We start from the raw sequence: 57819 nt of genomic DNA, 5'->3' as shown, positions 1-57819 counted from the left end.
TATATCGAGATTCGTCATAACGTCAACAGCCAATCTGACCATTTCTACAACACACTTGCTGCCTAGAGCAAATAAGGCGAACGAATGCTGAAATTTAGTTTGGTGGTTTGGAATGTCTTGGTCAGGAAGCGGCCGGGTATTTGATCCAACATGATAATAAAACGTAGAAAAATATACTGCGTATCTTTACAAGTAGATCACCGCGAAGGCGGCCGTGAAGAGGGCTGCCGCAGGCTCGTCGCGATGAGTCCCCATCAGGATCGGAGCACTGATCGCCCCTCGATCGTGTCGCGGCCACGCCCGTCTCGTCGTCGTCTACTTATCGTCGTTTGCTTGCTTGTTCGCCCTCGTCAAATTGGACTCATTGTAGGCGCGTGGGGCAGGCTGTGCTTGTGTTGGTGCTCCCTCCAGATTGGTAAAGGAAGTCGTTTCGGACATCGACACGATATCCAAAAATAACTTTGATTACTATCCTTTTGCTATAAAAATTTATAAAATATAATCAATATATATTTTTACATACGAAACTATATTTCAAGGTGAATCTACTTACATCACTTTCATATTTTCAAATTTAACCTCAAAAGAATATATTTATAGTCAAAGTTTAAAATATTTGATGAGCTACACACCACTGACCATCCAAAGAAAAGCTACCGTATGTTTGATGAGCTAAAGTTGAGTGTTAAACTTTAGCACCAATTAGTATTTATATTTTTACTAAAGTTTTTGAGTCTTGGTTAAAGTTTAGCCCACCACATTAGCATTCCCGTTTGGGTAGTACTAAACTTACTTTGAGGTATTAGCATATGGATCCAAACAACCCATAAGTGACGTGACATTACGGCCGGATTAGTTCCCTTCTCCCGCAGGAATCTTGAGCGAGTTAAAAATGTCGAGTATGCCAAATCCAAGCACCCTCTGTTGGCATTGCCGCCCGAGTCCGATGAGATGCGAACGCTGGCACTTCAGAGATGCTTCCTGTTGGGAACCTTGTCGCTGATACCAACATTTTTCTCGAGGGTGTCTGCTACCCCTCATAGAAAAAAAAAAAGAAAGAAAGAAAAAGGTAAACCCGTGGATCAATGTCACTGGCCGACAATGTCATCACTTTCTGCGACTGACTTCACAAAAATCAATCAAATCTATAAAGTACTACCAGTGTCAGTGTGGCAATTGGCCAGGAGAGCTCTTTGACAAACAAATCAAATCCAGCACTAGCACTGTTCAGATGGAGACCTTCGCACAAAATTTGATAAGGAGAGCTTTAGTTTGGAAAGGAGCAGAGAAATCAACGGTGGACATTGTTTGACCAATTGGACCAATATGTAGTAACCTTCTTCACTGCCTCATTTTGTAGATGATGATGAGGGCTTATCCATTCTTTAATATGTAGATGACACATCCTCTTTATAGAACATGACCTGAAGAAAGCTCACAACATGAAGCTACTGCTTTGTACCTTTGAGCAACTATCAGGACTCAAAATATACTTTCGTAAGATTGAATTTTTATGTTTTGGTGAAGCAAAAAAAAATCATGAACCAACATATATAGGGAGTTGTTTTGTTACAATCCTGGAACTTCTCCAATTATGTAGTACTAGGAATATTGGCGCGCTAACGCCGCGCCCGTAGGCCAGCTGTGTTTGGCCTGCGGCGGTTCATCCGCTGCAAAGTCAAACAGTTCAAATAACAAAAAGCAAGTTTTTTTTATGGTAGACCAAACTAATATACAGGACACATAGGTATCAAGTTGCAACAGCCATAGAGCTCAAAGATGTTGGCAAGCTATGCAATCATTCATTGTAGAGACAAAACAAAGATAGGTCAATTACAAATGTAAATAATAAAAGCACAAATAGCGGCATAAGTACGGGGTCTCTAGATCGGGCACCAGGCCATTTATAGTTGGTCGGTCTCCTCTGAACTGATACCTGAAAATGAATCAGCACTCAATTTGTCGAAGAGACAACATATTACAGCATGAGACGATATTGATACTTTTGGTACAGAGATAAAAAAATTTATGTCATTGTCTCATAATTGTAGCCATTTAGAATATTAAAGAAAACCAAGAGTACCACCTCACTTCCTAAAACCAAAGAACATGCATGGGAGCCAGCAATGAGAAGGGAAAAGGAAAGGAAAGGAAAGGAACCTTTGATCCATAGGGCCAAACTTCTAGAATGAAAGGCAAAACTAATACCACATACCAATTTCATGGCTGCACCTAAAAATCGTAAAAAAAGGAACTTGTTCATGGTTCTTGCTCATTAGGATTGCAATTCATGGGGTAAAAGTCTGCAAAGAAAGATATGTAATAAAATCCATAATGACTTAATTTAATAATCAATAAGAATAAGGCGCATAGCTGCATATGGTTGCTGCACTGTCTTGCACCTCAATCATCATTTCTTATCAATGTACAAAATAGCCAATTTATTTAGTTTGTCTCTGATGCATAGGTAGGCATAACACTAATCTGACTATGACATAAGTACATAACTACATTTCTGCAGCTCAATTCACACCACTGACTCTTAGGTGCTCCAGATAGTCCATGTAAAAATAAGACCTAGAAATGGATAAGAGGTTATTAAACAAAAATTCAGTGTACAAAATTACTGGCAGTCAAATTGGTATAATGTTGGTAATGCTGTACTCAGCAGGCCACCATGAATATTAATCACTGATTGTAGAAACAACACCATGAAGGGAGGCTCAAACATTACTTAGCAAAAGGGGTGTCACAAAATTTAGTGTGTCCTCACGACAGTACAGTGGATAACCCAGCCGGTAGCTCCATGCTCTAACATACCTGCACAACTGAATTGGCAAGCTACAGATTATAATCAGCACATACCCCAATGGTACTCAGCATATTCTTAGATGCGATGTACAGAGGTGAGAGGTTCATGACATGTTCATCTAGAAGCTCAAAGCATAACCCATATTAATCAGAAGATATCTTAATCAGCTTGCTCTTTGAGTTCCGAGATGTACAGCAAGGTTCATACAGAAGCATATTTATGTATCAGATATAATCAGTAAAGCCATTAGCTAGTCCATCTAGCAATTTGGTATTGACGGATGATTGCTACGTCCAAGGGGAAGACCACACCTCAAAAATATAAAGGGAAAGATTCATGTGTTTATACGAAATCATCCCAAACTAATTTGTAAGAATCATCTCAAACTAATTTGTAAGAAAAGAGAGAATTAAGATATGTCTTAGTCTGCTAGTGGGAGAGGGAGAGGGGGAGACCGAACATTGGACAGGCAAGCAGAACACCGGAGCAAGGGGCCGCCGGGAAGGTGTTGTGGGAAGAGACGGAGTGTCGGACCACCGTCATCCATATCCACCTTGAGCATTAGGCCGCTGCCACCAGGAAAACCAGATCTGATGTCGACATTTACGGCAACCAGGATTAGGGTGAGAGCATGGCCTTGAACTCAACAGGGATGGCGGCTTGAGGGTACTTACTCGCTACGGAGAGGTGAGCGAGGAGGAGCATCCAACCTCCATGGCCAGCAACACATGAGCCTGCATACGAAGGACGGGATCTGGGTCTGGGGATGGGGTGCGCGGAGAGAGACCGAGGGTGCCGTGCGACACTCCAAGCAGGGGAACCACCACGCCGAAATCCAGCTTCACGGGCTGCCGGGGACAGCGCGGGCGCGGAGAAGAAGGCATGGAGGGGCGGCACGGAACATGAATGAAAGGGTGAGCATCAAATCTAAGAACGGCCGCGCAATCTAAATGACTTAATCACCGAGATCTGGAACATACCGCAAGGCCGGAGCGAAGAGAAGGAATCGCGGCGGGAATCGGAGCGGTCGGAGTAGGGCTGCGGCTGCGGCGGCGGCGGGCTGGACCCCCCCTTGAAAAACCCTAAACCGCCTCCACAAGAGGACGGCGAAAACGAAAAGGGGCGGAGGGAGAAGCGGCGGCGGCCCACGACGCCATGGTAAGCGGAACCCTCTCGGACCCAGCAAGGGGAGACGGTGTGGGAGTCTCGGCGCAGGGGTTTCGTGGAACCGTTTTTGGAAGACCGCTGCAGCGGACGACGACTGCCCCCACACGACAGCGACGCTCCGCGGCGGGCCGGCGCAGACGCCCCCGTGAAGCGGTTGCTGGAAGGTCGCGGCATTAACCGACCCTGTTGAGGGCCCGCGGTAGGGGACGGCAACGAATTCAGGAACCGCGTCGGGCGTCTCTCGCCACGCGTCAGTCCGCGGACGCACAATCTCTCCAAGGGGCTAAACTCCAGGGTGTATAGTATATACAATATTTGGGTATCCGATACATTACAGGAAACTACCAAATGTTGAGCGCTTTGAGAAGCATCTAAGCACTTGGAAGGGTAAAAATTTGTCAACAGCTGCAAGACTGATTGTGATTAACTCAGTACTCGGTAGCCTACCTATGTACATGATATCCTTCTTGCAATATAAAGGGCGTTCTCAAAAAACTAGACTACTTCATGTCTCGATTCTAGCACTGTTAAGTCTGTAACGATCATACAAGAAAATACTATTTGACCAAATGGAATATCCTGTGTCAACTAAAAGAATAAGGGAGACTAGAGATTCACAACCTGGATATTAAAAAGATAGCGTTGCTCAGTAAATGGCTTTATCACCTACTAACAATAGATGGAACATGGCAATAGATTTTACGGAATAGGTATTTAAGACCAAAACCACTAGCTCAAGCACAATGGAAAACGGCAACTCTCATTTCTAGGCCAGCCTTATAAACGTCAAACGAGATTTTTTATGGTAGGGAACTTCTCCGTGCAAACTATGTAAACTTCAATCTGGACCATCGGAGAAGTTTGTATAGTTTGCACAGAGAGGTTGGTTTACACCTGATGCGTTCCCTTTATGATATGGGACATTCATTATTAAGAATGGGTCACAAATATCTGGGAAGATAGGTGGCTGGACAGACTCCGGACGAACTGGCGAGACAGACCAAGGTCGTCACCCAGCCCGTGGAGTGCCCTGCTATCTGATTGGAGCCTATATCACTTGCACCATTCCCGTCACGGCCAATTTCCTTGATCACAATTATGTTTTTATTCACATAATGAAGACGCAGTGAAATCTGATCATCTGAACCAAAAGGACTCATAACGTCAACAGCCAGTCCGGCGTAATCAACAAGAGTAACTGCCTAGAGCAAACCAGGTGAGTGGTCAGCTTATGTGGCTTTGAACATGAATATATAAGTCAGAAGGGAGTTTGAACAGGGTAAAAAAGACGAGGTAGAAAATTACTAATCTACAAGGTACAGGAGAATAAAGAATAAAACAACGACAAATCATGTCTTTATCCTAGACATAATAAAAGCTCCTAGAAGAGGCCCTCCAGGCATATCTCCTGAGTGCAGAGCAGATATTTCCTGTCAACTCTCAACGAGGCGTGTATTCGACGACCTTGTGGACCTGATTTGGATGGAGGTCATGGATGATGTTCATCCTCATGAGAAGAGGTCGTGTTTCCATGAGCTGATTGAGTTGGATGGCTGTATTTCTTGAAGACCCGCTCTTGGTTTTCCCTCCACCACTCTTCAGCCTGATTCTCCGCGAATCTCCTCTTGCTGTAAGGACAGAGGTTTCAATAGACAGTAAAATTTAGGTGTTAATTCAAAATTTAAGAATGTCTTTATTCCACTGAAGGGGGGGAAAGTTACCTGAATCGGACCCGCTTGAATACTTTGGTGCCATCTTTCAGCTGGATAAGTGTCACATAGACGCCAGGTTCAAACTGCTCAATTAATTGCACTTCTCCGTGGGTACCATGCTTTGGGGCAACATCACCGTGGGCCTTTGCACTGTTTTCCATGAAGCGATGGGATGGAGATTCGCTAGTGATGGAAATGGCAGAGCCACTAGCAGGTCTGCCATCCTGTGACATTGTCAAGTAACCTGCACCGCCTGACTTATGACTGGCCAAATCATATCTTCCGCTTCCGCCACTAGACAGGTGAAGATGATCACGTTCCATTGTATTCATGAGCTCTGACGGATGGCTTGATTGTTCCTTCAGGAGTGAATGCGTCTGAACTTGCAAAGCTTTTATGCTGTTGACAGCATCACTGGGCAGTTTATCCACAAGACCCTTGAGCTGCACAATAGTGGTAGATTAAGATGTATGTACACAGTAACATAAAACAGGTGATAGATTTATTCATCAAATGTGGATGATTACCTTTACATCCAATTACTAAAAAAGGTGATTCCATGAATGGAAACACTATCTTTCAGGTCAGAGCATATTATGTAAATCCATAATATCAAGGATACAAAACACAAGCTTATGAAAATAAATGGAAATCTTAACAGTACCTCATTGTCTAGAAATTTAACAAACTCCACGGCAGCGTTACGTTTGGTGGATTCTTCAGCAGCCAGAAAGGCAACTGATTTAGCTTTTTTATCTGATTTCTGAAGCTGCTCATGTTGGGCTTCACACTTTTGTTTCAAATCGTCAACCTGTGTTGAAAACACAATACTTAAAGAAAGCATCTTCCTGTGACAAAGTAGAAAGTAAAATACAGCACTGTGGTTACCTGAGATTGCAACTTCTGAAGTTCTTGATTCAGCAACTCATTTGACTTCTGCAAGTGATCAAAATCAACTTTAGAGCTCTGTGGAATAGCAGCAGCAGGAGGTGATTTTGTTTTCTTTGTGTATGGAGATGGAGGTGCTAAAGAAAATGCTGGCATTGCAGGTGACATAGCTAGCGCTGGTGACATTCCCATGGGTTGAAGCGCACCAAATTGGGCAGCAAAGCCAAGCTGTAGTATAGCCGAAGCTTGAGATGCCTTCATGATCGACTCTGCAGCTTTCGCATCACTCTTAGCTGATTTTACCTCCATACACTTGACTGGTTCCGCTGACGGTGTTGCTACAAGCTTGGAAGGCCTTATTTCTGGCTTTTCTCTGCTATCAATAGAGCGACGAGTAGGAGCATTTCTTTTGCTGACATTGTTGATGTTGGTATCTGCATTCTTCAGTTTGAGGAAACATGAATCACATACACGATGTGGCTTGCCAGGAGTTGGTGCCAAAGCAGCCTTGAGCACTTTTCTTGAACTACAAGCATGACAGTGTACTAGCCCACAGTTGTAGCAATTATGTCGCTTTCTTGTGAAACCAAATGCTTGCCTACAACCTGTGCAAACTGACTGATCTGCACCTGACACCCACTTATGTATGCAAATACATGTTGTGAAGTTTGAACCACATGATATACTTTTGACATGTCGATCTTTAAGTGCTTCAACGATGGTTGGTGTCTTTTTGTCATTGATGTCACCATGACCAAGTCTTCCATTGGCCCCCATGCCCCATGTGTATACTTCGCTTCGTGACGTTAAAACTGCAACATGGGAAGCTCCACACGATATCTCCTCAACTAACTCATTACCTAGTTTATCTTTGACTAAACAAGGCTGTTTACCATCAGATTTTGGATTTCCGAGCTGACCATTGTCAGCACTACCCATGGTATACACATGACCAGATGTAGCAAGGGCAACAGTCATGTTTTGTCCACAGGCGAGCTGATGAAAATTGTGCTCAAGAAGAGCTTGAACACAGGTAGGAATCAGCCTAGCTTCTTTGTCACCGTGTCCAAGACGATTCTTATCCCCGTCACCCCAGGTATACAGCTTCTTAGACACCACATTCATGCCTGTCTGAACAGTAGCCTCCACGATTGCTGCAGAATGCCAGACTCCACATGCAACTTTGACCGTTCTAAATCCATTCAAGGCTTCTACTTCTTTTGGGTATGCAACACTTTCACGGTTTCCATGCCCAAGAACTCCAAATGTTCCATCACCAAATGTGTGAACTTTTCCACTCGATGTGATCAGAGCTGAATGCCACGAGCCACATGCAACAGATAATACTTGAAGCCCCTCTAAGGGCCCCGAGACACGTTTTGGAAGCCAATGGCTAACTCCAGTGTCATATCCAAGCAATCCAGCATGGTATGAACCATCTCCCCAATTAAACAGATCACCGGAAGCAGATATAGCACAGGTATGGAATTCTCCACATGAAATAAAATCAACTATGGTCACAGATATTGACTCAACAAGCTTGGGACGACTTATATCTGCATCAGTTCCATGACCAAGGCGCCCACCAACTTCCTCACCCCATGTAAACACCTCCCCTTGTCTGGTAGTAAGAGCAACATGCCTTGAACCACATACTATCTGATTAACATCTAAGACAACATCTGATTCTAAAGGTTTGGGAATCAAAACATCTACTTTTGAGCATGATGAGCTTGTGTTTCCATCTGATGTGGCCACATCAGTCCATACTTCACCCCATACATAAACATCACCAAGGGACTCTATGTCATCTGTTCCAGAACCCTGACTGGAAGAACTAGGGGCACTGGAAATACTAAGTCGAGTACTATCCGCACCACTTGTCCTTATCATATTTGCACGATCAGATCCAGCATCTGATCTTCTTAAGCTAAAAGAATCGGTTTTGCAGTAACCAGCAGTGTGAAAACTACGTGAAATACTTGAAGCAATATCTAGTGTTGAATCATATGAATAACTATCCTGATAATATGATACTTCCTGCAAAGAAAAAGAACATATTAGATCACAAGGTACCACGTTTCATAATCAAAGAGAATTGCAAATCGCCAGCTAAAAAGAATAGGGTTAGTATTGATAGCTACAGGGTTGAAACTTGAAAGTGAAAGGGGACGCTCATTCTTCAGAGGAAAATGTATTTTAACATAGAGGTGACTATCAATATTGAAACTTTGTGCTTCAAACATGCAACTATTTTATTTTCACTAAAAAATCATCTCCAAGTGTAACTACGGGTAACACAGTATATGAACTGAACATCAAATGCGTCTTCCAAATAACATAACAACATCCAAAATTGACATAGCGAAATTAAACCATAAGTCAAACTGCTTACAGAAGAAACAGTAATTTTTTTTTACAAACTCACATCGGAAAACGATACTCTATCCTTGTGCTCATCAACAGAACTTTTACGGCATGAACTTATTAACCCCTCAAGTGCTGAAAACCACACTTCAACTTCAGCTTGATCCTTGCAAATCTACAGAATAGTAGAAATTCACGCTACATTTGTTATCTTTATACCATAAATCATAGTTTTAATCTATCAATAATTCCAAATGCAAAGCATTTGCACCAATCAATGGTTAGAAGCTCACAAAATTATCTTTACCAGATCAAGGGAACGTTGCCCGTTCTTGTATATGAGGGAAAATGACAGATAGTCTTTCTCAGGGCGTAAAAACCTCCTAAAAACAGCCTGATCAAGAGTTAAACATATTAGGCCCATGGTATAACTGAGATTTAAATGTTCATGCCCTGAAGGAAAATGTAAGCTAAATTTTAATATAATGACTATTGCACTTTACAAGCTCCTCTAACCATAGCTGCCGTTGTTAAGGCTATATATATATATATATATATATATATATATATATATATATATATATATATATATATATATATATATATATATATATATATATATATATATGCTAGCAAGCAAAATCTTGACATTTGACTCAGATAATAGTAAACTTACAGTTCTCTGTCCGGGAATAACTTTAGAGACAGACGAGAGTCGGAGAAACTTCTCCCTGTTGCGAGAGTACCAAATTAATGTTGTTTCGTCCTGTAACAAGAAATGTGAAACAATGAGTATCATGAAACAGCATTCCCATGTCAGGCAATTGGCACATGCATATGACTGTAAATATAATCCCTCAATCATATTGGTAATCAGATTTTACAGATACAAATCTCATAAATGTGAACACCAGTGTCAGCTTGTGAAGGTTATTAATATATGTAATATTGAAAGAAACATATACATTGAAATAAAAATAAGAGAATAAACACTTTACTCATCCGTTAACAGCATAAATAATATTATAGCATCCACATTAACAAATAGCACATCGTTGCTTTTAGTTTAGCATTTCCTACTTCTGCTATTTTCCCTTGACCTTGTTTCACTTCAGAATGTCTCAAATAATTCAGTCTAAGAATAAGTTGTGCGCTCAAGACAAACAAAAACATTTCAAGATCAAAGGAATGTGCTTATGAACTTACACTAGAAATTCTGAAAGTACGGATCTTGGGTTTCCCTTTCCGGCTATACTTGATAAGCTTGCTACCTTTCTTTAGAGTAATAAGGGCCTTCAGAAAAATGAAACATAAATGTAGTATCACAGAAGTTTTGACACATATGCAATTAAAAATAAAGCGAAATGAATTATCATATTTATGCCTATAGCCGCACATTTTCATCTGGTGTCATCTAAACAGCTACAAGTCAACATCCTATTTCCAGCTCTTTTCATCCACAACTGCAACAAAAAAGACAAAAAAAATGTAAACTTTTGAGATGTCAGTATCAATGGGTCACATGAATATATTCTTCACTTTTCAGAAACAGAAGTTGGCATCAAATGATTTGGCAATTAAAAAAAATACCAAAAAGCCCAAGACAGAATCCAAAGATGGAAAAATAGTGTCATTCCCTGAACTATAGATTGGACCATAAGAACCCCACCAAACTTTTGTGCTGACAATCTAGCGTTTGCAAATTGCAATAGCATTAACCCCCAGACATTCACCATTACAACACTAGCCGCTCGTGGCGTGAAAACTAATAGCTAATCCATCTTAACATGGCCAAAAAATGGTGGAGCATCGGAGGGACATGTCTCATGCTCACAGATTGGATTAGGTGGTAACGTTCACTCATAACTATTACGAAAATCAAATTTTTAACTTGAATTGGTGTTAGCTTGGCGGACTGCAAATCCGAAATGCATGCGATTTAGGAAACAAATAGCACGAAAAAACTACAATCTAGACCCAATCAGGGCACCGGCCACAAAATTTCCTGTTGAGATGAACAAAAGAAACAAGAGGGGATGGAGGATCGACCTTTATACCATTACCAAATCCAAGTTGGGAACGATTTCCAATCCTTTCCACCTCGATGGAGAGCAAAACCGTTCAGAGGACCAGCGACAGCGTCGGATGCATTAGCGAGGAGATTATTAGGCGTCGGGCCGCCGCCGCATTCAACGGAGGCGGCAATGGCTGGACGTGAACGTGAATGCTGCAACGCCCGTCCCTTACGCGACGATGGACGCCGGATGCCGCCCCCGACGCGCGGCGGAGGTAGGCCGCGGGCGCGATGGTTCTCCGCGTGACGGCAGATTGCTGCGGCGGAAAACGAACGATTGGCTAAGGACGAGCCTGGACGGCGCGGGCAATCAAAACCGGGGTGAAATGTCGAATCGATCGGAGGCTCACCGATCAGATGTCCGGCCGGGCATCCGCTGGGGAGAAGAGATGTCGTCCGGTGACCGTGGGGAGGATGGGACGATCTCTCTGATGGAGACGAGAATAGCGGCTGGTTTCGTGGGCGGAGGAGCGAGAGGCAGACGGAGAGAGAGAGAGACCAGTGCGAGCGTCGCGACACGGGAGGGAGGGGAGTATTTTTTTTCTCCGGGAAAATTTGACAAAAATGGGTCGGTCAGTGCCGGATTGCCGGGTACATTAACGCAACGGTCCTACGTGGACTGCTTTTGACACCGTGGAGGCCAGCCCGATCGGTCTCGCCGCATTCCACGAAGCGGCCGACGCTTCGAGCTGGTCTCTCTCTCGCTCTCTTGATCCCCGTGGATGCGGGGCGCTCGGGAGCACGGCGACCTCGGACACGGGCGCGTGGAGCAGCTAGCTTCCCCTGCTCCAGATTGCAGACCTCCGTCTGGCGAGGCCCCTTGTCCGGCAGGGTGACAGGCAGCGGCCGCGGACCGAGCTGCGAGCTTGCCGTCTAAGGGCGTCCGCAGTGGAATGGCGAGTTGCGCTGCCGACTTGGAGGCAGGGTTTACTTTTTCGGCAAAATTTGGTAAAAATTTCGTTTCCGTTAATAGCCGGGAAGTGAAATTTCAGTTTTTTTCAGTATTTTTCGTTTTGAATTTGTAAAATTCAAAAAAAATTGTAAAAAATTGGGAAAAATATGATAAAAAACTAGGTGTTTTTCTGAGCTTATTGGTGTCATGCATGATCAAAAACATGGAGATTTAGTCAGTCAAATAAATTTTTTTCCGCAGGTAGTAGAGCAGCTCGGTGCGGCGTCGTGACAACTCGAAAAACTTTGAACACGAAAGTTGTTCGTCATTTAAAACTCTACAATATTGGTTTTGGGCAAAAGTTCATTTAACCCACGGTTTACAATTTATAACCAATTCACATGAATTGATAACCAATTCAAATCATGTTTGTCCTAGATTTAAAACAACTTTCAATTAGCTCAACCAATATCCCTGAAATTTTATAGACATATCCGCAATAAAAAGAATAATAAAAGTCTAGTTGAGGCCTAAGAGAGAAAATGGAAGTTGTCACATGAAATGACAAGACTTTTAATTGGTAGTTTTTGAAATAATTAAATAACTTTCAAACCATTGCTCAAATGAAAAAGTTCCTGAAACAAAAGTTGTAGATCTCGAAAAACTGAACAAAGTTGGTATTCAAAAGTTTTTCATTTGACCTCGAGAACAGTAGGAAAATCACAACTGACATCATTTTCCGGTCGAAAATCACCGAATTTCGGTCGAAATCACCGAAATTTCGGTCGGAATTCATCGGAATTTCGTTTTTGAATTTGAATTCTCTTTCCGTTCGGAATTAGTGAAATTTGACGAAATTTCGTTTCCGGCAATTGGCGGGATTCGGTAAAAAAACGAAAAGGTAAACCCTGCTTGGAGGAAAGAGAGAGGAGAGCGGCAAGTGTTGGGAAGAGCGCGCGTGAGAGCGAGTTCCCTCGGCGATTGTGTGAGCTAGCGGCGAACAAGGCACTAGCGAGTACTGTTTGGCTACTGTTCATCAATTAAAAAATGAAATCGCCAGTCAAATCGTCGCCCACTGCGGATGCCTAAGGCCCCGTTTATTTCCCAAAAATTTCAACGGTACCCGTCACATTAAATTTTTGGACACATGCACAGAACACTAAATGTAATTGAAAAAAATAACTAATGACACAGTCTAACTGATTAGCACGAGATGAATCTTTTAAACTTAATTAGTTTATAATTGAACATTATTTGCCAAATAACAACAAAAATGCTACAGTGTCAAAACCCAAATATTTTCGCGAACTAAACGGGACCTAAACGAGACCACCTCGCAGGCCGGCATCTTACACACTGGGTTTGTGGCTCTCCCTACCGGGGCGTATAGTTGGCCAAATGGGCCGGGTCTGGCACTAGCACGGGCTGAAAAAAGCACAGCTCTAGAATGGCCCGGCCCATGACCGAGCGGGCTAGTGCCAGGCCTGTGCTGTGCCTGGGTCGCATTCGCGGCACGCGGCCCGAGCACGAGCACGGCCCGCTTAATGGGCCGGCACGGGAAGGCACGAAAAAGGCCTGGTAAGATAAGTTCACAGCCCGCCTATACACACAAACACACAACCCAGTAGCCCACATTCCACTCCCTCCTTTCTCTCCACCAGCATCGCTAACCCTTCATGCACCGCCGCCGCTTCTGCCGCTCCCCCGCGCGCCTGGCTTGCCTCCGCGCGCCCACATCCGCCACCACTTTCGACCGTTGCCGCCGTCGCCATCATCCCCACCTCCCCGGCCGCAGTCGCCGTCATCCCCACCTCCTCGGCCATCGCCGTTGTCCCTGTCTCCCCGGCCGCCGCCGTCACCCCTCCGACTGCTACTACTGTGCTGTCGTGCCTAGGGGCACGGCACCGGCACGCCAACGCCCTCGTAGGGCCGTGCTTGGGCCGGGATGCCCGCACGGTGCCACTACGCGGCACAGCACGGCAGTGCCTCCGTGCCCCGCCGTGCTAGGGCCATGCCGTGCCCGGGCGGCCCGTTTGGCCATGTATACCGGGGCACTGGTCGCCCCATGTCCACTGTCTAAGCGAGTTGCAACGTTACGATACACAGTTTTAAAAGTCAACCTGGCACAACACGAAACAACAACTATATCCCGAAACAAAACTGCACTACCAACATGTTGATACTCAGGAGGAAGGGTATTCGGATGGATGTGTTTTCCTTCTGTTCCACCCCTGCACCAACCACAGATACGGACAGCTAGTGGCATCTCTCACTCCCCTAGAAAACACCCATCGCCCTCCTCTTTCTTCCTGAATCCCAGCGCGCGCCGGCACACCCAGCTGACTGATCAGTTCGGTTTTGATCAGGCGAGCAACGGCGCAGACGATTCGCTGCCCTTCCATTTCCTGCTGTAGTAAGCGTACAGCACCAGCTGCATTGCTCCCAGGACGACTCCGATGACATTGGGGAGCTGAAATCGAATTCAAAACTCAAAATTTGTTCAAATCCATAGAGAAGTGTATGCTGCCGTCAGTTCGCGGAAGCGCAAGCTGAAACGAGGATGGAGCGCTCACGTATATGAAGAAATCGAGCAGCAGAAGCCCGTACATTGCGAAGGAGGCGCTCATCAGGAAGGTGGAGAGGGACAGGTAGAAGGGCATGAACTCCACGCACTCGGTCCGGATCACCAAACCCTGAACAACCAGGACGCAATAAAATCCGTGAGAGTGATCACACTGCGGTTTCGTCGAGCAGCAGGGAGTTAAACGAGCAGCCTAGGAGACCGTACCATGACGGCCAGTGGGGAGGCGAACATGGAGATCAGAGACGCCATGCTCACGCAGCCAACGAACAGCTGCCGAGCCGGCTGTTCGAAGAAGGCGATGCTCGCGTGCGCGATGACCGCGAACACGAAGGCTTCGAGCGCCAGGAGCCCCACGATCTTGAGCTGTGGGGAGGGGGCGGGGAAACTAGGTCATCTCCTGCGGAAATGGAGAAGGAAACAAGCTTTCGAAGACAGAGTTGTTGGGCCCGTCATCTTACCCGCGTCCTGGTGCTGTCGGCGTAGAGGACGAAGAGCGAAATGTAGGCGAGCTGGAACAGCGCGCCGGTGCCGTTGACGGTGGCGACGAGGGCCCTGCCGCCGTCGGAGACCCAGGGGAGGCCGTACCAGAGGCAGATGCAGCAGTTGAGGAGGGACAGCAGGTAGGGCAGCCCATCGAAGCGCTCCGTCGACTTGGCCTTCACCACCCTTTTGAACGTCGGCCTGGCACGCCACGGGAGAACAGCGAAGCCGCGATCAGGCCAGGGAAAGCAGCAGAGCAGCAGAAGGGGAGAAAAGACAGAGGAAAATTCAGTATGCTAGCTTACACCGGCGACAGGAAGAGGGCGAGCGCGAAGATGTTGCCTGCAATGGCGACCGGAATCGAAGAGCCTCAGTTACCCAACCTCTCGAAAACAATTGAGAATTTTCGGAAGCAGAGAGGCGAGGAAGGAGGAGGGGGAGGAGAGTACCAGCAAGGCCGGCGGCGAAGCAGGAGATACCATACAGGGAGCTCATGAATGCGCCTCCGTCCGTCCTCCGCTTTTTGCCCCCCACCAGCTCAGCTCTCCTCGTGCCAAAAATCTGGGGCTCTCATATAGGTAGGAGCCCGGGGCCAAAAATCAGTGAGCTGCGAGCGCCACCAACAACAACACTACAGTCTACAACCACCCGTTGTTGAAGTGAACTGTCGGGTTTAAATCAGTGATCAGAACGTAAGCCTGCTGCTGGGGTCCTGCCAATGTCCCTCGTGAATCTCAACAAGAAAATCTCTTGATTTAATCATGCCAGGTTGCTTCATGTATGCCGCACAGCACAGCAGGATTTTTTTTTTTTTTTTGCCACACAAGATGCAACTGCTGGTCACTTGGGTGGCTGGCAAAAGGGCAGAGTACAGAGTAGAGTATTTCTCTGGCAGGGAAAAAAAATCACCCGCGGATTAATCACTTCACAAAATTGGAGAGGAAAATATGAGCAGCCAGCTGTCTTTCTGTGAGATGGGGATATTCTTCGTCTTCTTCCTCCCCGACGTTCAAAGTGCACGTGGTGGACGGCGATCGGCCAGGTCGCTTTACGGCGAGCTCGTGGCCGTGAGCCGCCCACGCAGAAGCTGGGTGGCCACACCACTTGCTCCGGGCCCAATTGAGCGCGCCCGCCCTTTCTCCCCGTTATTGCAGACGCCCTGCGCGGCCCCAAACGCTTCGCGGGAACGAAGGGCTCAGCGGGCGGGCCGCGCTATTGTGGCGTTGGTATCGTGCCGCGTCAGCTGCTTAAAGCGACCCGGAGGAGAAAAATCTGAGACAGGGGAATACCGTTCATCTTTTTCCTTTTCGTAGTTCTTCAAAAAAAAAACTTTTCCTTTTGGCCTGGCTGGTCGACCATTTATTTGCCCGTCAACCCATTAAGGCCTTCTCAATCACTCAGTCGGCAAATCTCTTGTTTTCCACTTATCAAAAAGAAAAGAAACAAAAACTCTGATCCGTTTCCTCTATCACGGAAGCGCTGCAACTCAGTTTCCGAACTGACAAAGTAGTTCAGTAAAATAACAGGCAGCCTGGATGACATTCAGGAGCGGGCTCTGCAAGGAACGTCTCAAATTGTTTGAACAAATATACTCCTTACAAGTGACAACCATGAGAGGAAGGGGCATAGCGGATGATGCCCCGAGCAAAATAAGTATAAGCGCAGAAACAGCAACATTTCTTTACTCCAACTCTTATGCTACAAGATGAGGACCTAGACGACACTAGACAAGGCGGGGAAGAGGACCTCGGGATGCCCAGGAAATCAAGAATATTAACCACACAACCAGGAGGGTGTAACTTTGCACAGACGCGGAAACACAGGGATGGGGGAAAGTAGAAACATCAGCTTGATGTTATCCGGAATCCTTCTGCTTCATCATTCATGTGACTATTCAACCAAATCTAGTTACAACTGACCCATAAGCTTTGAACCGAGCTATGTCGCATTTTCTGTCTTCTCGACTTCCAAGTTCAAACCCTGTATCCAGGAGCAAAAGAGAGTGTTAAAGCAAATACTTAATAATAGTAGTAGTATGACAGAAACGACAAACATATCTTCTGTTTAATTCTCACAACGACGAAAAATAAATTGCCTAATGTTTAGCCATTATTCAATATTTTGTAATCTGTAAGAAACAGCAGATCGGCTTAAAACATACAACAACAACAACATAGCCTTTTGTCCCAAGCGAGTTGGGGTAGGCTAGAGATGAAACCCAAAAGCTACGTTACCCCGATACGCCAGGGAGGGGGCGTATCCCGTATCGGATACGTATCCGATACGGATACGCATCGGATACGCGGTGGACACGTATCCATGGAGTATCGGCAAAAAAATAAATAAAACAAAATTCCGATACATGGAAGATACGTATCCAATCCAGCAAACGTCCAACCTGGGCTGCGGATACGCCCAGCCACGAACAGAGTGGAGGCCGTGCAACACGAAGGGGAGCAGAAGGAGAGTCCTGTGCGGGCAAGGTTGCTCGCGTCGGCCGCCGAACCACCGTCGATTCAGGCTCAACCGCCGCCGATTGAAGCACCGCGGACCTCCGCCTTCGCTGATTGGAGCTCCACCACCGCGGGATTCGACCTCCGCCGCCGCCGATTTGATGTCCGCAACCGCCGGATCGACCTCTGCTGCCGTCGATTCGAGCTCCGCGGCTGCCGAATCGACGCTCCGACGAGGTGGTCTGCCATGGAGCAGAGGGCGGACGGGGATGCGGGCGGTGGAGCAGATGGGGATGGGTTGCGGGGAGCGGAAGCAGCTGTGTGCCTGCGCGAGAGCTAAACTGGACACGGATGGGCTGGCAGTCGATTGGGCAGGGCACTGGTACACATAGCTTAGATGGGCCGTGGGCTTTCCTAAGACAATGGTAGTCAGACCAGCATTATTATTATTTTTATTTTTATTTTATTTTTTAAATAGTAAACATATCCGCGTATCGGGTTGTTTAGGAAATTGCCGTATCCGCGTATCCGTATCCTTCCGATACCGATATACGTATCTGTATCCGTGCAACATAGCCCAAAAGACACAAAGGTCACGGTTCAGGCACGCTGATAGCTAGTCTCCAAGCGCTCCTATCCAAGCTGCTTAAAACATACCAGCCAAAAAAAATCATATGTGCCCCGTACTGGCAGTATTCATTTTCAATGAATTGTTATTCATGTGCCCATTGCCATACATAATACTAAATAATTAAAATATATAATGCATTCCGAACATTCAGTTAATATAGTAAAATATATAGAATGCAACATGGACAGGTTCAGGCCTCAGAAAAAATCAGCCAAGCATTATGATTTATGAGTACCACAATTGCAGTTATCATGTAGCAGGTGCTATATTACAGAAAGGCAGTTTGGTAGGTATCCTTTTACATTAAGTCCAGAGTAGAACTGCTGTCATGCACAGTACCAACTAAAGGCTTAAAAGAGACAATCTCCAGCTGTTTGGGGATGCACACGTCTGTTTTTTTTTTTTGAAAGAAACATGTCTGTTTTTACTAAACTAACAGAAAATAAACATGTCAAAGAAACATACAAAACTTGGGAAATCATTTTCATGCACATAATACGACTAGCCTCTTGTAGGGTGTAAATTTGGTGCTGTAACATGGATATTGTACTCAAGTCAAATAAATGGCGTGTTGTCAACTTTCCATGATTGCTACTGTCAGCAAGGTCAGATACTTTCCTATTCTCAGGAGTTCATCGCCATTAAGAAAACACCTTTCATGAAAAGAACAGGCAAAGACTTGAACTTCTAGCTTCCCAACAGATTATTGCCCAAAGACTATGGGCATATAAAGAACGAATGTTTTGGCATCTCAGAGTCAAATACACAGCATGATCCAAATTATATGCCTTGATAACACAGGCTATCAAAATCTACCATCTCCGAGCAGGATTTCAAAAGTAACGAATGAAAAGGAACTCAGGGTCGATAACACAGGCTCAAAATGTAAGAGCAAACAAATCCACAGATAAATCCATCACCAGAGAGGCATTATTTGATAGATTTAAAAAAGGACGGAACTTCCTTAGATCAAATGAATGCATCCCCTAACCTGGTGCAATCAACTCCCTATCTTCACCTTGCACTCTTCAGCTATATAGAGGCAAACTAGTTGATCTGGACAATCTGTTTAATAATTTTTCTGGTCTTCAATCACTGCTTCTAACTGGGTAGAGTATATTATCAATTCAAAACACAGCGACTGATGTCAAGAATGGAATAAAGTAGGCTAGATCACGCAGACACATGATAATTAAGGGCCACACTTATTAGATCAAACCAGAACCTAAGCAAATAACTTTAATTGCGCCCTTCACAAATGACATCCAACAGTAATGATAAGAATGTCACAAGTCGTGCATTAAACAATGTGAGGGAAATACAAATCCATATCTCATGCCCCAAACAAAGGTTCACCCTAATAGAAGTATTTGCTAAGTAACCTCAAATCCAGCATCCTTTCGCTGTTTTATATGTTTATTAGAAGTTAGAAAATGCAGGATAAATTTTATTTCCATCTAACTTACAGTGATGTCAAACAGCACGCGATGATCTCACCAATTAAACTATGCAATGAACTAAGATATGCACCTCATGTTACGAATGCTTAACCAGTAGAAGTCAGGTCATACTTCACCAACACCACTTCCGTTGATAATGATTACAGAATGCATAGACATTGAAATTCGATGCCATTCAGATTTACCTTAGCATTATTATTAAAGAAAAACGCAATCATGAGACAGAGAACCATCTCACCTTCATCTATCTCCCTGAACCAGAAAATACATCAAAAATCCCGCAGCAATTCCACCATGTTGCCCGCTGCCCTGAAGCAGCCACTGCCACTGCAGGTCCACGGGCCACCTACAACAAACACAGCCACCAAATCAGAACTCACAGCTTCAAAAAGCTTAGGGGAGTAACCGAACTTAAACCACATAAATCATTTACCTCTGCAGTATGCACATCAACAGCCTCCCGAGGCCGCGACACCTCAGTGGAGTCCTTGGCCACCACATTGCCAGCCTTAGTTTCTGGTTCCTGCACCACAACATTGGCACCATCACTCTTCACCTCTGGTTCCTGTACCTCAGGTGCCAGGCTCGTATCCTCGAGCACCACCACTTCATCAACCTTTGGCTCAGGTTCCTGCACCGGATGCACCTTGGCCACCTCCCTCTTCACCTCTGGTACCTCCACCTCATGCGCCTCTGGCTCCTGCACCACGGATTCCTCGGCCACCACCACATCCTTCACCTCCGGTTCCTGCACCGCCGCATCCACCTCACCCTCGCGTTCCTGCCCAGCCGTTTCCGGCGGCAACGCGTCCACCATAACCTCCTCGCCGGCCTCGACGGCGCGCTCCACGGGCACCTCGGCCGCGGCGGCGGCCTTCCTCTCCTCCTCGTCCGCCTCCGACGCGGCGGCCCGGGGCGTCACCATCTCCTCGGAGCTCTCCATCGAGTCCTCGCTCGCATCCACTGCGCCAACCCCCACACACACAAACACGGCGTCAGAATCCATCATACATATAGCGGCGCAAGGAAGGGAGCAAGGAAAGGCGCGAACAGCCAGCCCGTAAAGGCGGCGTCCGGTGGGAACGCGGTGGCGGTGGGGGGTGGTGGCCGCGGCGCCAGCGAATGCCACCCTCGCCGCACGCGAAAAGGCGATTCCCCACCGCGCTGGTGCCGTAAAGTGGGGGGTGCGCGCGCGGATCTGCCCCGGCTTAAAGACGCGAGGGGTAGGGTTAGGCGCCGCTCGTACCGCGGGAAACCTTGGGTGGGATCCGCAGGTGGTGGCCGCCGTCGCGGCGGCTGGAGGCGTTGTTGTTGTTGCTGCTGTCGTCGCTGCCGTTCCCGTGGCCGTTGTTGGCGCTGGTGTTGTTGTTGCCGCCATCGTCGGGGTGGCCCTGCTGCTGCTGCTTCTTGAGCTTGGCGCGCTTCTTGGCGCCCTTCGGCATGGCGGAGAGGGATTTCGATTCGAGAGGGGGCGGCGGAGGGGGGAGGGAAGGGAGGGGGCAGAGCGATGGGAGGAGGAAGGAGGAACGGGGGAGGGGGAGCGATTTGTTTTGATATGGAGGGAGGGGGAGGGGGGATCGGCTCAATTTTGTTAGGTTTACCCAGACACGCAGCCTCCCAGGGCACATTTACTGCGTTGGAACAGAGTTCGAAAAAATTACCATCTTTTAGATAAAGAAAACTACTCCTATGTCAAGACAATGTTGCACATGTGCGCAGCTTTTTTAAATTTTTATTTTGCAATCTGACATTTCTACGGTGAGTATCTCTATGTTTTGTGTTCGTCCATGAGCCAAATCAATTTCTAGCCTTCAAACCCAAAAAATAGTGATGATATTCCTCGGATAAATCGCAAGAATATTTTCCTATGAGTTTTAAATTTGAAGGCGTGCGGACTTTGCGACCCTTTCACCACATCCGTGGTTGTTTCTTACTCACGTTGAGTCGTCCCGTAATTATGGAAGCAGCGTCGCCCAGCCTGTGATCAAGTTACTAGAAGTTGTGCATGCTCGAGCGTTTTTGTCACGAAGACGTGGACGGGAAAAAAAAAAGAAAAGAACAAACCAGAAACAAAACTCATGCAACTGCAGAGAGCTATAGGTTGGGATTTTGCCCCTGTAGCTTAGCTGGCTGCTCCAAAAGCCACACGCTCCTATTCGAAGAAGAAACAGCGCAGGAAAGGTTACTAGAACCAGCCAAACTAGTTTTCAACAACAACAAAAAAAAACAGCCAAACCTGGTAACGCGTTTGCGAGCAAAAGACAATCTGGTAACGCATCGTTAATAAATACTCCGGGGGGGATTCCGCGTGCAACTCCTTCCTCCGTGCTCCGTCTCCGTGCATGTAGCGTTTTGGTTTGTTCGTGGGACGCGGAGGATGCTGCTGCCTCCGCCGAGACCTCGGCTCCGTCCCAGGAGCGCTGTTTCTGTTTCCGTCGTGGCGCGGCGTGGCGTGCCAGCCGGCGCGGAGCGACACAGGCTTTGCGCACGGAAGATCTCGAGGCCTGGCCTGGGAGTCCATTTGGAACAGTTTTTCCTCTTAAGAAAAGCCTTTTTTTACAAAGAGAGACACACGTGACACGTATCGGGACGCTGCTCCCCGACCCCGAGGAAACCCAAGTGGCGATCTTGGCCATGTTTGGATACCTGTCAAATCAAGTTTGTACAAAAACACGAACGTCCGCATGGAATATTAAATGAAGTCTATTTGCAAAACTTTTTCAGGGATGAGTGTAATTTTTCGAGACGAATCTAATAACTCAAGTTTCATCATGATTGGCTACAGTGATGCTACAGTAAACGCGCTCAATTATTCACTAATCGTACGGTCAAAGACCTCATTAGTTAGAGTAACTGCTACAGTACCATAGTTGTGGAGTTAATTTTGTAATTAGACTTTATTTAATACCTTTAATTGGTGGTCAAAATACCAAAAAAATTTCCTCAAAACTTTTTCACACCTCATCCAAAAATGCCCCTTGCGAGGCCCCGGCCCCGGCGGGGAACGGATCCTCTGTGGTCGGCGGATGCTGACTTTTCTCTGCAGTCGCCGTGATCCACCGTCCAGCAGCAATCCAACGCCTCGCTCCCAGATGGCTCGCGCGCTGCTCCCTGCAAGAGGCTGGCTCAGCTCGCTCGCGGCTGATGACGGCTCGATTCCCCCTTCCCCAGTCCTCTTCTCATGCTTGCTGCTCGCCGCGGCAGCGACGGCGAAGGACTGCCGATTGGACAAGCATTTCTGGCTACACAGCAAGCTAGCTGTGGTTGCTTGCACTTGCACAAGACGCGTATGCAGGCATGGGCTCGATCGGGCTCACCTCTTAACCCTCTTGGGGTCCCGGATTAGCTCCGTGGAGGCGGCAGCCTGCCCCGTCGCTGGCGCCTCCGCATCCGCGGCCTCATTCCGCTCGTCATCGCAGCCATTGGTGGCGCCGCCCGTGGGGGCACCGCCGCCGCGCTTGTCGCCGCCGCCATCGCTGCTGCCGCCATTCTCGGACCCCGGCGCGGACGACGACCCGCCGCCAGCCTCGTCGGGGAACATGGACCTGAGCTGGTCGTCGTCGAGGCGCTCGAACTCGCCGGCCGCGCTGTCCGCGGGCGCCACCTCGACGAAGGCCACCGAGTCGCTGAGCGACCTGCGGTGCGCGCCCCCCGCCGCGACGCTGCGAACTCGGCGAAGTCGTCCACCCACGCCGCGGCCTCGTGGTGGCCCCCTCCGGCCAGTGGTGCACCGCGGACGGGATCCTGGGCGACAGCTGCGCCATGCGCGCGCGCAAGCGCAACGCGTACACGGCCGCCGGACGATCCGCCCGCAGAACCCCGCGGTAGCTCGCTGGCAATGCGCACACCACCCCGCGGTAGCTCGCTGGCAATGCGCACACCGGCCGGCAGCGAGTGACCCAGCTCTTGTGTTAGCTCAGCCTCCCGAGGGAGCTCGACCGCCGCCTTGCTCACCCGCGGGAGCTCGCCCGCCGCCGATGGAGCCGCTACCGACCTCTCCTTCAACCCCGACCGGCTGTGCACTGCTCCGCCCCTCCCTCGCTCCAGCTGCCGCCCGAGCCCTGCTCGCCCGTCGCCGCGCGCCCGCCGCTGCCTCCTCCGCCGGCGCGACCGCGGTGAGCGGTAAGCAGGAGAAGAGGACAGGGGAAGGGGAATCGAGCCGTCGTTACCCAGGGGCCGCGAGCGAGCTCTGTCGAAAAACGTGAGCCAGCCTCTTGCAGGGAGCAGCGCGCGAGCCATCTGGGAGCGAGGCGTTGGATTGCTGCTGGACGGTGGATCACGGAGACTGCAGAGGAAAGTCAGCATCCATCGACTGCAGAGGATCTCGTTCCCCGGCGGGCGGAGGTCCGGCTTGTCTCTCTCTACCCCCCGTCGGGCCTCCGCGCGGGTGCCTCTCGCGGGAACCCACGCGTCGTGGTCGGCGTGGCTGGCCCGTACAGGACTACGCTGTCAGCGCGCAGTGGCATGACGGCGTCCCCTTTGGAAGCACTTCTGTTGTCATCCTGCTCCTGGTTTCTCGAGTCCATGATTGCATCAGATTGTTAGGCCGTATTTTAATTCTTTTTTAAAGAGAATCTCGCTAAGTACTAAGTAAATAAAATCTATTTATAAATCTTTTTTTCGGACAAATTGTAAATCGCGAGATGAATTTAAGAGTCTAATTAATCGATAATTAACGAATGGTTATTGTAGTATTACTGTTGCAAATTATAAATTAAGTAGACTCATTAGATTCGTCTCGCGATTTACAACTCATCTGTGTAAAAAAATTTGTAATCAGATTTTATTTAATACTTCATGCATTGTCGAAACATTTGATGCAACAGATTTTAGGGTAAATATTTTGAATCTAAACACGGCCTAATGATGCTGCTTTTCTTTACCAATTCAATCAGTTCCTGACAGGGTTTTTTTAGTAGTTGTAGCGTCCAAAAGATCTACTATTAAGATATATTTTGCATAGTTTATTTTAACTTCAGCTTCACCAGTTGTATGCAAATCGAGACACTGTAGCAAGAACCTGTTTTATAAGAAGTATTTGTTAAAATAAAATGGAAACAAAGTGAAATCATTTTTTTAGCTTTTTCGATTTTAGTTTTACCAGTTAAGCCATTTTGAATGAAGCCGGGCCAAACAGCCTCTTATTCTCTGTAAAAAGAAACATGTACCATGTCGACTTGCCTTATTCTCCGTAAGAAACAGGCAGTATGTCAACTTGGCTACTTGGAAAAAAAGAAAAAAAAACAACACAAATGTTTATTCAAAGGTCCCAGACTACTCAGCATACATGTTTCCTACCGGACACTGGCTATTTTAAAATCAGGTATCCTTTTTTTTGCGGGTAATTAAAATCAGGTATCCGTTAATCATGATCTGAGCATAAAAGATTCCTCTGGTTTCAAAAATCCGGGTTCCGTTTTGCGCCGGTTCGACCATGTCCGCGGTACAGCCAGACAGTACACGCTCGGTGTCCAGGTGCCGTTTGAATTCGGTTCATGAGACAGCGCTGCCACGCCGCGTGTGGGCGGCGGGCACATGGCAGCACGGCGGGAAACGCCGCCCCTGGTCAACAGTCAGCTAGCCAATCTCAGAGCAGGTTCATGGAAGGCGAGAGGCCGGCGGGGAGCAAACGTGGCATAGGAGAGAGAATCAAGCGGGCGGGTAACGAAACGCCGACTGACACAGGCGAAAACGCGCTGCGCGCCCTGGCATTGGCTGAGCAGCGAGCAACAGCAAAGCCCACCACCACCTCACGCCCGTTCCCAGCCCGCGGCCGCCGAAATCTATAAAACTTGCTCTCAGATCAGCACAATTAATAGGACTCGCAAAATAGCCGTACAAAAATTTCCAAATGCTAAAGAATTCGAGATGCGCCTGGTACCTGGACGAACGAGGTGGCGTGCCCAGCAGCCTGCCGTGCCACGTCGCGGCGATCGCGGTCTCGCGCCATCAGACCGGACCTACAGAAATGTGCACGAACGCGACGTGAAGGAATTTCAAGGAACCTGAAAAAGGCTTTTTTTTAAAAAAAAAAACAAAAGTTTTCCATTAATCACTCTGTTCGGCTGGCTTTGACTGGAGGCTTGTGTTGATTTGTTGTGAGAGAAAACACTGCTGACTGACTGGTAGCTGGTGCTAGTTTGGTACGAGAGAGAAATACTACCATCATTATTATTACTGAATTATATATGGTCCTTTCTTCGAAACGCTTTGTGCCAAAGCGAAAAAAAAGAAGGTAGCCTATGGCGCAAGAGAATCAGGACAGGCTCTATCAAAATGAGGCGAGATGGAGTTTTATACAAAGATGAGGATTCCGGCTTGTTCTTTTCTTCGCCGGGCAACAAGCTCACTGGCTCGCTCTTTGCGTGGTGATGACGTTGGAGTGTTTGGTTGTGGACTCGGAGCGGAGCGCAGCGGCCTGTGTGTTTGCTGCCTGGCGGTGGACCACGCGGCTGAGAGAGATCGGACGGAGCTGCCTGCCTGCCTGGTGTGGTGCTAGCAGTAGCAGCAGATGGCAGCGTTGGCGGGGAACTGCAGCAGCGTTTCGCGTACCAACTCGGCAGCTTGTCCTGGGCTATGCTGTTCAGGGCAACATCCTCAGGTACTAGTACTCCCTCCATTTTAAAATATAAATATTTTTAGATTTGGTCAAAGTCAACTCTATTCGATTTTGACTATAAATAATAAATATTTTATAAAAGTTTATAAGATAAAAATAATATTACTAGATTCGTAATGAAAATAATTATCATAATGTACAAGTGTTTATATTTAATATAATTTATTTATAAGAATATTGATAGTCAAAGTTGAAATTTTTTGACTTTGACCAAATCTAGAAATACTTATATTTTGGAACGAAGTAGTACTCTAGTGGAGTAGCAACCGTTTGCACTGGATATTGAGTGGGACACCATTAATAAAGGGGCAAAAAAAAGGCGTTTCGCGATTGGAAGAAGTCTACATAACCCCCCTAACTATCAAGGTCGGATCACTTAAACCCCCCCAACTATAAAACCGGATATCTAACACCCCCAACTATCAAATATCGTGCACTTAGGCCCCTGGGGCGGTTTTGCTAAGCGGTTTCGCCACGCTGGACGCTGACGTGGCCTCCTGACGCGTGGGGCCCACTTGTAAGCGACCAACCTTTCTTCTTCCTCTGTTCTCCCGTCGCCACCGCGCCGCCGCCCGCGGGCGGGCGGGCGTGCCTTCTCCACCTCCCCGGCAGCGTCGCCTCGGCGCAGCAGGAGAGGCGCGGGCCTCGCAGGCGGAGGGAGCAGAGGGAGGACGAGGGAGGAGGAGGGGCGAGCTCCACTGCTGTTGACCTCAGAAAGAGGGAGGTAGAGGAGCTCGGCTGCCGCCATCGCGGCCGCGGCGGTGGCGAAGCCGATGCTTGCGCCAAGGAGCTCGACGGCCACGCTCGAGCTGTGGCTCGACCTCGCCTCGCCGCGGCCCTGTTGCTGCTCGCCGCGCGCGGCCCTCCTCTGCTCGCCGGGCGGCGGATGCTCGCGCGGAGGCCCCTTCTCCTCCTTCTCTCCCTCCCTCTTCCCCTACTCCCCTCCACGGCGGGAACTCCGGTGGCACGGCGGGGTGAGTCCATGGCGGCGGCGGCGCGGCTAGCAATCCGGCGAGCACCCTTGCCTCCCTCCCCGGCTTCCTTCCCCTGCAGCAGGCAGCCCTCCCTCCCTCCCTCCCCACGCCGGCGTGCCGTGCTCCGCGGCGGCGCCCCCCGGCCCTGCTCTCCCGGCGTAGGTCCACGACGGCGGCGGAGGCGGAGGCCTGCGCGGGGCCATGGCAGCGGCAGATGGCTCCCAGCGGTCGTCCTCCCTTTTCCCGCGGATCCACGCCGACGCGGCACTGCTCGCGGCGGCGGAAGGCTCCTCGCGCGGATCCACGCCGGCGCCCCCCTCCTCCTCCCTCCTCCCTCGCCGGTGCGGGGCCGCGGCCGCGCGGGGCAGGAGCTGCAGCGGCGCCCCGACATACCCCTGCGTGGAGGCCGGCGCGCGCGCGAGCTCCAGCTCCGGCGGCCGGCGTGCGAGGGAGCGGAGGGGCGAGGAGCAGAGGAGGGGCGATGCGCTCGCGGCGAGGCACGCCCGCCCGCGGCCCCGGCTTCGTGCTCGGGGCGAGGCCCCTGCTTCGCGCTTGCGGCGCGGCGGCGACGGGAGAAAAACAGGGGAAGAAGAAAGGCTGTGTCGCTTACAAGTGGGCCCCACGCGTCAGGAGGCCACGTCAACGTCCAGCGTGGCGAAACCACTTAGCAAAACTGCCCCAGGGGGCTAAGTGCACGGTATTTGATAGTTGGGGGTGTTAGATATCCGGTTTTATAGTTGGGGAGTTAAATGCTCCGACTTTATAGTTGGGGGTTATGTAGTCTTCTTTCTTTCGCGATTTAATGTTGCGCTGAAATTTAATTTGAATTGTCCTCCGGTACCGGTATCAACTAGAATGGGCCCTGGTCGGCCCATAGGTTTGAGGCCGGGTCTGCTGTTGGGTTGGGCCTATAGAGGTGGGTTCCAATGAATTGAATTTTGGTTGCACTTTGATGAAACAGCAGTCTCTCCTCATATTTAAACAAGAAGATGAAGATGATGAAACAGAGAGTCACAGGGAGAAGAACCATGCTCAATTGCTCATGTTGATCGGCACATCCGAAGCAATCAAATAAACATTTCATCACATCATGACATTGATCAAATCAGCAAACAGCTACACGTAATAATACTCGGTCACATACTTGCCCCCTCCATCTCGGAAACAAATCGACGGATCACGCGGAGCCAATCGAACCCACCATCGTTGACACACCACACCACTCGATTCATCAACCCCCGACACATGCCGTAAGTATAATTAACACACGCGCACACACACACACACACACACACACACACACACACACACACACACACACACACACACACACACACACACACACACACACACACACGTACGTTCTGCCTCTCCATCTCGGAAGTCGGAAGAAACCCACAGCAGGCCGATGAAACCAATGCATCGTCACCTCTCGATTCGACGCCCAACCAATCTTCAGTGTCCTTCTCTCGGCAGCCAGTACGACCCGATCGGTCGATCTCAGGCTCGCCTTCACCTCCCTCCGTGTATGGCGAGCAGGTACAGGAGCTGCGTCGCCGACAGGATGATGGTGAAGGACTCCATGCAGATCTGCAACACACACAATGCAAGATTCAGTTTCCTCTTGCAGGTTTAATTCAGGTGTACAGAGAGTAAGCTGCATCGTTATTTGGAGGTCCATCTTAATTTCTTACCAGCCTGGAGTTCCTGCCGTGCAGCTCAATCTCCTTGACGGCCAGTCTGAAACAAAAAAACAAGTTGCCCAAAGCAAAAGGTTAGGAATATTAATGGTATCTTTCGACACGAACGGCTGCTGGTTGCTTCGTCGTGCAAAGGCCTTTGCTATGGTACACCCAAATAACTGTGGACCGTTGATCTAATGCCATATTACCTCTTAGAAGGTAATAGTTTTAATATTTATTCTATATATTTTAAATTAGAAAATAGAGGATTAGATCTAACATGCATGCATGATTAGTTGAGATCTCATATTTCTATTTTTTTCACATGATGTGCCGGCCATTAAATTGAGACAAGAATTATTTTTTATCCTCCGTGCACATGACATATATACCCAGCAGATTGTATGTAACGTTTTTTTTGCCATCACGGGTTTTAACATAAATACATGATGTATATGCACAATTTAGATCTAACATGATTGATATGTCGATGGAACATGTGTACATGTGTGAGTGTAACTTCTTTGTTTTTCTTGGGGAATGACACGAACATGATTGGAGCCTTTGCATACTTGAGTTTGCATCATTTTTTGTAACATATAAAGGAACCACCGTGAGTTTATAATGTTATTTTGTAATGATATGAGATGCATACCTTCAAGATCTAACTTGAGATGTGTATGACAAACTTGAAAAAAATATTTTTCCAAACAAGAGAGATCGACATGTAACAAATGTGTCTAGCTACCAACATGTAATTAAGAAACGTGCACACAATTGAATCCTAACAAAATAAGGGAGGTTATCGAGATTTTCATGCATGCGTACATGCAAATTTGCAAGCCTCTGCTAGATCCACGGAAGCAGCATGCAGGTAGTTAGGATAGCCGGCAGATTTTTCCTTAATTAATTAGTTATTTAGTTTTCCTCCTAGTATTCAAGGGCTAAGATTTATTTGAACTCTTACCTCCTAAAAGGTAATTGGAGTACCGTAGCAAAGCCCTCGTGCAAAATACAGTATGTACGTACCCCATGGCGAGCAGGGTGAGCGTCCAGGCGATGAACCCGGAGGACGCCGCCGCCGGCAGGCTCTCGGAGCTCCAGGCGCGGACGTGGTGGAACCCAGCGAGCGCGGCGGCGGCGCCCACGACCCCGGCGATGACGGCGAAGATGACGAAGAACCCGGTCGCCGCGTTGCCGATGGGGAAGTAGATCGGGGAGAAGTGCGCCGGCAGCTGCAGCCCGGAGCCGATGAAGAAGCCGTAGTTGATGGCGTGGTTGATGGCCCACCCGCCGACCGCCGCCACGATGACGTACATGCACAAGTTGAGCACCAGGAGGAGCCCGGCCACCGGCTTCAGACCCTCGTTCGCCATGGATCGGAACAACCTAGCTAGCTTACCTTGTTGCTACTAGCTTATCGACTCGTCGACGGCCAACGAGCTCGATGGCTCCTACGACTCGCAATCTAGCTCGCGCTAGCTCTACGTATACTCTTTCTGCTGGCCTGAGGTAGCCTTCGTCGCAGGCGCACCCTTTATATACACACACACACGAGGACGCCATTGATGCAGGGCGAGACGCAAAATACGCAATAGTACTTTACTGCTGACGATGAGACAGGGTAGTAGAGTAGCTAGATGGCCGGGCGAAGCTAGCTTTGTTCTTTGCTTCCATTGGCTGCACTGCACGGCCGGCCCGGCCGCTTGGATTGCGCTGGGCTTTCGTGGGGGCTGTGGCAAACATGATGCTCAAGGCAGGAAGCTCTCGGCTGGCCCCGCGGCCGGGGGCTTTCTTTCAGCTCGATCGGCCGGGTTCTCCGGCTAGCTTATCCACCACCGGCGGGTCGTCAGAGATTCTCGTCTCGTCTCGTCTGGAAGCTTGGAAGAACTTTTGATTAGGATTAGGATAATGGCGTCTGGAGCGTGGCTAGCTCCGATCCGATCCTCCGGTGTGCTGGAGCTGGACAGGTACAGCCTTTTCCTCCGGGGCGGGCATGCGCCGGCGGCCCCTTTCAGTTCAGGGCGTCTCAGCCGGGCGCTTTATTCCTTTACAGCAACAAGGAGAAGATCGCGCGCCGGCTTTGGCCGTGGAATCCGTCAGTGTTTGGGAGACGTTGGGACACACGTCTCGGAGATGCCGAGTAGTATTAGTAGATCGATGGTTAGGATGCCGCGGTCTCCACCGAATCGACGGTTGGATCGTTCTCTACCTCTGTCCCAAGAACAATCCTGCATAAGTGTGCGGCCGCAGCAAGGACGGCAACCAATCCTGGTGGTGAAGGTAGGCATGGCATAGCAGCAGTGAAAACTGAAAGGCGTTGTTGCTGGATTCTTCTGCCACTTAAAAAGAATTTGATGTTGGCTGGCCAAAATTCCAACCAGGCGATTGCTTTTCTGACTGACAAATTTAAAGCCGCCTAGCTAATATGATGCTTCTTTTGAATCCGGAGGTTAGAAAAAAGTGCAAGAGTTCTTTTTTGTCGGATTTGAGCGCCAGGTGTTTACGCCCGGGCGCCCCGGCCCTCTCTGCTCCTTTCGGTTCAGCAGCTCCATCAGATCACTTTCTTCCTCCAGCGGCTTCGTTTGAAAAGAAGAATACAAAACTGCAACCGGTAACTAGTAGTCCTACGGCTGGCATGATGCTCGAGTTTCATGAATTTTACATGGATTTCGGTTCCTAAGACTCTGCTGGTATCAGCGGCAACATTCCAAGCTACAGTGACCTTTAGAAATTCGAACGACGAATGTACCAGCGGCATTTCTGCTTCGTGTTCCGTCGAAGCACGCACTGGAGCCTGTAAGCCACAAGCGAGCCCAAGTGAAGTGCGCCCAACTACCGCCATGGGCCGGCAGTTGCCGAAACCACGGAGTGATCGGCGCTCAGTCGTTTGGCCCAATAAAGAGGGGGAAATCACGCAAGAGGAGCGCATCAATCTTTGGATCTTTATAGTATAAATAGATAGATATAATATAGAAAAAAAGTTAGGGTTCTTTTCAGCTCGGCGTGCTATGTCGCGCACACACGCACAGCCAAATAAAACGTTCGCTGATGTAAGTGGCAAAGTACCGGCAGTATTAAATTCTGGGCATTTGTAAAACAGGGAGCGTATTTTGATTTTATACGACTGTTTTAGGCTGCAGTATTTCATATGACCAGACCAAAAGAGGCCAAATTTTTTAAAGAAAAAGGAAACTGGCCATAGGGCCATGACACAGCAATAGATACCGCTCTCCATCCATGCCCAGTTGCCCGCCGTAAAAGATTTTTAAAAAAGTCAGTAAGAAAGAAAGGGACCACATAAACCTGTGCTGGGCGTTCCAAGGCGCCGCATCCGGTAAGTAGATTCATGGGTCGCCAGAGTTTTTTTTTTCTTTATACTACCATTTGCTTTTGTTTTCCCTCTAGTCAAGCACAACGTGCCGTTGAAAAAGCAAATAGCTAGCGTTTCCTAATCGATCACAACATGAGAGTCCAAAGTCCGCTCCTTCCGTCCCATTTCCTACCTCGAGAACTAAAGAGAAAAAAAAAACACAACCTGGCGAGGAAGTACACGCTGTTTCCTGTTTCCACTACTGCTGGGAGACACACTGCTGCTGAACAAGAATTCCAAACCTGCGTTCGTTTTGACACACCCAGTACCCTTGTGCAAAAAACTGCGTTACAGTCTTCTCGCTTCTGAAACTCAGACAGGGGCTGGTCAGCCTCTGGTCTAATAATTATTGATTCAGCCAATTAGATTGGAGTATATTATAATTCTGGTGCACTTTCCCTGAATTTTTGTCTCATAGTGTGCTTAAACTACTAGTTTACAGATTACAAACACAAAGCTTATTAACAGACTTTATCCTAAATTTAGTCTTCGATACTAGTAGTTTACTTGCCATTGCTCTTCGTTTTACAAACATTTCGTGGACATCTTGTCCTCCAGTCAGGTCAAGGACACAAACTTTTGCCCCTTCCAACAGGCAAATGGTTTTATACAAGAGGTAGAAGTTCATTCTGCCTCTTCAACACAAGCAAGTGGATACATAAAGAAAGAAGAAGGTGACTTGAAGCGCCCCCCCCCCCCCCCCAACAAAGAAGAAGAAGAAGAAGGAACGGTAACTGACTGGTCCGTGATATTTTTATCTTTGTCCCAAGCTTGCCCATCATTATTATCCAACGCTAATCGCGCTTGGAAGTCACCATCAAGGCTTGACAGTGCGAGATGCACTTTGGTGAAAACGACATGCGCGTCGACTGAACCTTCACTAGGAAAAATGAGGGAGATCGCCAAAGGGCGCGTGCATGCACGAACCTTTTGGGTGGCTCTGCCGGTTGACCTCCCCTGGAAGGACCAGGACCCAGTCGGTTGGAGGCTCCAACAGCCAAGTGAGACCGGAGCGGAGAGGAGAGGCCGGCCGCCAAGTCGCCGGGAGAGGGCTGCCGGGGGCGGGAAGTCACCTGCTGTGTGCCGTCTCCTGCCGACTGCTAATGAAACGTCCGCGCTTGTTCCTGCGCTCGCCACTCAATTCATTGGCGACTCGCAGCCTGAGACTTTTTTTTCTCTCTCCTTTTGTTGCTGTCTTTGGATGAGAGAGACTCCTGAAGACTCATCCCTCGGGTAAGCTATCCGGTTGTTGTGTGTGTATCGGCTTGATGACATATCAGCACGTGTGATGACTCCCTTTTTTTTTACAATACGGTTGTTAGTTTTCAATCCCATGTGTAGTGACTACTGACTCCCTTCCAATCGCCCCCGTTGAACCAATTCACGGTGCCATAAATGGAAAGGGACCCTTTTATTTTATTTTATTTAAAAAAAGGGAACGGATGACTCCGGCGACGAACGGCACCCGCCGTTCAGGCTCACAGGAACGGGATTACCGGACGCACGGCGTTTTCCTCCCGGGGACTCGCTGCTCGGTCCACGCTCCACGCTCAGCCCAGGCACGTTCGCTAAAAAAAAAAGACGAGGTGGCTCCGCGTACCCAAGGGACGGATCAAATCGTGTCCGCTGCCCGATCAGCTCCCGCGCCGCCGCAGGCAGCGTTCCATCTCTTCCTCCAATACGCGCCCGGCAGACGAGGTGGCTCCGCGTACCCAAGGGACGGTCGCGAGACGTCGTGGTTAGGATCGAACGCGTGGTGATCGGCGAGGACGGCCGTGCCAGCCTCACCCGCCGGGCCCGGACTTGGATCGTGGGCGCGAGGTCCGTCGCCGTCCAGTCCCCGCCATCGCGGCCGATCGCCGGGACCGGGTACCTGCACCGTACCGGTACTAGCGCGTGGGGAGGAGGATCGGAGCAGCCAGGGGTCTGGCCGCCGACGTGTGGGCGGTGACCTGCGCCTTCATCGCGACGGCCAGCGGTGCCGCGCCGTCTTCGTGCCCGCTCGCGGCTCGCGAGATCGCCGTCCCGGAGCTAGGTGATGCCCGCGTGGCTGCCAACTGAGAGGCCAAGGACTTCATGGCGGGCATGTGATGCCTGGCAAAGACGAAACCTGAGCGATCGCCATCGCACCGCCGCCGCGCGGCTACGTGCAATGTAGGAGTTGTCGATGAACCCATCAGGTGGCAGAGACATTATATTGGAGGGGGTGAGACCGTACGGTGGTATTTGTACCCGGTTGCTTCTCACCGCCCGGGGTGAAAATTATTTAGGCTCAGGTGTCCCTGCAATGAAAAAGGTGAAATATAAATACTATCTCCATTTTAAAGTATATGATATTTAGGATGAGCTAAGGTTGTACAATTAAAAAAGGAGGGAATATAGTTTTGCAAGACTCGGGTATTTTCTTGACCCACTTTTATTGTGTCGGCGCACATTGTTTTCGTCACAACTTTTTTCAAATTCGGGTGGTAGTGCCAATCTAGTTAAACATTTTTTTTATGTATCTAGATTTTTTAAAACGATTTATAATTTGAAACGGAGAGAGTACACATTTTGGAAAGATATGGTTCAAGCAAAACAAGGAGATAGAGAAAAAGGAAAGGAGGACGGGACTACAGAAGAGCCACCTGAGAACAACATTCCATTCCAACTGCGGCCCAACAATTTTAATATACTTCAAATAACGTCTTTCTTGGAGAGTCAATATACTTCAAGTTTGATCAAATTTATACAATGAAGTACTAATATTTATGACACCAAATAAATATCATTAGATTCTTCATTAAATATACTTCCATATATATCATATCTATTTGATGCTATAAATCTTTATAATATTTTCTATAATTTTTGTCAAACACAAAATAGTTTGACTCTCCAAGAAAGTTGGGACGACTTACAATTTGAAATGGATGGAGTACAATTAGATGTGAGTGGTCTATATTCCAACCATCCAACCCCCAAAACGGATGTGACGCACAATTTCCCTCGTCATTTTGCGTGGCGGAGCTGTTGCAATAGAAATCCTATGCCTCGCACTGCCGTGTGTCTCCATCATTGTGTATTTTTTTACCATGCAAGCGATCCTTATTGATGTTGGTTTATTTTCTCAAGCTAACAGAACTACGCTTCTCTTAAATACTTGACAGATAAGGTTCCTTTAATTGGTAACTAGATACACAAACCATTTTGCTTCCATGACAGATACAAACATCTAAAATTAGAGTTATATTTTGATAATAAATAATTTTGTTACCTACTCCTTCCCATCACAAATAATTGATATTTTGGACATCTTCATAATCTTCAAACACGCCATTGACTAATACCTTTTGTCTAATATTTATAAAATATAGTAAAAGGTAGTTTTATAAAATTATTTTTCGTATTATTCAAGCTCAACCAACGTATAAGAAAGTAATTTGCAACAAAATTTCAAAATGGTTGACTTAAAACAACAGCAAAAAAACACCTGTTATGGCGCTCGGGCGGAGTATATCAAATCAATCGACGGCAAATGTGGATGCTTGTTTTAACCTAGCTTAGTTATAATAAGGTTATTATTCAAATCCTCGTAAAAGAACTAAGGTCAATCAAATTTGGTTCAAAAAATTGTTTAGGGAGTTTTGAACTAAGAATGGAGGAGGTAGAGGGAACGTCAAGGCAAGGAACGTGAGCATTTGGGCTCACGGTGCCATAACGGGAAGGGGGGCGCGAATTAGCAACCGGCCCCCCGACCCCTCCTGAGGCTGCGGCGGCTGACCAACCATAACCGTCAGGAAGCAAATAGGCAGCAGGAGAAACGCCGGAAAAGTGCTGCGAAAGCCCCACTAGAACCGGGGGCCTACAAGCCCGTTGCGCCTTCCGCCGGCCGGCCGAGCCCTCCAGGCACGGGGCGCACGCCGCCGGCTTCCTAAATTCCTCCTCCCCGGAGCTCTCGGAGCTCGGCGCACGCAGGTGTTCCACGCGCCTCCAGGGTGGCCGGTACAAATAGCCCACCCCCAACCTCGCTGGAAGGGCAATCCCCGGCGGCGCCCCCAAGCCATAGAGATTCCCACACGCCATTCTCATTCCATCCCCCGGGGGCTCGGGCTCCAACTAGAAGCACGGACGACACAACAGGAGCGGCATGGATCCCTCCGCGGCGAGGCAGCTCAGGCGGGTCCGCACGCTGGGCCGCGGCGCGTCGGGCGCCGTCGTGTGGCTGGCCTCCGACGACGCCTCGGGCCAGCTCCTGGCCGTCAAGTCGGCGGCCGCCGCTGGCGGGGCCGCGGCGCAGCTGCGGCGCGAGGAGCAGGTGCTGGAGGGGCTCTGCTCGCCGCACGTCGTGGCCTGCCTCGGCTCGCGCGCCGCCGCGGGCGGGGAGCACCACCTGTTCCTCGAGTTCGCGCCCGGCGGGTCGCTGGCCGACGAGGCCGCCAGGAGCGGGGGCCGGCTTGAGGAGCCCGCCATTCGGGCGTACGCGCGGGACATGGCGCGGGGGCTCGCGTACCTCCACGGCCGGTCGCTGGTGCACGGGGACGTCAAGACCAGGAACGTGGTGATCGGCGGGGACGGCCGCGCCAGGCTCACGGACTTCGGGTGCGCGCGGCCCGTGCAGCCGTCGCCGTCGCCGTCGCGGCCGATCGGCGGGACCCCGGCGTTCATGGCGCCGGAGGTGGCGCGCGGCGAGGAGCAGGGGCCGCCGGCCGACGTGTGGGCGGTCGCGTGCACCGTCGTCGAAATGGCCACCGGCCGCGCGCCGTGGAGCGACGAGGACGACGTCTTCGCCGCCGTTCACAGGATCGGCTACACGGACGCCGTGCCGGAGCTGCCCGCGTGGCTGTCGGCGCAAGCCAAGGACTTCTTGCGCATGTGCCTGGCAAGGCAGCCCCGCAGCCGGCCCACGGCGGTGCAGCTACTGGAGCACCCGTTCCTCGCCTCCGCGTGCTGCGATGCCAAGCCGGCCAAGCACGACTGGCCGTCCCCCAACAGCACACTCAATGCGGCATTCTGGGAGTCCGACGAGGACGAGGAGGAGGAGGCCTCTGAGCGAGCGGTCGAAAGGATCAGCTCATTGGCAAGCCCCTGGTCTGGCTTCTCGGACTGGGATTCCGACGAAGGCTGGACAGAAGTGCTCAGCGAGTGCTCCAAGGTCTCGGAGGCGCCGGCTGCCACGGTGACGACCGGTGCTGGTTTTGCCCTTAGGAATGAAGCGCTGGACGCCGCCGTGGTTGATCTCCACGACGTCGTCGTCGTGGAAGAAGGCGCCATTAGATTTCCAACGTGCAACGTAGAAGCTAGAGATGATTCCAGCAAGTGCCAGAGACATTCGCGTGTCAGTGCAGGAGGCAATGTAGGAAATTTTTGTGAATTTTCTAGGTGCCAGAGCCATTCCAGGGTGAGCGTAGGCAGCAATGTAGGGGTTGCTGATGGCCTTGTCAAGTGCCAGATACATCCTAGGATGAGCGTAGGCAGCAATGTAGGAATTGCTGACGATGTTGTTAAGTGGCAGAGACATCTCAGGGTTAGTGTAGGCAGCAATGTAGAGTACCTGCGCCCGGTTGCCAGTAACCGTGGCGAAACTGTGGAGCTCGATTGTCCTTGCAACGTAGAAGTAGAGCATAAATTCAATTTGGTGCCAATTCGGCCGTTTTGCTGACATTTTGCGCCGATGTCGCTTCAATATTCCAATCGAGTGTTGATAGATTAGAAATTACTGAAGGGAATTCAAGAATGGTGAAGGATTCTGAACCGCCTACAATTTTAAGACAATAGAGCTGTTTGGTTGGCATTTGACAGGGATGTAGATCAACCCCAAACTTAAATTCTAGGACTAGGATTGAATATAATCTATTCGACCAGACCGTAAGATGGTGTTGTGAATGCTACTGTTCGGTTGTTCTTCATATTGATTTTGAATTGTTTTTTTTATAATTTTGATTTTGAATTGTTGGAGTTGTGTCAATTTTCAAGTTTCAATCCATTTTCTGAACCATCAGTATCAAAATTCAACAACTGATATTACACTGCAATTTTAAGCCATGTAGTTACAGTTTTGAGCCTTTTATAACCCATCAAGAGATACCAACTATACCAGCCGGGGGGGGGGGGTACCAAATTTAGTACATGAAGTACTATTTGTCAGTACATGTAGCAAAATCCAAGTTGTAATTTTGGTACAATCATAATATCTCTTGATAGACCCTAAAAGGGTCTGAAGTTTGTACCACTGGTGGTCGAAGTTTAGAGACACTCTTAATGCTCAAGAATAACAAGCTAAATCAGCATAAGTTGATAATAGAATCTTTTTTCTACTCTACCTCACAAATCACAGTGTGACTGTGCAAGAAACTTAGCCGTGATGATCCGGGTATAGCTGCACAAAATGTGTCATCCTTTCGGTCCTGAATCCTGAGGCCAATTATTTGTTGCCTGCAATAGCCTCTTCTTTTCTTTTCTTTTTTTGAAAGAGACTGCAATAGCTTTGAACGACCGTCCTTGAGTGGAAGTTTTTGCAAGTCAGGCAGGCGGCTCGGGTCAAAGGCCGTTTAAATTTGGTTCGTATACGCGAGGCAGAACTCGCAGGCAGGCACGCGCGTAGAAACGACGATGATTTGTGAGCAGCAGCTTCAAGGAATCTTCAGTAGTACTACAACGGAGAGCCGTGGAAAAAAGAACTGTAGTCAGTAGTCTGGATAGGTGAAGTACGGTTGGTGTCACAAACTTGCAGGCAACGAATGCTGAGGAGTTGTTCCAGTGAACAGATTTTTTTCTTCTCTGCAACAGTGCATGCATGATTGGCAAGGTGCACTCGTGACGCCGTGACATGGACCACTCACTTGCAAGCAGTAATGTATCATCACTACTGCATGATCATATTAGCAGTTTAGCACCAGGCATATATGCGTGTCCAAGCGGGGAGACTGAAGCCAGTGAGCCTACGTTTTGGCCTCGGGGGGGCAACTCTAGCTAGTGAGTGGGTGTCAGAACAGAGACGGAAACGGTGGTGGGCTGGTGGCTCAAAGTGCTCCGATCACCAGCGCTAAACGTAAAAACAAGGGAACTGCAAGTTTTGATGGCCCGATTCACTGATGCGTTTTCGTGAAGCCCCTCCCTCAAAGGCCATGATGCTTTTATCTACTCATGTTTTTCTGGGTCTTCAAACACACTAGTATGTGTTCAATTAGCGTAACCCTTTGTAAAAAAGGGTAATTCTGTAGTAGTATTTCCTAATGACACTCAAGTGTGCCCCTAGATTTTTTGTTTCCTCTTTAAAATCTACGTAGTAGTTCTTGAACGTGCCGGGGACGCACGACAGTGACAGAAAGGTGCGTACTTATGTTGACATGATGCCGTACGGGCACATGCTTACGGCGTCTAGAGCGTTTTGCTGGGAAAACAATCCGTAACCACCATCCAGCCAAACCGCACGCCGGCGCACATGGACGGCGAAAGATCCGGCGAGCTTATCCCGATAAACGCCGGAATATTCCGCCAGGGCCCAGGGGGGTCAGCGCAGCTCGACACCTGTGCGCCTGTGTCTGAAACCGCCGTCTGCTCTCGGCGGGCTCCATCGCCTTCGCCTTGCCCCCACGGCAGCCCCTCTTCTTCCGTCGCGCCGTGAGCCCGTGACGCTACCCATGGAGTGGAAGGAGAGAGCGTGACGCATGACGCGAGGGATCATCGGCCCGTCCAGATCCGATCCTTATCCGCCGGAGCAGGAAACCACCGGCTCTCCGGTGGGACGCTCGCTGACGCGACGAGGCGGCCGGCCGGCCGGCGGTATCATGTTACTGGTGGGAAAAGGAAACCATAAACTAGCCACGAGCGCGTGGCTGCCAATCGGATCCAAGTGCCGAGAGAGAGAGAGAGAGAGAGAGAGAGAGAGAGAGAGAGAGAGAGAGAGAGAGAGAGAGAGGATGCACCTGGCCGGCTGTCGCTGGTAGTAAAAAGGCAGCTGGAAAATCGCCGGAAAGAAACCAGGACGGGTGCCGCGCCTACAAGTTCGTTACACCTTCCTTCGCAGCCAGAGGGCACTGACCGACCGGGGGGTAGGGCGGTAGGCGGAGACGAGGCTTTCAGGCAGCCGCGCACGCGGCCAATAGGCGATGGCCTCTCCTCCCCCTCGCTCCGTTTCCCGCACGTGTTCCACGCCCTCGCGCGGCCCGTAGAAATAGACCTCTCCTCCCAGCTCGTCCCCCCTCCCATCTCCAGACCAGACGCATAAATCCCACACGCGCCGACGGACACCGGGCTCCAACCCAATTCCCATCCGCAAGCAAATTCATCTGCCCGGAGACGCGACAGGAGAGCGGCTCTCGTTCCGATTCCACCAGCCATGGAGGCGACGAAGCAGCTAAGGCGGGTGCGCACGCTGGGCCGCGGCGCGTCGGGCGCCGTGGTGTGGCTGGCCTCCGACGAGGCCTCGGGCGAGCTGCTGGCGGTCAAGTCGGCGCGCGCCGCGGGGGCCGCGGCGCAGCTCCGGCGCGAGGGCCGCGTCCTGGAGGGCCTCTCCTCGCCGCACATCGTGCCCTGCCTGGGCGCCCGCGCCGCGGCCGGCGGCGAGTACCAGCTCCTCCTCGAGTTCGCCCCCGGCGGCTCGCTCGCCGACGAGGCCGCCAGGCGCGCCGGGGGCCGCCTCGCGGAGCGCGACATCCGGGCCTACGCCGGGGACGTGGCCCGCGGGCTGGCCTACCTCCACGGCCGCTCGCTCGTGCACGGGGACGTCAAGGCCCGGAACGTGGTCATCGGCGCGGACGGCCGCGCCCGCCTCACCGACTTCGGCTGCGCCAGGCCCGCGGACTCGGCGCGGCCCCTCGGCGGCACCCCGGCCTTCATGGCGCCCGAGGTGGCGCGCGGGGAGGAGCAGGGCCCCGCCGCCGACGTCTGGGCGCTCGGGTGCACGATCGTCGAGCTGGCCACGGGGCGCGCGCCCTGGAGCGACATGGACGACCTCCTCGCCGCCGTGCACCGGATCGGGTACACCGACGCCGTGCCGGAGGTGCCCGCGTGGCTGTCCGCGGAGGCCAGGGACTTCGTGTCCTGCTGCTTCGAGAGGCGCGCCAGCGCCCGGCCCACGGCCGCGCAGCTCGTCGCGCACCCGTTTGTCGCCGCCGCCACCCGCGGCCCGGACGCGCGGCCGGCCAAGCAGGAGCTCCCGTCCCCCAAGAGCACGCTGCACGACGACGCGTTCTGGGACTCGGACACCGACGACGAGGCGGACGAGATGTCGACGGGCGCGGCCGAGCGGATCCGCGCATTGGCGTGCGCCGCGTCTGCCCTGCCCGACTGGGACTCCGACGAAGGCTGGATCGAGCTGCAGGACGGCCGCTCGGAAACCGCCGACGCCGCGCCGGCGCCGGCGGCGGACTACTTCATCTGGGCGGAACCATCAGACGCTGAGTCCGAGCAGTTCTTCACCACCGCCGCCGCCGCCGCCGCAGATGTCAGCGACCATCTCCATCTCCCCCTCATCGCCGGAGTTACTGAGGCCGCCACCACCATTAGCCGGGGCAGTTACCTGCTCCATTGTGAAAACAAAATCCCACTTGGGTTCGACCGCGAAGGGGTCGGAAACGTGGGACACCACCGTGCTTGTAACAGGAACAGATTAGTAAAAATGAAACGAATTCCGCCCAAAATATCCCGTCCAAAAACCACATCAATTTCGCTCAAAGTTTCCGTCTTTGTCATCACCTGGTTGGCGCGCCCCGTCACGCTTCACGTGCGTGCGCACGCCGCGATCGCCCGCGCAGGAAGTCGGATCGGTTAAGAGCAAGTATTAAGGAAGGCGTGAAGCCGGCGAAATCCGACGTGGGAGAGAGAGAAATCAGGAGAGAGAAAGGAACGAGCGTTTCGCCAGACGCCGAGCGGAAGCGGGCGCAGAGGTCTCCTATTGGCTGTACTGCTTGCCTGCTCGCCGCTGATTGGGTGCTGGCGCATGCACCACTTGCTACCGCAGCATTAAATGCTGACCACGCCAGCTTCTTTTCGCCCGCCGCCGCAACCATAATCTTTGCTCTAAGCGTCAGGGCCGGTGACGTCGGTACGTCAGGCCGTGATTCGCCGGGCGGCTTACCGTACGGCACGGCGGAAGAGCCGAGGAGGGCCAATCAGAGTGCTGAATCAGCGTGACGTCACGTCCGCACATGCTTGGCACTGCTCCGGTCGCATATCTGAGCGGCGGACATCACTTGGATGTCAACGCCTTTTGTGGGAGATCCGATGCGCTGCAATCTTCGCCTTCGGCGCACGCCCTTTTCCGATGGACGGCCGGTGTGGAAGTGCCGGAGTGCCCAAAGTGGAACCGCGGTCTGTGGACACTGGACAGTGACCAGCCAGTGGACGGGCGGAAGGGTGGCTCTGATCTGAGGATTCTCTAGAGGAGCCTGCGCACAGAATCCAATCTCATCATGGCCTGATGTACCTCTCCGCTGCTTGACGATATACTCAAAGGACAGAGCAGAGGCACGGACCAAAAGAGTCGCAGCTGAACCGATCAGCCAGCCGATCCCTTTCTTCGACTGGCACGGGAAATTTCAGGTCGATTGCCAATTTTACTGGCGAAAACCGAATCAGGCTTCCGATTCGGCGCAACGAACGCCATCAAACTCCAGTGCCATTGCCAAAGTGAGGTAAGCTACAGCCGGCAGGGATGGATCTCGCCGAACTTGTCTCCGAGATCGAAAGCCTCACCCGGGCCACATGGCGGCGCATCCAGGCTGCAACACACCAGCGGCACAGCACAGCGCTCGCCGGCGGGAGAAACGGCACTCTCTTGACGCGGACAAGGAAAACAAACATGAGGCTAGGCCCCGATGCTCTGGGGGGCAGCATGCGATCCCGCGCTCATGTGCGGATGTCACAGGCCCCGCGCGAAGCGGCGTCGCATCACGCGCGCGCGCCCAGGTACACCACCGTGCACCGGTTCGGCGGGGGTTGCCGGCGCCGGCGAGAGCGACCGGCCGGCCATCTCGGAACCCGCCACGAGGCGACGGACACGTGGTAGGACGCCGCCGACGGACCGGACGCCGACGCGACGACGGACCAGCCGTCGACGCGACGAGACGCGTTGATGCATCGTCATCCGATATCCAATCGGAGCTGACCGGCCACGAGCGATGATGAGCAAGCATGCATGTCTTGTTTCGCCTGGACGAACGAGGTCTAGTTCTAACCAATGGCACGCGGTCTAGTTCCCGGCGTGCGCGTGCTAGGACTCTCGATCCGTTCCAAAATTAAGCTCTTTATTTAATCTACCGTCCCAGTTAGGCCGAACCGGTTCGAAGCTTCGAGTGCGATGGATCCGGCACGTGCTTCGAGCTGGCGAATCGGACATGTTCCTTCATTCATTCCGCATGACCCAGTTTAGCAGAGCGCGGCACGCTCCACCTACAAAGCTCTCGCTAACCTACTATAGACGTGAGCTGATCTGCATCGATCGCTACTCGTCAACCGTCTAACAAACGGAAACCAGAAAAAAAAACTCTCGATTATAAATTTATTTATATAAAGCACGTGCCGCTGGACTCCTCCGCTGCAGTGACATTTCCGCGCGACCAACTCAAAAGGGCCAGGCCAACCAGTTCAGCAAACAGACCAGAAGCAGAGGAAGGAGAAAGACCAGCGCCCGGTCCACGGTCAGTCTCGCACGAGCTGAATCGCGACGCGATGCTGCGTATCATGCTCGGATCCCGGCAGCGCGCTACGAGAAGTTGGGGCGGTTGGTGCAGCCCGCACCGGATCGGGACGCGCGTCGCTGTCAGGCGATCGAACCGCGAAACGATTATCATCCGTGCAGAGAAACAGCACGGGTTTCTTCCCCCTTTCTCTCCCCTGTTTTTTCTCTCTCTTTTTTTGAAAGAAAATTTATGTTTTTTTTTCTTTTCTTCCTCCCGTGACTTTTCGGAGAAGGTCGAGGCGGCGTCAGCGCTGGCGCGAACGCCCGCCCCGCGCGCGGCGGCGGCGGCGGCGAGCGAAGCGGCAGTTTGGCAGGCCAAACCGACCCCTGACAGCGACCCCCGGCGTCGCCTCGCCGTTCTCCCGCCGAGATTTTTATACGGTCCTCACTCTCCCAGTGGCCAGTTAGCTGGTCAGTGCCAGTCGGCAGCAAGTTTATCCAAGCTCGGACGCACATGCTGATATGCATGAACCTCTCTACTACTGGATAATACAGAGACGTGTTTGTTCCTCTTCAATCCAAGCAGGCACAAGCCTTTATTCTTTCCTCTCGCAAAAGTAAGGAGCCGAGGGGCGACGCCGCCGCCGCCACCGTTCCCTCGCCTCCGGCCTCGCTGCCGGTGGCGACGAGGAGCGGGGTCCGTCTCTTCAACAAATCACCTGTTTTGTAGGGTCTTAGTCGAGTCCACCTAAATTTAGGGTTTGCTCGTCGTCGATGTTCGGCGGTGGAGTTAGGTTTTGCCGGAGGAGTGTGGCTCCTCTGCGTCTTGCTTTTCCTGGTGACGCCGGCGATGCGGAAACGACGGCAGCGCAGCGGAATAATTTCTCCCAGCCTCTTCCGTTCTCCGATTGCGATCTACTCCGACGTCAACGGAGAGGCTGGGGAGACCTGTCCAGGAGTCGAGGGCCGGCACATCGTCGTCTTCTTCTTCAGATGATGTTGTTGACCCTGTTAATCTCGAGGAGGATGATCTTTGGTGAAAATCTGAGCTTTGCTCGAGTTGCCGGCGGTGGAATCGAAGGATGCGTCGTGGGTACGGGAGTTGGCCAATGCGCCTGGGAGGCAGTGTACTTGGCTGATTCGCCTAGAAGTAAGCCCTCCTCAGCGGCCTCCACCTTGTGGAGATTGGCTCTGGTGCCCGACGACGATTGGGAAGCGGCTTCGGCGGCGGTGACGAACGGATCTCTAAAGGATGATAAACAGGAGCTTTGGACTTCTTTGTAGTTTTTCTTTTCTTTGGGGTCCTGTTTGTGAAAGGATCAGTGTAATGCGCTAAGGTCAATACATTTTCCTTCTAAAAAAACCTCTCTACTACTACAGATAACACTAGTTCACTACACTACACAGGAGTAGGCCAGTCGAGATGATCACCAAGTGCCGGTGGTATCTGATCGGAGAGGAAGGCCAGACGAAAGAAAGACCTCGCCTGGCGGTTGGCGCCCACCGGCCCGGCACGTCACCGCAGGCGTCACCGGGTTCGCCGGAGGATCGCCTCGCGGATGGTCGCTCCTGCTGTTACCCAGTGATTCGACCTTCTCCAGCGGCGGAGTCCAGCGACACGTGCTCGGACATCATCCGGAGGCCACGTTTGCAGACGAATCCAAATGATAAACTCCACTTTCGCGTTGTCCTCTCTGTGCGACTCGGGCGGCTCCCCGTTGCCCCACCCAACCCCACCACCGCCGCTGGCCCTTGCCTCCGCCGCCGCCGGAGCAGCCCGCCGGAAGTCCGGTGAGCTGCGAGGAGGGCGGCGGCAAGCCCTTCCCCCTCGTTCCCTCTTGTTTCCCTCTTCTTTCCCTACCTCCCTCTCCCTTCTTCCTCCCCTCCGAGCTCTTCTTCTCCCCTGCGCCCTGGGCTTGCGTCTACCAGATCCGCTCAGGGGTGGCCGGATCCGCGCCCTACTGGCCGTTCCATCGTCGGCGGCGGTGAGAGGACCCCTTTCTGGCCCCTCGGCGGCCCCGGCTTGATAGCGTGATGGCGTGTAGGCGCGGCCCTACTCCGGGCTCTGCTCGGTGGCGGCGGCTCGCCCCTGCGCCTGTCACGGCGCCGTGGCAGCGGCTCGCCCCGTTGGCGGCCAGGGGCGGCGGACGCGGTTCTCGGTTGGCTGCCCGGCCCGGCCCGGCAAGGCGGCGGGCTCGACGCTGAGCCGGCGTGGTCGCTGCGGCCGCGAAGGCGTAGCCGGTCGCAATGCCAGCGGGCTGGGCGTGCACGGTGGCGAGGAGGCCAGTGTGCACAGGCCATGTGGGTCTTCTACATCCGTGTGCCCGTGCTGAGATGTTTCGGTAGTGTCATAGTGGCAGGGCAGGCGGCGGCTGGTGGCGTTCAGCAGCGTCGTGGTGGTGTGGCTGGCGGCGCCTGCCGTCTATTGCATCTCAGCTTGGCTCCTGGTGGGTTCGGTGGAGGTCAACGTGAAAACTTGGACGACGACGTCTGCGGACGCCGTTCCCTCCTCGGAGGCGTCCTCTCTCTGTACCTCACCATCTCGCCGTGTTGCGAATATTGCGGGTGAAAACCTAACCCTTTCTGGAGGCGTTTGCTGTCATCGGCGCTGGATTGGGATTGGGGTGAAGACGAAAGCCTTGGCTCGTTTGCGAGCCGGTGACGGCGACGCCCGAGGGCATCGCTTATCTTGTTGAAGGCGTCACTCTTTCCCCCCTATATATGCCCTTCTCTTCGGCGAGCTTTCCAAGTGATTGGTTGGACGACGATGGCGATTATTGCGTCGCTCCCTTCCTGGAGGTGTTGTCTTGGAAGCGCTTGCCAGTGGCGGTCGACTACTCTTCTCGGAGTGGATCCACTTCTGCGCCAGCCTTTACTTAGTTTTATCTACATCATCCAGGTCGCATTGGTCGTCGGTTGGCGGATGCTTTGCCGCTGTGCTGCTCTGGCGGATGCTTTGCCGCCATCGTCGCTGGTTTGAGTTCTCTTCGGACGGATTCTTTGCCGTCGCTGTTGGTTGGTCGGGTGGATGCTTTGCCATCTTGTTTGTGCTGCAGATCTTCGCACCTTTGGTGATGTAGTCTCTTTTAGCAGGTCCAGTTGTTGGTTGGCGTTAGGTTGGCCTCGGTTAGGGTTGTAGGGTTGGAGGTGTTCTCCCCCAATCTTGCTTCTGATGTTGGTTGTTTGTTGTGGTTGTTGGGTGTTTGTTTGTGTTTTTTCAGTTTTTTCTCTGTTTTTAGTCTTTTGTGATCTTGTGTTGGTCAAGCTCTGTTTGACCGCATCAAGAATTATCTGTAAACTGTTTTCTTCTTAATGAAATACGTGCTCAGGCACGGTCGCGAAAAAAAAATCTCCACTTTCGGCCCCAGAGGGGGGGGGAGGGGGGGGAGAGGGGGGGGGGGGGTTAAAATCGAAGTAAATTCATCACACGGTGTTGATCCGGGGCTCTGGGCTGCCGTCCCGTCTGAACTTCTGAAGTCTTAGGGAGTCTTTATTCAAAAAAAAAAGTCTTAGCGAGCGTGACGCAATCAGTGAAACGAGGCACCGATCAACCACAACGGCTGACCTAGCCTTTGCACGAGGTCCTTGCTGCCCAACAACCGCCTCGCGCTAACGAAGGTCAAACCCCCGGCGGGTCGAGCAGAAAGATCGTTGCCCCCGGCCATGGAATGTTTGACCTGTGCAGTTGGGCGCCTCGCCCTCATGAATTCTTACAACGGGTGTAGGGTTCTAGAGGAGGCGCCACGCATCCCCCCCCCCCCCTCCCTTGGTGTTTCGCACCCAAGATTCAAAAGAAAGGGAAGCAGGGTCGATATGTGTAAGGTGCTCCGTTAGTTGGCGCACAGCAAGGTTGCTGACGACTCCTGAAGCCGCCGTGTAGGCCACCGAATTTCCGGCGCTGGTGGATGCGGCGGTGACCTCAGCTCCTGCTAACCGCAAAAAGATGGAACGATAGCTAGGTAGGCGCCCAAAGATTCAGCGACAAACGGAATTCCAAAATGCAACAAGTTGTTTGTTAGGACCTCTATCTTGTCGTGAAAAGAGAACGGCAGTTTTCCCACGGCGAGCAAACACCGTAGAGGAGAACAGATCGATTTTAGCTGACGTAAGAGCTGAGATTGGTCTACTTACTAGCAGCCTATACTGCTTATGCTGCACGGCTGCTGATAGAAAGAAATGAAGCACAGAAGTTTCACGGAAGAGCTAGCTAGGAGCCGGGGGGACGCGTGTCGCGGGTAGGGGTGGTAATGGGCCATGGCCCTAATGGCCTCTTCACAGCCCAATAAAGCCCTTAAAATTTTTAGTTTAAAAATACATATATTTAGAGCCCGGCCCTTTTAGGGCCCGATCCTTAGATTTTCTAGTTCAAAATGTTGGGCCCTTTACCACCCCTAGTCGCGGGGAGGAAACCTTGGGGATTTTTGTCCAAGCGCGAGAGACCTCACCCGTATCCGCTTCCACGTGTGCCGAGCAGGCATCAAACGTGTACGGCAGCTTCGTTTCTAATACTCCTATTTGCCTCCGGGCCGGAGAGCAGGCGCCACCGCCACCAAGTTCGGAAGGCGCCGCCACTTGGCCGTCACCTGCGCATCCGGCCGCGCGCGTGCCAATACGCCCAGACTTATCCGGACAAGGTGGGCGAAAATGTTCGCTAGCTAGCTGCTCTGCAGCCACTGTCACGAGACCCCGGATCGATCCGGCGACTCGGAGGAAGGAGTCCCTCGCTTGGCTTGCTCGGACTCGGACGCCATTTCGACCGAGCTTGCCGCTTCATCGTTATCAGCTCGGCCTCGGAATCGTGCGGCGAACGTGCGCAAATTGCTGAGAATTTTGCGGACGGAGTTCGGCAAGAGATGTGCCATGCCTAGAAAGGACGAGATGCATTGGCCAGAGAGGCCCCAATTGCGACGCTTCCAAACAGCCTTTACTGGTATGATCCAGCCACTGCTTTTAGCATGGCCCCCCCATGGGAGAGGGGATATACTCCCCGGTTATCCCCAATCACAGGTCACAGCTTCACGCGTCGGTCTGCTCTAGAACAATGTTTCTGGAATCGTCGCATCGCACAAGGTGTTCGGCAGTTCTAGATTTTGTAGACCAATGTGAATCGGATAGTCATCAGGTCTACCAGAGCGAACTGTAGAACAGAGGACGGAGGAATTAGCCAGTAAAAATGGCTTTGACATTTCAATTCTGTGAGAGGGTGCAACAGCGAATACAGATGGATCACTCCAAGAACCGCTGCGCGGCTCTACCTGCTGCCCAACTGACAGGACAGCTAATAATCCTACAGCTACAGAACACTCAGGATCAACAACGCCGCCCTCTGCATCGGCGTCGATGAAACCAACCTCTGTTTCCGATGCTTCGCTCAGCAGCTGGCACTTGTCTTCGCCGGCCATCTCCTTGGCCGCCTCCTCCAGATTGCAGGCTTGACATTGCTCGCCGAGCACCTGGATCCATTCGCCGTCGTCGGACTCCCAGTCCGGCAAGGCCGAGCAGGCGCCGGCCAATTCCTTGATTCTCCGGGCGGGGCTCTCCGGCACGTCGCCCTCGTCGTCGGACTCGGACTCGGACTCCCAGAGCCCCGCGTCCAGCGTGCTCTTGGGGGACACCCATTCCGCCGCGACCTCCTCCGCCTTGCCGGCGGACGCCAGGAACGGGTGCTCCAGGAGCTGCGCCGCCGCCCACCGGTCCCGCGGGTCCCTCGCGAAGCACCGGGCCAGGAAGTCCCTGGCCTCCGCGGACATCCACGCGGGCACCTCCGGCACGGCGTCCGTGTACCCGATCCGGTGCACGGCCGCGAGGAGGTCGCCCACGTCGCTCCACGGGGCGCGCCCCGTGGCGAGCTCGAGGACGGTGCACCCGAGCGCCCAGACGTCGGCGGCGGGGCCCTGCTCCACCCCGCGCGCCACCTCGGGCGCCATGAACGCCGGCGTGCCGCCGAGGGGCCGCACGGACCCCGCGGCCCTGGCGCACCCGAAGTCCGCGAGCTTGGCGCGGCCGTCGGCGCCGACCACGACGTTGGCGGCCTTGACGTCACCGTGCACGAGGGAGCGCCCGTGGAGGTACGCGAGGCCCCTGGCCACGTCCGCCGCGTACGCCCGGACGGCGCGCTCGCCCAACCGCCGCCCGGCGCCGCCGCTCCTGGCCGCGACGTCGGCGAGGGAGCCCCCCGGCGCGAACTCGAGGAAGAGCTGGCACTCGCCCCCGGCGGCGGCGCGGAAGCCGAGGCAGGGGAGCACGTGCGGCGAGCGGAGCGCGGAGAGGATGGCCCCCTCGCGCCGCAGCTGCTCCGCCCCGGCGGCGCCCGCCGCGGCGGACTTGACGGCGAAGAGCGCGCCCGAAGCCGCGACGGCGGCGAGCGACACCACCGCGCCCGACGCGCCGCGGCCCAGCGTGCGGACGCGCGTCCACCGGCCGCTGACCGCTGTCGCCATGGCCGCTCCTCTCTCTCCCTCCCTCTTTCCCCCCTCTGTTGCTTTCTCGGCGCTCGTTGGTTCGAATCAATTGGCTCGCAGTTGGCCCGCCCGATTTGTCTCTCTGCCGATTTTTGTCCGCAAGTTTGAAGTGGAGCGCGCGTATTTATAAGGCGGGAGCCGCGAGCGGAGGCTACTATTACTATCTGGCCGCGTCACTGCTTCCCTCACGCTCACCGCCCACCCAGCAGCCGCAAGCCGGTGGTGCTGGCTTCCACTTCCATTCCAGGTTGCGATCCATCCCCGTGCAAGTGTAATCGCTCGGCAAAGTTAATTTCAGGTTCAGCAAGTATAATGGCACGGTCTTTTACTACCGTTTCATCATTGAGGTCGAGGCAAGGGATCATCATTTGACCTGGGGGAGGGACAAAGGCCTGTTTGGATCCAAGGGCTAGAGCTATTTGAGCTAGAGCTAATTAGCTCAATCAAATAGCCATCCAATAAAATAATCCTTGGCATGTTTGGATCCAAGAGCTATTTATCATTTAAATCATCTTTTTCCAATCATTGGAGCCCTATTACCTCTCTTGCTATGGTGGGCTCCACCTGAAATAGCCCAAATAATCATTTTTTGGGTGGGATAGTTTTTTAAGTTACGCTATTTGCAAATAGCCAAGAACTAGTCCTCATATTTGGAAATTTTGGGCTATTTTGAGCTATTTTAGACTAGAAATAGCTCTAGCCCTTGGATCCAAACATGCCCAAAGTTGAGCAGTCGCAGCACGACGTGCCAAAACTCAAAAGGATTTAATGCCGTGTCATCAGTGTCTCGGATGATGCTTGCACCGGGCAGACGGGATGGTTAATCATTTTGCGACAGCCACGCCACTGACCTGCGTGCTGCGGCTCCCAAGTGGTGCGTCCTCCAGCGGCCACGTCGCCCGCCAGCCACCGGCGCTGTCCATCAGCGAAGGTGTCTGATGCCGTCAGCTGGCACGGAAGAGGATTGCCCCGTTGCGGCTGGGACCCAGGGACAAGTGGCAGGCCGTCGTGCTCCTCGCCCTTCTGGAAACCATAGCTGCTCAGGAATCAGGATCGCGCTGGCCTGACGCAGGACGTCATAAGCAGTGGGCCATGCCGAATCGATGCCTTCGTCTGCTTCAAAACGGCCCTAATTAACAACATTTCTAGAAATAGTTGCGGCTCTCGAGACATCACCAGGCCGAACCGACGGTTGCCGGCGGCGCCGGCCCCGCACGCCCAAAAGAACGGGAGGCAGGAGAGAGAGAGACAAACCGAGCGAGAGGGAGAGAGCACGTGAAGCCACGCCCCCGCGCACGGATGCGTTCCAAAAGTTTTACTCGGCCGTGCTAGTGCTAGTGCTACGCTGAAAGCACGGCATGTGTGATGAATATTGTGGACGTGAGGACGACGACCCAAGAAAAAGGAAAACAAACTTTGCATGAGGCTCTTATTTCAGTAGATGGAATAGCAAGGAAATATTATCAGCAAATCCGCACGAATCGAAAATGGAAGGAAATTCCGGCATTCCAAAATGAACCCGTGAAACTAGACTCGAATAGCTGTAAAATGAAAATTGCCCTAATATAATCAGGTACGATCCAATGTATCTGAAACTAGTACAGCGAGGACCGCCTCGCTGGAAGTCTGGAACCAAGCATGCAATGTGTGGTTTGCTTGTTCTGAAGATGGCATCAGACAGAGAGTCTTGACAAACATTAATCCACAGAAAACTCCATAATCAAAGGAAACACCTGTGCTTCAAGCCTCCAATCATGTCCCTGATGATAAACACCTGGGAAGGATACAATCACACTTGTCAAGATACTGCTAGAACCCCCCCCCCCCCCGCCCCGTGTCGCTCTCGTTGGCGACTCAGGGGGCGCCGCGTGCCACCGCCCACCTCCCCACCCCGGCCCGCCTCCGGTTGACCGCCGCCGCCGCCGACACCCCCACGCCCTCTCCTCTCTCTCTCCCGCCTCCTTCCTCCTCCCGCCCTAATGACCTTCGTCCTAAGTCGTCGCCGCCGGCCGTCGGGGCCGGATCCGGCCTCCTCCTCGCCGGATCCGCGGCCCCCTTGCCCAGATCCACCGTCGGGGGCGGGTGGGGGCGCGCCTCCGCCGCCGGCTCGGGGTGCGGCTGCGCCGCCGCCGCAACCTCCTGGCCGGGGGCCCAAGGCTGCACCGCCGCCACCGCCCGGGTCCGCGCCGCCGCCTCCTCCTTAGGAGGCCGGGGGACGTGGCTGCGCCGCCACCGCTGCCTCGTTGTCGGGGGCTCGTGGCTACCGCAGCCGCTTCGTCTGTCCGTGGCACCGCTAGCCCAGGGCTGCCCTCCTCTCCCGTCGTTGCCTCGGGTGGCCAGGGGCTCCTGGCCGCATCATCGCCGCCTCGTGTGGTTGGGGAGGGGCATCTGCTGTCATCGGATTTGAGTTGGGATTAGGGTGAAGGCGAAAGCCTTGGTCCGTGTGGGCCGGTGACGGCGACGCCCTCGAGCGTCGCTTACCTTACTGAAGGCGTCACTCTTTCTCCTATGGCCTCCTCTTCGGTGAGTTTTTCAGGTGAAAACCTAGACCATGTTGGTCGGACAACGACGGCGCCTTTGCGTCGCTCCCTCGCTGGAGGCGTTGTCTTGGAAGCTCTTGCCGGTGACGGTCGATTGCTCTTCTCGGAGAGGATCCGCTTCTGCGCCTGCCTTTGCTTAGTTCCTCTACATCGTCTAGGTCGCGTTGGTCGTCGGTTGGCGGTTACTTTGCCGCTGTACTGCTCTGGCGGATGCTTTGCCGCTGTACTGCTCCGGCGGATGCTTTGCCGCCGCCGTCGTTGGTTGGAGTTCTCTTCGGGTGGATGCTTTGCCGCCGATATTAGTTGGTCGGGTGGATGCTTTGCCACCTTGTTTGTGTTGTGGATTTTCGCAGCTTTGGTGATGTAGTTTCTTTTGCAGGTTCAGTTGTTGGTTAGTGCTGTGTCGGTCTTGATTAGGTTTGTAGGGTTGGAGGTGTTCTCCTCCGTTGTGCTTGTGTTGCTGTGTGTCTGTTGTGGTTGTTGGATGTTTGTCTGTGTTTTTTTCAGTTTTTTCTCTGTTTTTAGTTCTTTGTGATCTTGTGTTGGTCAAGCTCTGTTTGGCCGCATCAAGAATTATCTGTAAACTGTTTTTTTCTTAATGAAAAACATGCTCATGCACGGTCGCGAAAAAAATTATAAACACCTGCCCCCTTGCCAGCGAAACGATGATCCCCATTCGCATGGACAGAACCATTCCCGGCAGCTCCTGCACAAATTCTCGACAGGTGCGTGACAGGTCCAAAACTCAAGCACAACCACAAGCCTAACCACAAGTACGAGTAGTATATGCCTGACTCGAGCTCTACGTACTCTAATCCAGACAACACGCCCGTGCTTGGCCACCTGCGCTGCCGTGCAGGTGCGTTAGCTGGCGATCGAGGTGGCGGCCGCCTTTTGGTAGGCGCTCCCCACCAACGGCGGAACCAGGGGGGGCTAGCAGGGGCCACGGCCCCCCATAAGGCTGAAAAAAAAATTGAACCTTTTTTTTTTTGCAGTATATAACAAATAATTAGATAAGTGATTCTACAATAAATTCAATATCTAAGTAGCTCACGTTGTATTTTCAATTAAAATCAAGTACATAGTCTAAGAGGCAATAATTACAAGCAAAAAGTAGTCTGTTTTGCATAGCTTCCTCACCGACTTTTGATGAAAGCTCTGTCAAAGTATCATTTTCAAAATGATTTTATCATGGGAGCCGTGAATAAAGCCATAAAACGGCTTTGCCTGCGAGCAAAAAATTGTGGCTTCTCGCGGCTACCATGATCCTAGGCGACTGAAGCCGTTTTACGAAACAATTTTTTAACACAACTTCAATTTCTACTTCATCAAAAAACTGTACCAGAGCTATTTTAGGAGGAGCCGCAGCCAGGGTTAATGCTACGTACAGTTTGCCTGGTACCGATGCACCAGGGTAATGAAAAATTTAGCACTAGCTAGACTTGCATTTACCATGTATTGTTAATTTTTTTATGGTCTTTAACGGTTGCACCATGATAATTTTAGAGGTAGCTTCGCCCCTAGCCGCAGACATGGCACATAGACTCTGAATCGTTTTTGCAATGGTATAACAAACTAACGGACGCCTCAGCCGAACTGCAGACGTACATACGTCGCAGTAACGCCGCCGGCCGCCGCCATGACCATATGTTGGCTTAGCCTCTTGGCCCCCCCTTCAAAAATTTTCTGGTTCCGCCGCTGCTCCCCACTTGCGTTACCTGTCGCGGCCGCGGCCGCGGCCGCGACAGGTGTCCGGATCACAGGCTTGCGTTGTTGTCCGGATCACAGGCTCATCATCGCCGCCTCGTGGCGACTGGCGTGAGTCCAGCTGAACCGGAGGCGAGGCAGCCAGCCGGTGGTTTCGCTCTTGGCGGAGGAGCGCCACACGTGGCGCCGCCCGAGTGGACGGGAAGCCGGGGAGAATACTGGCCGTGTCTGGAGCTTTTTTTTTTTTTAAAAAAGCAGTGGACGGGGAGGCCCGGAGCATGAGCGCAACAAGAAGACAACGCCAGGAGGCGGCCGGAACTGTCGAGATTACGTAGTTGGACGGTTATCAGATGGTCGCTGTGGCATGGGCGGCGTTTACACTGTGCTCGCTTAGGTCAGTAACGAGTATAATGGCGCCCCTCTGCGACGGCTTTGACTACAAGAAATGTGACCTTCTATGACGAATATCTCATGACACTCGATCAAAATGTCACTAGGTCATTCCCTTTTATGACATTTTATATAGGGTGGTACAATTTAGCGACGAAAACTATGTGTTCGTCACTAAGACAAGATGAAAATTGTCATAAACTAGTTTTACTTCATGTTGTGACGAATGCATTTTTGTCACTTGAGTCCAACTACAAACATCATAATTTTATGACAATGCTAAATTGTCACTAGGTCAGGTGTTCGTCACTAATGTCTTCGTTAGGCAACGACGGTGACCTACGTGCAAACTTATTAGGTCCCACACCCATTGTTCATGTAAAAATAAGTGAAAGGAAAAAATAGAAATTGTGATTTTAAGATGGAAATGGTACGATATGAGCCATGGCTAAATATAATATTTTACCTATAGTATATTGAACTCATTGAACATAATAGCCAGTGGCGGATCTAGCGGTGGGGCTGCCGGGGCTAGAGCCCCCCTACCGCCGGAGAACCCCTGAAGCCCCCCCTTAGCCCCCCCTAAAATTTTCTGCCATGGGACTGAGCGGCTGAGCCTCGACGCGTCTGGAGATTGAAGACGAAGTCCGTCCGGCGGCCGGCGCAACTGGGCTGTTCGCCTGGCCACTTGAGCCCAACTTTCTTTCCCGGCCCAAACAACAGCCGAGCGGGCCGACCGAGCTGGCCTCCCACCCCCGTCCTCCTCTCGGTCTCTGGCTCTCTGACTCTCTCGCCTCTCCGCCTCTCTCTCGCCCTATCCTCCCGCTCCCGGCGGCCGGCCGCCTCTCGCCCTCTCCTCCCACGTCCCTCTCCCGGCGGCCAGCGGCTGCTCGGCCGGAGAATCGCCTCGGGGCTCGGCTGCTCGGTGGCCGCTCGGCCCCAGCGGGGCAGGGGGTGGCCGCAGTACTGGGCGGCCGGATGGACCCCGGCCCGCGGGCGCGGTCGCGCGGGGGGCAGCGCCGTGCCGCCGCAGGAGCGTGGGGCAGGCAACAGGCCTGCAGGGAGCAGCCGGCAGTGTGGCACGGCAGGCCGAGCGCGGGTTCAAAGGTGCACTTTAATGATTACCAAGTCATGCTACTTTGAGAGTTAAAATCGAAAGCTCCGTCACGGAGAATTCATTCCCGGCAAGTGCAAGCATTTGCATATCCTAGCATTGATCTATTGACATGTATCCCTACTTCTATGTGTTTCCAGTCTTCCACGTCTAGATGTCCTCTGTTATTTCTAGTGATAACTGAAATGTTGTGGGCCTTATAGATGAAAGTTTAACACTTTGCATTTGCTTCTTGCGTCAGATACCTTAGTATGTCTCTGACAAATAGGGTATATTTTTTTCAGCAATGCCCAACCCAGATTCCAGTTCATTGTCATGAATCGCCGGAATACTGGTATTTTAGCATGTAATTTTCTTGAGCTTGTTTGATCTGGTATGATAGATTATTATTCTACCCTTTGCAAGACTTACACATGAGAATAATTCAATCATGTGACATGAATGGTGATCGGTATGAACCTGCCGGTTCAAAACTTCAAGTAGCATATTGGGGAAGTGTTTTTTTCTGGGGAACTATTTTTTCTGTGAACAATCGTGATCTTTGCTAACTGCTCTTTGCTCCTGCCATTAGGAAGTAGTTGGAATATTGATGCATAAATGAAAAGCATACATAAATTTGGCAGATTTTCTTTATTAAATTAAGTCTGCAACAAAATTTATGCCTTAACTGAAGCAAATTATATACTTGATCCACATAACTGGAACCTTCAAGGAAAAACAGATTCGGTAAAGGTTGAAGTTTTATTGGAATTGCCCAACTACAGATAACATATGCACATATTTCTAGCCAAGTGCAGAAGGCACATGGACTTCGAATTATTTACAACAATGCATTTTACTTGATGACAAGGAAATAGTATTGCATTTCACTTGATGGTACGGATGCATTATAGTGCACCATTTTATTTCATAGATTCATGTCGCATGTTAGCGCCTAGCACTTGCTATTTGATTTGTGTAGAGAGGAGAAGAATTCATGGTAATAACCAGATACAATTGGACATGGTACTTTAGACTGTATTTGTGGAATTCATATATTGCTTGGTCATTTCACAGAAGCTTACTAATTTATGTTGATTGCTGAAGCATGTTTGTGCTCATGGTAGTTTGTATCCATTCTTTATTTCTAGATGCATCCTCCCATCTTTCGCTAAGTTTTGCACTTGTTTCAGTGATCTTCAGATGGACAAAAATTGGATCAATAGTAGGCTTTTTAGCAAGGCACATCTAGATGGAGTCAGTGAGTTCATGAAGTTTGTCTCTGAGAAATTTCCTAATGACGAAGACATACTTTGTCCATGCCGTAGGTGTTTGAATCGGGTTCATAGAAATAAAGGAGTTGTGCAGGATCACTTGTACATCCATGGGATGACTAGCACATACGATCAGTGGATACATCATGGAGAAGCACTAGATGGCAGAATTATTGAAAATGCAGATCATCTTAATGAACATATTCCTTTCAACGAGGATGTTGGTATGAACGAGGATGAAGAAGACCTTGATGATAGGATTCCTGATATGGTAAAGGAGTTGTTCATAGCTGAGGAACAAGGTGCTGAGAATTCTATGTTTGCAGCCATATTAGAAGAGATGAAGGAGGAACTTTTCCCTGGTGCAGCTGTTACAAGATTTTCTTTTGTTGTGAAGTTACTCCACATCAAGTCATTCTATCGAATCAGCAATGCTGCGTTCACTGCAATACTAAAGTTGTTATCATTAGCATTCCCAGCTTGCTCTCTTCCCACATCTTATGATGAAGCAAAGAAACTTATTCGTGCATTGGGACTCGGATATGATACAATCCATGTGTGCCCGAATAATTGTGTTTTGTTCC

The 57819-nt window shown here is 51.4% G+C and overlaps 7 protein-coding genes, 1 long non-coding RNA gene and 1 pseudogene across 10 annotated transcripts; 2 read left to right on the top strand and 7 right to left on the bottom strand.

The window, feature by feature from the left end:
* Positions 1-1692: 1692 nt before the first annotated feature.
* On the bottom strand, positions 1693-3876 carry LOC120707741. Of its 2 annotated transcripts, none has more exons than XR_005689078.1 (5): positions 3793-3876; positions 3487-3651; positions 3273-3402; positions 2735-2828; positions 1693-2577 (listed from the first exon to the last, which is right to left on the bottom strand). It is a non-coding gene; the product is annotated as an uncharacterized LOC120707741 (long non-coding RNA). The 2 variants fall into 2 exon arrangements; XR_005689079.1 differs by having other exon boundaries at positions 3487-3660; positions 3793-3873.
* Positions 3877-5121: 1245 nt separating this feature from the next.
* Positions 5122-11512, bottom strand: LOC120707740 (PH, RCC1 and FYVE domains-containing protein 1-like). Its single transcript, XM_039992740.1, has 11 exons — positions 11371-11512; positions 10996-11277; positions 10343-10409; positions 10153-10239; positions 9623-9712; positions 9254-9340; positions 9008-9121; positions 6580-8619; positions 6356-6502; positions 5701-6134; positions 5122-5607 (listed from the first exon to the last, which is right to left on the bottom strand). The coding sequence occupies exons 3-11, from the start codon at positions 10358-10360 to the stop codon at positions 5469-5471; spliced, it is 3156 nt and encodes a 1051-aa protein (XP_039848674.1). The 5' UTR covers positions 10361-10409; positions 10996-11277; positions 11371-11512; the 3' UTR covers positions 5122-5468.
* Positions 11513-13989: 2477 nt separating this feature from the next.
* LOC120707739 (bidirectional sugar transporter SWEET2b-like) lies at positions 13990-15621 on the bottom strand. The gene is made up of 6 exons (XM_039992738.1): positions 15426-15621; positions 15282-15318; positions 14955-15177; positions 14701-14859; positions 14486-14605; positions 13990-14382 (listed from the first exon to the last, which is right to left on the bottom strand). Exons 1-6 carry the CDS (start codon positions 15469-15471, stop codon positions 14275-14277), a joined length of 693 nt encoding a protein of 230 aa, XP_039848672.1. The 5' UTR covers positions 15472-15621; the 3' UTR covers positions 13990-14274.
* An 891-nt stretch (positions 15622-16512) lies between these two features.
* On the bottom strand, positions 16513-21049 carry LOC120707738 (fibrous sheath CABYR-binding protein-like). Of its 2 annotated transcripts, XR_005689077.1 has the most exons (5): positions 20767-21049; positions 19954-20483; positions 19759-19866; positions 19052-19165; positions 16513-16956 (listed from the first exon to the last, which is right to left on the bottom strand). XR_005689077.1 is itself a non-coding variant. In XM_039992737.1 (4 exons), the coding sequence occupies exons 1-3, from the start codon at positions 20960-20962 to the stop codon at positions 19765-19767; spliced, it is 828 nt and encodes a 275-aa protein (XP_039848671.1). In that variant the 5' UTR covers positions 20963-21049; the 3' UTR covers positions 16513-16956; positions 19759-19764. The 2 variants fall into 2 exon arrangements, 1 of the variants encoding a protein (XP_039848671.1); XM_039992737.1 differs by lacking the exon at positions 19052-19165.
* Positions 21050-22833: 1784 nt separating this feature from the next.
* Positions 22834-23501, bottom strand: LOC120710701 (annotated as a pseudogene).
* A 4674-nt stretch (positions 23502-28175) lies between these two features.
* On the bottom strand, positions 28176-30388 carry LOC120707737 (membrane protein PM19L-like). Its single transcript, XM_039992736.1, has 3 exons — positions 29825-30388; positions 28808-28853; positions 28176-28703 (listed from the first exon to the last, which is right to left on the bottom strand). The coding sequence occupies exons 1-3, from the start codon at positions 30169-30171 to the stop codon at positions 28626-28628; spliced, it is 471 nt and encodes a 156-aa protein (XP_039848670.1). The 5' UTR covers positions 30172-30388; the 3' UTR covers positions 28176-28625.
* A 5821-nt stretch (positions 30389-36209) lies between these two features.
* On the top strand, positions 36210-37809 carry LOC120710150 (mitogen-activated protein kinase kinase kinase 17-like). The gene has a single exon (XM_039995813.1). The coding sequence runs from the start codon at positions 36298-36300 to the stop codon at positions 37807-37809; it is 1512 nt and encodes a 503-aa protein (XP_039851747.1). The 5' UTR covers positions 36210-36297.
* A 2397-nt stretch (positions 37810-40206) lies between these two features.
* Positions 40207-41922, top strand: LOC120710149 (mitogen-activated protein kinase kinase kinase 17-like). Its single transcript, XM_039995812.1, has one exon. It carries the CDS (start codon positions 40489-40491, stop codon positions 41920-41922), a length of 1434 nt encoding a protein of 477 aa, XP_039851746.1. The 5' UTR covers positions 40207-40488.
* A 6881-nt stretch (positions 41923-48803) lies between these two features.
* On the bottom strand, positions 48804-50315 carry LOC120710148 (mitogen-activated protein kinase kinase kinase 18-like). The gene has a single exon (XM_039995811.1). The coding sequence runs from the start codon at positions 50208-50210 to the stop codon at positions 48804-48806; it is 1407 nt and encodes a 468-aa protein (XP_039851745.1). The 5' UTR covers positions 50211-50315.
* Positions 50316-57819: the final 7504 nt, after the last annotated feature.

Source organism: Panicum virgatum, chromosome 5K (assembly GCF_016808335.1).
Source record: "Panicum virgatum strain AP13 chromosome 5K, P.virgatum_v5, whole genome shotgun sequence".
NCBI classification, from domain to species: Eukaryota; Viridiplantae; Streptophyta; class Magnoliopsida; order Poales; family Poaceae; genus Panicum; species Panicum virgatum.
Note: the sequence above shows the minus strand (reverse complement) of the source record. Positions and strands in the feature narration are given on the sequence as shown.

Excerpts from the sequence above, each read along its gene's own strand:
- LOC120707740 (XM_039992740.1), bottom strand. Across the intron at positions 9,341-9,622 it reads TTATTCCCGGACAGAGAACT|GCTGTTTTTAGGAGGTTTTT; the intron begins GTAAGTTTACTA and ends ACTCTTGATCAG. Across the intron at positions 5,608-5,700 it reads TTCAAGCGGGTCCGATTCAG|CAAGAGGAGATTCGCGGAGA; the intron begins GTAACTTTCCCC and ends CTGTCCTTACAG.
- LOC120707739 (XM_039992738.1), bottom strand. The coding sequence starts at position 15,471 with ATGAGCTCCCTGTATGGTATCTCCTGCTTCGCCGCCGGCCTTGCTG. Across the intron at positions 14,606-14,700 it reads CCTCCCCACTGGCCGTCATG|GGTTTGGTGATCCGGACCGA; the intron begins GTACGGTCTCCT and ends CTGGTTGTTCAG. Across the intron at positions 14,383-14,485 it reads TGCTCGATTTCTTCATATAC|CTCCCCAATGTCATCGGAGT; the intron begins GTGAGCGCTCCA and ends ATTCGATTTCAG.
- LOC120707738 (XM_039992737.1), bottom strand. The coding sequence starts at position 20,962 with ATGCCGAAGGGCGCCAAGAAGCGCGCCAAGCTCAAGAAGCAGCAGCAG. Across the intron at positions 20,484-20,766 it reads CCCACCCAAGGTTTCCCGCG|TGGATGCGAGCGAGGACTCG; the intron begins GTACGAGCGGCG and ends GGGTTGGCGCAG. Across the intron at positions 19,867-19,953 it reads TTGATGTGCATACTGCAGAG|GTGGCCCGTGGACCTGCAGT; the intron begins GTAAATGATTTA and ends TGTTTGTTGTAG.
- LOC120707737 (XM_039992736.1), bottom strand. The coding sequence starts at position 30,171 with ATGGCGAACGAGGGTCTGAAGCCGGTGGCCGGGCTCCTCCTGGTGCTC. Across the intron at positions 28,854-29,824 it reads CTCACCCTGCTCGCCATGGG|ACTGGCCGTCAAGGAGATTG; the intron begins GTACGTACATAC and ends TTTTTGTTTCAG. Across the intron at positions 28,704-28,807 it reads ACGGCAGGAACTCCAGGCTG|ATCTGCATGGAGTCCTTCAC; the intron begins GTAAGAAATTAA and ends TGTGTGTTGCAG.
- LOC120710150 (XM_039995813.1), top strand. The coding sequence starts at position 36,298 with ATGGATCCCTCCGCGGCGAGGCAGCTCAGGCGGGTCCGCACGCTGGGC.
- LOC120710149 (XM_039995812.1), top strand. The coding sequence starts at position 40,489 with ATGGAGGCGACGAAGCAGCTAAGGCGGGTGCGCACGCTGGGCCGCGGC.
- LOC120710148 (XM_039995811.1), bottom strand. The coding sequence starts at position 50,210 with ATGGCGACAGCGGTCAGCGGCCGGTGGACGCGCGTCCGCACGCTGGGC.